This window comes from Hibiscus syriacus, unplaced genomic scaffold (assembly GCF_006381635.1).
Source record: "Hibiscus syriacus cultivar Baekdansim isolate YM2019G1 unplaced genomic scaffold, ASM638163v2 tig00008013_pilon, whole genome shotgun sequence".
NCBI classification, from domain to species: domain Eukaryota; kingdom Viridiplantae; phylum Streptophyta; class Magnoliopsida; order Malvales; family Malvaceae; genus Hibiscus; species Hibiscus syriacus.
In genome coordinates, this window is record NW_024062150.1 from 1,674,935 (window position 1) to 1,747,023 (window position 72,089).

The 72,089-nt window shown below is 35.2% G+C and overlaps 3 protein-coding genes, 2 long non-coding RNA genes and 1 pseudogene across 5 annotated transcripts; 2 read left to right on the forward strand and 4 right to left on the reverse strand.

Annotated features, from left to right (window-relative positions):
• Positions 1-5,989: 5,989 nt before the first annotated feature.
• On the reverse strand, positions 5,990-6,443 carry LOC120201901. The gene is made up of 3 exons (XR_005523687.1): positions 6,379-6,443; positions 6,204-6,267; positions 5,990-6,114 (listed from the first exon to the last, which is right to left on the reverse strand). It is a non-coding gene; the product is annotated as an uncharacterized LOC120201901 (long non-coding RNA).
• A 402-nt stretch (positions 6,444-6,845) lies between these two features.
• LOC120201902 lies at positions 6,846-7,334 on the reverse strand. Its single transcript, XR_005523688.1, has 3 exons — positions 7,264-7,334; positions 7,014-7,158; positions 6,846-6,936 (listed from the first exon to the last, which is right to left on the reverse strand). It is a non-coding gene; the product is annotated as an uncharacterized LOC120201902 (long non-coding RNA).
• Positions 7,335-17,608: 10,274 nt separating this feature from the next.
• LOC120201778 (probable ribosome biogenesis protein RLP24) lies at positions 17,609-19,964 on the forward strand. Its single transcript, XM_039202319.1, has 5 exons — positions 17,609-17,703; positions 18,583-18,679; positions 19,092-19,205; positions 19,309-19,445; positions 19,529-19,964. Exons 2-5 carry the CDS (start codon positions 18,599-18,601, stop codon positions 19,701-19,703), a joined length of 507 nt encoding a protein of 168 aa, XP_039058250.1. The 5' UTR covers positions 17,609-17,703; positions 18,583-18,598; the 3' UTR covers positions 19,704-19,964.
• An 18,852-nt stretch (positions 19,965-38,816) lies between these two features.
• Positions 38,817-40,112, forward strand: LOC120201951 (epsin-3-like). Its single transcript, XM_039202459.1, has 4 exons — positions 38,817-38,923; positions 39,011-39,133; positions 39,257-39,418; positions 39,599-40,112. The coding sequence occupies exons 1-4, from the start codon at positions 38,817-38,819 to the stop codon at positions 40,110-40,112; spliced, it is 906 nt and encodes a 301-aa protein (XP_039058390.1).
• A 5,688-nt stretch (positions 40,113-45,800) lies between these two features.
• On the reverse strand, positions 45,801-46,532 carry LOC120201796 (dCTP pyrophosphatase 1-like). The gene is made up of 2 exons (XM_039202335.1): positions 46,358-46,532; positions 45,801-46,061 (listed from the first exon to the last, which is right to left on the reverse strand). Exons 1-2 carry the CDS (start codon positions 46,493-46,495, stop codon positions 45,834-45,836), a joined length of 366 nt encoding a protein of 121 aa, XP_039058266.1. The 5' UTR covers positions 46,496-46,532; the 3' UTR covers positions 45,801-45,833.
• Positions 46,533-52,287: 5,755 nt separating this feature from the next.
• Positions 52,288-59,194, reverse strand: LOC120201904 (annotated as a pseudogene).
• Positions 59,195-72,089: the final 12,895 nt, after the last annotated feature.

Consider the following 72,089-nt stretch of genomic DNA (forward strand, 5'->3'; position numbering starts at 1 on the left):
TTAAGAATGTTTTATATGTGAATGAATTAAAGCATAATCTATTGAGTATTAGTCAATTATGCGATAAAGGATTCAATGTCTTATTTGAAATTAATGGTTGTAAAGTCATTGACATTGCATCTAATCGGATTATGCTTGTTGGTCATAGAATAGGAAACATTTACATGGTGCATTTAGATTCTATTGATATGACTAATTTATGCCTAGTTGCTAAGGATGAGCATGATAGTTGGTTATGGCATAGGAGACTAGGTCATGCTAGTATGAGTGTTTTGCAACGGTTAATTCAAGGAGACTTAGTAAGAGGGTTGCCTAAGCTTAAATTTGATAATGATAAAATCTGTGATGCTTGTGCTAAAGGAAAACAAAAGCAAGTTTCTTTTAAATCTATTAATGATGTATCAACTAGTAGAGTATTACAATTGATCCATTTAGATCTTTTTGGGCCAACTAGAACTACTAGCTTGGGAGGAAAACAATATGCATTTGTCTTGGTAGATGACTATTCTAGATACACTTGGGTTCTATTCTTAAGTACTAAAGATGAAGCATTAGAAAATTTCATCACATTTTCAAAAATAATCCAAAATGAAAAAGGTTACTCTATCACTAGTGTTAGAAGTGATCATGGAACTGAATTTGAAAATCTTGGATTTATTGAGTTTTGTAATTCTAATGGTATTAGCCACAATTTTTCAGCACCTAGAACCCCTCAACAAAATGGAGTTGTTGAGAGGAAAAATCGAACTTTAGAATAAATGGCTAGAACCATGTTTTGTGAAAATAATTTGCCAAAATATTTTTGGGCGAAAGCCACAAATACCGCTTGTTATGTTGTAAATCGAGTAATGATTAGGCCAATTTTAAAGAAAACTCCATATGAAATTCTCAAAAATAAAAAGCCTAACATTAACTATTTTCATCCTTTTGGATGTAAATGTTTTGTTTTAAACAACGGTAAAGAAAATCTTGGTAAATTTGATGCTAAAAGTGATGAAGGAATTTTTATGGGTTATTCCTTAAATTCTAAAGGTTATCGTGTATTTAATAAAAGAACTTTAGTTGTAGAAGAGTCTATACATGTTGTTTTCGATGATAATCCCCTTCCGAGGAAGGATTCTTCTGTTAATGATGATGTAGGTATTGTACAAGCAAATGACGTTAGACATGACGTTGGAGAATCATCATCAAATGAAGAAACAAAAGATGAGGAAACTCATGATCTCCTCGAGAATCCAACCATTGAAGAAAGGGAAGTATCTTTTCCAAGAGAGTACAACTATGTCAAAGATGGTGAAATTATAGGTGATCCATCAAAAGGGGTAACTACTCGATCTTCTCTTAGAAATATCTGTAATTATGTTGCATTTATTTCATGCATAGAGCCTAAGAACATCAAAGAAGCATTAAAAGATGAACATTGGACTATGGCTATGCAAGAAGAATTAAATCAATTTGAGAGAAGTAAAGTATGGACATTAGTTGAAAGGCCTAGTAATAAATCTACTGTAGGTACTAGATGTGTTTTTAGAAATAAACTTGATGAAAGTGGTAATATAGTGAGGAACAAGGCTAGACTTGTTGCTCAAGGCTATACTCAAGAAGAAGGCATAGACTATGATGAAACATACGCTCCCGTAACTAGGATGGAAGCAATTAGAATGTTATTAGCATTTGCATGTTTCAATGAATTTAAATTATATCAAATGGATGTTAAAAGTGCATTTTTAAATGGTTTTATAAATGAAGAAGTGTACGTGGAACAACCTCCAGGTTTTGAAGATTCAAATTTTTCGGATCATGTTTTAAAATTGACAAAAGCTCTTTATGGTTTAAAACAAGCTCCTAGAGCTTGGTATGAAAGATTGTCAAATTTTTTAATTGAAAAAGGTTTTTCAAAAGGAAAGGTTGACACTACATTATTTTTAAAACATAAAGGTAAAGATTTATTAGTAGTTCAAATTTATGTTGATGATATAATATTTGGCTCTACTAATGATGTTCTTTGCCAAGAATTTTCTAAGCTAATGCAAAGTGAGTTTGAGATGAACATGATGGGGGAGCTCTCATTTTTCTTGGGACTCCAAATCAAGCAATGAAAAGATGTCATCTTCATTAATCAAGCTAAGTACGTCAAAGATATGCTTAAGAAGTTTGGACTGGAAAATGGGAAACCTCATAACACTCCAATGAGCTCTTCAACAAAGCTTGACTTAGATGAAGGAGGTAAATGTGTAGATGTTAAATTATATAGGTCAATGATTGGCTCTTTGCTTTATCTAACTGCAAGTAGACCGGACATTATGTTTAGTGTTTGCTTATGTGCTAGATTTCAATCATGTCCTAAGGAATCACATTTACTAGCTATTAAGAGAATCTTTAGATACCTTAAGGACACTCCTAGTTTAGGACTTTGGTATCCTAGAGACTATAGCTTTAGCTTGCATGCCTTTTCTGATGCAGATTATGGATGATGCAAATTAGATAGGAAAAACACCTCCAGTACTTGTCAATTCCTTGGAAATATGTTGATTTCTTGGTTTTCAAAGAAGCAAAATTGTGTTGCATTATCTACCACTGAAGCGGAATACATTTCAGCCGGTAGTTGTTGTGCACAAGTTTTATGGATGAAACAACTTTTTGATTATGGAATTGAAGTAGGTATCATTCCTATCAAGTGTGACAATACTAGTGCTATTTGTCTCACTAAAAATCCCATCCAACACTCTAGAACTAAGCACATTGAAATAAGACATCACTTCATTAGGGACCATGTCACTAAGGAAGATGTAGTTCTAGAATTTGTTGATATTTTGCACCAATTAGCGGATATTTTTACAAAACCCTTAGACAAGGAAAGGTTTTGGACACTTAGAAGAGAATTAGGTTTAACTGACCTATCTTCACTTAGTGTTTAAAATAATTTAGCACTTTTAATAAATACTGAAAAATACTTATAATAATAATTTTTGATTGCATTCTTGCTATTAGTTAGGGGGAGTTTATGATTCTTAGTGAAAATTAATTTTATGTTCAAATAATGTTTAAAGACTAATTGATTGAACATAATTAATTTTTGATATATGAGTTGCCAACACCACTAGAGCCTATTAATTTAGCTTTTTAAGTGTTTAAAACGGATTTTTGACATTTTTGTGCTTCATGCACCGATGCATTTAACAATGCATCGATGCATCCCTTTGAATATGTATCGATGCATCACCATGATGCACCGATGCATGCCTTGAATATGCATCGATGCATAAGAACATGAACCGATGCATCTGTCGGGTTTTAGGTTTAAAATCCTCATCTTCTTCATTTTTCTCAAACCCTAAACACTAAAACATACGGCCATTTGACCTCTCTCTCTCTCTCAAAATCTCTATTTTTGCTCAAAATCTTTGGGAAAACATCGGATTCTTCAAGATTTTTATCCTACAAACCTGCTACAATCATTAAATCGCTCAAAACATCTTCACATTCCCCTCAATCCGAATTTTTCAAGGTAATTTTTCAAAAACTCTATTTTATTAATTTTTGAACTTATGACTCGTTTAGATTAGTTCTAGTTTGAAATAATTATCGGGCATTAGTTATATGATGATTCTAAACTAGTTTCTACAACGAATTTCATCAAAAACACATAATTTTTCAAAATTAAAATTTCGAATTTAAAAAAAAATAAAAAAAAATAAAATTAAGTGATAGTTTTGATTTAATTGTGTTGTTTTCATGAAAACTATACATATTATGATATTATTTTAAAATAGTTTTCAAAACTTTGCCCATTGGGATTATGTTAGAGAACCTTGAATTATTGAGGACTCATTTGAGTTTTGGGATTAATTGTTCTGCATACATGTATTTTAAAATTGCAGGTGATATTCCTTTTCCGATTTTCCTTACCATGACTAATCCTAAACGCCCTAGGACATCCTCTAGTCGGTCTCACCAAAACCGTCCTCCCGTTCCTCAACATCCTCCTCCCGATCCTCCGATGGAGTAGACTTACTTGCCATGCTTTCTTGTTCTTAAAACTTGGATTTGATTTTTGTGGTTTGATTGATACTTTGAACTTGATTAGTTGTTGGATGTTTGTTTGAGGATGCTTGAACTTATTATATATATTTGGTTTGCCATTTTAACGCTTTCTGTTTATTAATTTTGCATCATTAGAAATTTATGACCAAATTATGCCATTTCACATTTTATTATGAATATTGTTTATGAAAACTAATGGCTAATATCTCTTTTGATTGTGATCTTAGCAGCTTATTATTAATATATCAATTGGCTAATGTTTTTCAAAATTCTTGTTTAAAACGTTTATATAGAGTCTTTTTGATTTAACAAAAAGGGAGAGAAAATTTAAGATGTGCTATAGTAAGGGGGAGTAAGTTTTTCAAAATCGATTTCAAACAAATCTTAAAATTACTCAAATGTTTTGTTATATCAAAAAGGGGGAGATTGTTGAAAACATTTTTGATATTTCGATATAACAAATTAAGTTAAATGAATTTTAAGATTTTACAAATGATTTTACAATTTTATATTCGATTCAATTAACCGAATATCAAATTATTACTCTAAGTTTTTCAAGATCAATTTTAATCCTTACTAAATGTGTAAAATTGTGATTTGTACTTAAACTATTTTTGAAACAATTTTCACAAAGTATTTTGAACAAAAAACAAGCCTTAAATCAATTATTCAAAGGCATGCACCGATGCATCAGTACATGCATCGATGCATCAATGAATTAATTGAACATCGAATGCATTCCATGCACCGATGCACTCTCCATGCATCGATGCACTCTGAATATTTTCAAAACATCGAATGCATTTGATGCATCGATGCACAAGCCATGCATCGATGCATCAGACTATTTTTCAAACATCGAATGCATTTCATGCATCGATACACACTTGGTGCACCTATGCATCAAGCGTTCCAACGGTCAAAATATTTGAATTTTACACGAATGCACCGATGCATACTTGATCATGCATCGATGCATGAGACGCTCCACCTAGAAAAATTAATTGTTTTCACACTTAAACGGCTCTATTATCCCCACTAATTATCACCAACGTTCAGAATTGATTCAAGGGGTATTTAAACAAGTTCTGGAACCATTGATCAAGAACAAGAAACATCAAGCAACTAGAATCAAGAGAGAATCAAAGAGAAAGCATCAAACCTCAAGTTTGAACATTTCAAGCCTATTTTCATTCAATATTCATTTTACTTTCAAGAACACTTTTTTTTGTGCTCAATTGTATTCATTTTTGAGTGTTCTTTTCTTTGTTCTAGAATTGTGCAAACATCTTACCTTGTGAGTTTTTTTGTAAGTTTGCAAATTTGTAATCTTCTCTTTGAGAAAAGAATGTTCTCAAGAATTGGGGTATACTCTTGAGGGAATTATAAGGTTATCTCTTTGACCTCAAAAGAAAGAACAAATTAGTGAATTTGTTGAAAAATCCTTAGTGTGGATAGCTAAGGTAGTGGAAGTAGACTTTGTTTGAGAAAGTCGAACCACTATAAATCGATGTGCAATTACTTTCAATTTTCTGCAAAAGCTTTCACAAAATTTTTATTGCCAATTCACCCCCTCTTAGCCAATTTTGTCATTCGATTAACTCTACAAACTCTAATCTTTCTTTGGAAATGAACACCAAACTGAATGTAAACCTAAAAGAGAATTCGAGTTCGCTTGATCATAGTTGCCTCTTTTCTGCCTGAATGTGATACTTCAACAGTGAGAATTAGAGTTAACCTTCTCGAATAAAAAGGTCCCAAAATAGCCTCTTCAAGTATTAAATATGAATAATCTGGTTTGCCTTCAAATTGTAGTGATCAACAATAATGGAAATATGATGTGAACTCAGAAGGATATGATTTGCAAAGGACCTGAAAATGGCATAATAATTGTGAGGCATACATTCAGTCCACAATTTCTTGCAAAGAAGAGAACCAGCAGGAAACTTCATGAAAATTCTGACCATTAAAAGCAAGTATGTTGCCTCTATTGGAGTAAGCATCTTATTTTCGCTAATCTTGTCATACTTCTGCTTTTTGGTGCCAACTTTCAAGCCCTTCCATGGAAGACTGAGATATTGAACAAGAAACTAAGTTAACAAAGTCTTGAAGTTTTAAAAGACTTGTCAAGCAAGCAACCACTTGTGTGTTCAACCAACCTTCCCCTAAGGAAGTACATAAGCACATAACCCAAGGATTCGAGATCATCCCTCCTGCTTTGCTCTGCAAGTTTTGTAGAGCATGTTGGATAATATATAAAGCCCAAATAATCGAAGCTACAATTTTTGCTGAGTGTAAAATCCATAAGAATATTAAGTGCAATAAGTTCTTCACCAACTCCAAGGTGAGTGTTAACACTTGCATATCGAGTTGTTCCTGTAAGATTCTTGTTTTCCCTGCACAACCAAAAAATGATGATAACTCAATGAGTAACCATAGCCATAGAAAAGGTTTACATTTTACAAAGAAAAAATTACTACAATATAATAAGGACAGTGTTACAAGTGTTAAATGATCACTAGAGAAAGATATATGCTTATTATTTATGAATTGAAAATTCATGACAAGAGGTAAATTAGGCAAGATTTTCTAAAAACAGTTGATCATGAAACCAAATTGTTTATGAGGTCTAGGAATGAAAATGAATGCCTTGGGTATGCTGACTAGGGAAAAATATATTTCAAATGGAACATAAACTTGTGTCAAAATCTTATCAACATGATATCATGCCTTATTGTCTATTTACAAATCCAAGAAACACATGCGCAGATAGAGCAGCAAATAAATGGAGCATGCCTGATTTGCTTTGCACCCTAGACCCATCAAAAAGTTATCGGGCTTTATGTCACGCTGAAGAAAACCACGAGAGTGCATATACTCAACTCTGTTTATCTAAATCGAAAAGAACACATGTAAATAAGGCAGCCGACCGACCAAATTAAAGTTTCCAGAAAAAGGTAGTGACTTACTGATCTGCAAGCAATAGAACTGCTTTTAAAGAAAACTTCCGATTGCAATAGTTGAACAAATCTTCTAGGCTTGGTCCAAGGAAATCAATAACCATGACATTGTATTCACCCTCAACTCCAAACCATTTTAAATGAGGAATACCGGCTGAACATGTAAAAGAAAGTTAGAAGAACAGAGAACTGGTAACGGACACCAACATATCATAATAAAATAGATAGATACATAAGAGAAGAGATGAACAAAACTTACTCCCTCCTAGAAGAAGCATGTACAGCTTAGATTCATAGAGCAGTTGGGGATGCTTGGTCTTGACTGATTCCTGGACAAACAACAACAAACAAACCAATAACAGAATCAACACTCCAAACATCGGCAAGAGTATTAAATTCAATTAAAATATCAAATTGAAAACGAAACAAAGTACAACTACAATGTAACAACTAAACTTCTAGAGAAATTCGTTTAAGCACTTAAGCAGATCATCCAAAACTATCAACATGAATAACAAATGCACCTATTCCTATATTAGCAGCAAATGTCAGAAGATCTAATTCTAACAATATTCAAAATAAATCACAGTCAAACGTGTTCTTGATAAAAGCATAAATCCCCTACTCTATTTTCTTCAATTACATCAGAATAAAAGAATTGTTTGTGATTAAACAAAAAAACAAACACATCAAACATTACCAGCTTAGCAGCCACTTCCTCTCCATTCTGTACATTAACGGCTGCGAAACAAAAACACAAAAATCAACATAACAGCTGCAAGGGAGAATATATATATATATATATATATATATATAAATGTTATCATATACCTAAATAAAGTTCACCAAAAGATCCACTCCCAATCTTTCGACCAAGCTTGAATTTTACACCAAAAATATGTTCCATGATCTAGCCTTCAGTTTTATCAAATAATAGTAAAAGAATCCCTCTTATTCTACTGTATTAATATTGAAAAATGAAGTTTCTAAAGTTTTAACAGATAAATTGACTCAAAAAACCCTTCTCTTTAAATTAACTCTCAGATCCATCCAAATTCTTAGCTATCAAGACCAAAAATCAAAACCCAGATTCTAAAATCCTTAGAAAAACTCCAACATTCAAAAGGAAAAAACAAAACAAAACCGTACCCTCTTCTAGTAACTAAAAAGATAAGCAAAGGGAGAAAAGTTGAATGAAAATGCAGTAATACCGATTACTCATTGAGCCGAAACACGAGTTTTGGGATCATCAAGTTGCATTCACTAGGTGGGGGAAAAAGTACAGAGAAAAGGTGGTTGTTTTTTTTTTTTTTGGAGAGAGAGAAAAACTTAGCAGTATTAATGAGAAAGAGGAAAGAGAGTGTACTATGAATTTATGACGCCCCCTTCCCAAGAAAAAAAGCGGAAATATTGGGGGGTTTCTAGAAAGGACCTGTAATTTATTAGCAAGAATTTTGGTTTTTAAATTAAAGATTGTTTGTTTATTTTATAATGATTAAATGTTTTGATTTAGAGATTTTGAATGTAATATACTGTTTTTTTATTGACTCTGAATCATTCAGAATGTATTTCTGTGCTGAATCATTCAATATTATTTTACTGAATCAATCAACACTGAATCATTTAGAGGTGTAAAACAAAAACATTAAATATTAATCGATTTAACGTTTAACATTGAATAATTCCATTAAAAGATAAATAAATAGCCCAAAGCCTAGTTTGTTTGTGGTGCTACGAAAATTTCAAGGAAAATTTAATAATGAAAAATAAGAAGAAAATCAGCCCGACTGGGGTAAGTATTATTTTGATAGAGTTTGTGGTATTTTGTTTTAATAATATTTTTTCTAAAATAATAATTTTAATGCATTAAATTTAAATATGGCTTTAAAATTTGATATTTAAGTTGTATCTTTTAAGATGTTGGTGTCCTTATCGTTTTATTTCAAAGCAAAGAAAGCTAATGGATTACAGTGCAAACGAACCAAATTTTAACCTAATTAAACTTCCTTTTTTTTAAGTTTAGGGTTTGTTTTATAACTCTTAACAATTTACTTTTTAAAATTATTTTTTAGTAATTTAATGCATTGGGCAATGAATATTAAAAATAATTTAATTATTTTTCAATTTTGAATCCAAGGTTATTTAGTATCATATACGTTCAGTAACGTTCGAGTACCATAAATGTCAGAGGTGTTAGCATTTAATGTTGAAAGGTTGAAAGTGTTCTTCAAATAGATATTATTTTGTACTTACCTCATATTATTAAAAAAATCTAATTATAAGAATTTATTATTTCTTTGGATATTTTTTGTAAAATATATTTAGATATGGTTAAAAATATATTTTAAGTTATATTTATGAAATAATACAAATTTTACATTTTAACGGTAAGAAAAACTTATCAACTTCAAATAATAATTACATAAAAGATATATGGGTGCCGTCTCTTGGCCCCTGCGTCAATGGGCGCTCCACCCCAATGCCATTGATCAAAACATCAGCATTTCAGATCTTATAGTAGACTCGGGTGAGTGGAATATCGGCCGCTTATCTGCTTTATTCCTTCCTGATGCAATCCCTCACATTTTCGGGCCCCCCCCAATGCATCTGATTTGCCAGACTCTTGCCACTGGAGATGGAGTCCCAAGCTTTGCTTCAATGTTGCCTCTGCTTATGAGTGCTTGGCAGGTAACAACTGGAATGATAGATCGGCTGATAGGAAATCCGTCTGGTCTCTCCAAGTGCCTCAGCGTATCCGGTTATTTGTGTGGAAAGCCTTGCATGGACAACTCATGACTCAACTTGAGCGAGCTCAACGCCGGCTCACTTCAGATCCCTCTTGCCCGATCTGCAAATCCGGCCCCGAGACTCTTCCCCACACTTTTCGAGATTGTCCTGCTGTCCAAGGTATCTGGAGTAGATTCTTCGCCCCTGATGATTCTGAGTTCTATCAGTCTCAATTTCAAAACTGGCTCCTTCGCAATCTGAATTCTAGAACCTCCGCCTCACATAATGGAATTCCATGGTGCATACTGTTTTCGACATTTCTTCGGCTCCTTTGGAAGCGCCGAAATGATTATGTTTTCTCGTCAGAGACTTGGCCTCTTGGGGATCTCTTCAACTGTGCCATTGTTGGCCAAAATTTGGAATGTATTGCATGGTCGAAACTACCTGCTCAATGGCTTTCTCTAAATACAGACGGTGCTGTGGATATGGTAAATGGTTCAAGTTCGATTGGCGGTGTCATTGGCTCTTGTGATGGTTCATGGTTATCTGGTTTCAACAAATATATCGGTATCTCTACTCCGTTACAAACCGAGCTCTGGGGGATTTTTATTGGACTTCAAGTTGCATGGTCTCTTGGAGTTGAATTTTTGCAGGTTCAAGTGGATAACTCTGAAGCAGTGAACCTTGTTAATGACCTGAATGCGGAGAGGAGTCGCTTCCCACTGGTTCGCTCATTTGCTGATTTGCGTAATCATTGCTGGGCTACTTAATCGAGAAGGGAATTTGGTGGCAGACAAAATGTCCAAGTTGTCGTCTCCTGGTCAACTCTCTTTGCACATTCACGATCACCCCCCTCAAGAGGTTCATGACTTGCTCCACAAAGGTACTGCTGGATACAAATATTGCAGGAAGGCACCTGTTCAGTCTTAGTCTATAGCTCTTAGCTAACTCTTTTCAATTCAAAAAAAAAATTATCAAATAATAAGAACATTAAAAAAATACTAACTTAAAATATTATAGATCTAAAATGTATTTATTAAATGCATGAACCAATCGACTTTGGTGATAAATGAATTATTTTAATTTTTTGAGGTCTCGGTTCGAGCATCAATAATACAATGAATGTGAACATATAATATCAAATGATTAAGAGTTATTTTTAAACAAATATTATATTGTATTTATTAAAAATGATTAGATAATATAATTTACATAGAATATCTTTATAAAAGGGAATAGCTTATGTTAAAACAAGCCTTTCCATTATGCAGAAAACTCATGCATCTCTTATTTACGAAGAGGTGTAATTGTTGAACCTCTTTAGAGAATTATTAATATCTCTCCATTTCGATAAAATAAAATACAATTATCGAAAATGATATAATATGATTTTGTAGAGAATCTTTTATTATAAAGTGAAAAGCATTTGAAACGACTATTCCTTCTATGAAAAGAATCTTTACATCCCTTATATTTATGTTTGATAAGATAATGACACAATTGTTAGAAATGACTAGACAAGATGATCGCAGAAAGAATCTTTGCTATAAAGGAAAAGAATTTCTACTAAAACGAGTCTTCCCTCTATGCGGAGAACCTCCACATCCTTTATTCCCTAAGGAGTGCAACTATTCAACCTCTGCAGATAACTTTTCTCAGTCATATTTGAAGCATGATCTATATATTTATATTTAGTTGTAATGTTATACTATAGAGAACTTTTTGTTCTAGACCTTAGTGTCACGCCCCCAGAACTTCGACGCCTCACACCGTCGGAATATCAGAGTCAAGGTCTGACGGGTCGTGCGGCCTTAGACGCTTTAGACGCTCCTCGGTCTTCTCGGCGACTAAGTAAGCCTTACCCAAGCTAAGTGAGTGTGCAAACTCACAAAGGTTGGAACCAAGCCCTCAAGGCTTCGGATTGCGGAAGCTTTAGAATGCCGACAAGGTCGGACTATCGTGTGGAAGTGCTAACACGAAGGTGGCTACTCCTGGCCACCGAGCTAGGCAACAAGAACAAAGAACTAAGAACTCAGAAAGAATAGAGCAAATGCCTCAGAGCTTTATTACTCTCTCACAAAGAGAAGAATGGAATTGGGTCATTACAAATGAGGAGGAGAGCTCTCTATTTATAGTTGAGCTCCCTCTCAATCAATGGCCTAGATCATTTTACATCAACGGCTAAGATTTGCCCAATTAATGACAAATCCCCTAAATCAAGGAATTACAACCAAATCATTCCTAATTACATCCATTAGTAGGATTCTTTCCTTCGATAGGTGTTCACACTGGATATGGTAAGATTTTCCCACAATATCTTCCTGATTTTGTTGCCTCTTGCCATATTTACCGAGCTTCTGTGATCATCTTCAGATATGATGCCACTTTCCTTTTCTGCACGGCTAATGTGAACGGGCTCCATAGCATTCTCGAAGCGATGGGCCAAGTCTGGTGGCTTTGGCAAGCCCGATAACTATCTTGAGATTCCCTTTCGGACTCTTGCACCAATGTCTTAGCAAGCCCGATCCTCTGTCTTGAACCTCTCTGTCGGACACTTGCACCAGTGTCTCGGACCCAAGTTCCTAGCCCGTGACACTCTCCCCCACTGAACTTAGCGACGCCCTCGTCGCTGCACTCAATGATCCTGGGCAACACCACTTTGGATACTTTTCCTTGCCTTGGCTTGTTGCGGTCCTCCCATACGATTGCTTGCCTTGGCTTCTGCCGCATGTAACTTCACGATCCCTCGCGCCATACTTCACATCAATCTTGGTTGCTTTTTGACGCCTCCACTTGCTCACGTCCCCTCATAAGGACTCAACCTCCCATAATGGTTGTGCTCGCTTCGGCTCTTGCCGCCAAGTGATGAAACGGGCTAACATGCCCACAAGTGCATCTCTTCCGTAGGAACTCCTTCCTACAAGTCTTGATTTGCCTCGACTTGGACCTCCTTGTCCCTTGCGGCAAAGTCTTGGATCCCATCCAAACTTTGTTCCATCCGCGTTAAGAGTTAGGTCTTGCCCGACCTACACTCACTTAAAGTTGCAAATCAAGCTCACAAGAACACAAGAATAGTGTTGAGATGTACCTTCCCCTCTGATTTAGTTGGCATTTACTCAAAATTTTGCATCAGCCCTTCTTGCTCCATGAAGTCTGACACTCCCCGCATTGAACCCTTGTCATTGCAGTTCTCTACGCCATCATGCATCGGCACTTTCTCACGGCAAAATCCGATGCCCTTCCTCGCATCCTCCCTTCTAACACGAAGGGTGGAGCTCGCTTCCCACCTTTGAAATGGGTGGTGTCTCCACGGTTGCCTTGTTCCTCAACGTCTTGGCTCCCTTCGACTCTTGTCTATGAGTCTTTGAAGGATTGTTCCTTTCTTGAACATCTTCGGCAAGCCCTTGCTTCGACTCCTTGGACATGGACAACTCGGTCTGCCCTTGGCCTCTACATGCTTTGGCAGAAATGAACCGTATTGAGCCAATCCTCAGTGCCCCTTCGATCATTGGTGTGTCATCTTCTCCGGATAACTCGATCCTGGGCTCATCCATCACCTTGGATGACTCGGCTCCCCTTGGGTAATCTTGCAACACTATTGGCACCTCAAGTTTGCGCCCCTTCGCTTGCTCGACTCTTACCCTCGGCTTAGCATCTGTGTCACTTGAACTAGTGAACACATCATTACCAGATCCACCGTCTGGTTCATCATTGAGTGGACTTTCCCTACCACTCGAGGAACAACATTCCTCATCCTTCGACTTGCCTTCATTGCGGGATCGCTTGCCGCCACCCTCGGCTTTGGGTTTTGCTTTGGAAGTCTTCTTCTTGACTCCAAACTCCTTGATGGACTCGGCGGTTGTCAAGGCTTTAGACAGCCCCTTGACTTCCCTTCGCTCCAACACTTTCTGTGCCCACGGCTTTAACCCGAACATGAAGGTGAAGAATCCCTCTTCTTCAGTCAAACTTGGGACTTTGAGCATGAGTCTTCTGAATCGGCTCACATACTCCTTCAGTGTCCCCTTATGCCTGAGGCGCCTCAACTTGGACCACGCCTCCATCCTGGAATATTGTGAGCGAACTTGCTCACTTTGCACCCTCGGCTTGACGGCTTTATTGCTTGCTATCGCACCGGGTCTTTCCTTGTGCTCGACTGCTTTGACACCCGCAGTCTTGTCACGTCGCGATCTTGGGCGGACTACTTGACAACTTGTAGTCGCTCCACGCTTACCCCTTGATTTGGCTACTTTGGAACATGTAGCCTCGTCAAGTTTTGCCCCTGACTTGACTATATCATTTGCAACCGCATCTGGCTTCTTTCTCGGCTTGACCGCCTCATCTTTGACAACCTTGCCTCATCTTGATCCTTGCTTGGCCGCATTGATCCCATCAATCGGACCAAGTATTTCCTTTGACTTGGCAGCTTTACTCGTGCCTCCGCCAACTCTTGCTACTTCTCCTTCTCCCATCATCCTCATGATGGTTGTAAGGCGACGCTTCTCGGGACATCCTCTTATCAAGTGAGGACCATCACAGAAGTAGCATTTCAGCTTTTCCTTGCTCGCCTTCTTCTTTTCCCCGGACTTGGCCTTGCCATTCTTTCCCGATGACTTTCCTTGGCCGCGAACAGTCGTTGGCTCAACTTGGCCACTCGAAGAGCTTTCTATACAATCTCCCTGCTGCACCATTTCCCGGTCTCCCCCATTGTTGCCACTATCCCTGGGCATGGGCCTGGACGACACATCGCTCTTTGGCTTGACATCTGCAAGCTCAGTCGGCGTTCCGGCTACAGCTATGGCTTCCGAAAATCTCTGGGCATAACCTTGCTCTCCCCCGAGCATCGCCCCTGGTCTAAGTCCTTCCAAGAAGGTCTTGAGCGCACCCCATTCACTCATTGCTCCCTTGCATATTAGCAGCTCCCTCTTGAGCTCATCCACCTCGCTTCTCAAAGCCACTACCTCGGCTTCTTGGGCATTTCTCCCTCGAACCGTCTCCAACTCGTCAAGAACTCGTTGCGTCTCGACCTTGAATCTGCCCTCCATGGACTCTAATCGATCAAGGCGGGATTCCACAACACCTTGGGTCTGCTTGGCCTCATCTTCGGCTTGTTCAAGTCTCCCGACCCTTTGTTCCCACGAAGTTGAGATCTCCTCCAACTTGATGAACCTTTGCGTGTGGAAAGCCAAACCTTCCATCAAATAGGCCCATTTCTCGTCGATCGTCAGTTCTTCTTGTTCCTCGTGAAGACTTTCCTCGTCTTCATGAGAGAACGTGTCTCGCTCGGACATGCCTTCGGCGTCACCCTTGAGCCTCTCTACCTCGAGAACCGGCTCCTCTTGGTGTGTTATAGTTGCCTCGAACATTCTTTGCGAACTCGTCATGGAATCCTCATGCTTGGACACCGACGATGCTCTTGAGCCCAATTGACTCTCTTCCTGTTTCCCACCATGGCACTCCTTGCCTTTGCGTGCGGAAACTCCTCTTTTCTTGTGCCCCATTCAATTATCAAAGTAAATTGATTGAAAGTAAGTAAAACAAACTTACCCGACTCGCACCTTCCACCAAAACACGGTTGAAACGATCGTTGCTTGCCCACAACGACTCGCTCTGATACCACTTGTCACGCCCCCAGAACTTCGACGCCTCACACCGTCAGAATATCAGAGTCAAGGTCTGACGGGTCGTGCGACCTTAGACGCTTTAGACGCTCCTCGGTCTTCTCGGCGACTAAGTAAGCCTTACCCAAGCTAAGTGAGTGTGCAAACTCACAAAGGTTGGAACCAAGCCCTCAAGGCTTCGGATTGCGGAAGCTTTAGAATGCCGACAAGGTCGGACTATCGTGTGGAAGTGCTAACACGAAGGTGGCTACTCCTGGCCACCGAGCTAGGCAACAAGAACAAAGAACTAAGAACTCAGAAAGAATAGAGCAAATGCCTCAGAGCTTTATTACTCTCTCACAAAGAGAAGAATGGAATTGGGTCATTACAAATGAGGAGGAGAGCTCTCTATTTATAGTTGAGCTCCCTCTCAATCAATGGCCTAGATCATTTTACATTAACGGCTAAGATTTGCCCAATTAATGACAAATCCCCTAAATCAAGGAATTACAACCAAATCCTTCCTAATTACATCCATTAGTAGGATTCTTTCATTGGATAGGTGTTCACACTGGATATGGTAAGATTTTCCCACAATATCTTCCTGATTTTGTTGCCTCTTGCCATATTTACCGAGCTTCTGTGATCATCTTCAGATATGATGCCACTTTCCTTTTCTGCACGGCTAATGTGAACGGGCTCCATAGCATTCTCCAAGCGATGGGCCAAGTCTGGTGGCTTTGGCAAGCCCGATAATTATCTTGAGATTCCCTTTCGGACTCTTGCACCAATGTCTTAGCAAGCCCGATCCTCTGTCTTAAACCTCTCTGTCGGACACTTGCACCAGTGTCTCGGACCCAAGTTCCTAGCCCGTGACATTAGTCATTCACTTCTTTATTTGTGACATTTAAGATATTTTTATTTGATCTCTCAAATAATATATTATCTGAGATTTTATGATGGATTATTGTAAATTGTATTAAGGATTTCTAACACATTTGTAAATTGTATTAAGGATTTCATACACATTTGTTTAATTTATTAGGATTTTTAATTGGTTTCAATTTTCACGTGTATATTTAAAAATGTTTGATTGTATAGGTATACCTTGAAACTTTTGGATCATTATGAATACTTAATATTACGAAATACTTTTTTTTCAATAAAAAAAACCCACAAACATTGTATACAAAAATATTTTTTCAAGTACAATGTAAATGATGTTATTATATGTAATATTTTGAAGGAAGTCTCTACGATGAATCTAATTGAGACAACCTACGCCTTAGGTATACAATTGGTTCACATGAAAAGATAATTCTTATATTCACAAGCCCTAAATATCTCAAATTCTATTATAAAAAATGTTATAATAATAAAGATTAAACCCTGAACCACTAATTATTAATGAAAACATAGTAGTTTTAGGATTCAGAAGACGCTTTCTATATGAAATGTCTTTCAAGAATTAGTCCACCTCAGCAAAATACGTTTTTTCACAAAAATATATTTGTTAAGGACATATGTATGATCTTATATTATGGAGGTAAACTTTTAAAACGTTAGGAGGGACAAACTTATAAAATTTCAAAAATAGAAATATATTATCAATTAAAAATAAATAAAAAATATCTAAAATATATGTTAATTTAATTTTTTTAAACAAAACAAATGTTCCACCTATCCTCTTTAATATATCCTTAATTTTTGTCACGTTTCGCCATGCCTACCGTAAACGTTTTTCATAAAAAAACATTCTGATTAAAAGATTGTTAATTTAAAAATTAATAGTAATATATATTTTTAAGAACCAAATATCCTTTAGGTATACCGTATACTTAGTCAAAAAGACAAGTCTTTTGTAGTTATATTTTCCTTATATATCATACGAAAAGCTTAATAAAAAAAATGCATGCTCAAATTATAGTTAAAATTAACTTTTGATGTTTAAAATTAGTTTTGTTAAAAATAGATGTTTAATATTGATTTTGTTATATTTTTAGGTATATATCGTTAAAATAATCGTTAAGTGACAAATATTACGTTTATATATTTTTTAAAATAAAATATTATTTAAAAATATTTTAAAAAAATCTAAACGTGACGCATATTACCTAACGATTTTTTTACGACATGAAACGTTTGAAAACTTAACAGAAAACGTTAGAAATCTATTTTTAACTTAAACAACTTTAAACACTAAAAATTATTTTTTAGTATAATTTGAGCTTTTAGTTTTACATTAAACCTATAAAATGAAAACCTTTAAAATTTCTCAGTCTCACTACACATCCTCGCCGCCAAGCGAGTCTGTCCTCCTTTTCCAGTCCCTCACCCAAGCCCTCTCTTGTTTACTGACCAAGAAATTAAACAAGGTAATGTTCGAAACCCTAATCTTACGTAAAGATTTGTTTTTCCTACTTGATTCGCGAGATTTTGAGTTATTTGCGTTCCGCCTTCATTTTTTTTTTGTTTTCGATCCTACTGCTTTTTATCCTGTCTCTTTCTGTTTACTTCGTTGAGAAAGGATATTTTTGTCTAAAGCTACCGGTATCGTCGCTATTTTCAAAAGCTGTCATTTGCGGCTTCCATCGGCTGCTATTGAGGTCGCTGCCTTGAAAAAGCGGCGGCGTCACCCCTTAACTGTTGCCTGTTAGGTTTAGGGTCTAGGGTTTATTATTAAAATATATTTTTATTAAACTTGAAAAACTGAAGAATTCAAGGCACGAAAGTAACAGATGTTGTTATACATGATTCTCTTCTGATGCTAATGTCAATTTATGCAATGAAAAGTGCGATACCCCTTTACTATTGCTAGTTAGTCTCTTTATGAAATGATATCTGATATTGCTATAATTATTTTTCGATTAGGAGATTGTATTTTTTTTAAGAACTAAATTGAGAACAAGATGAGATTGTAGGATACCCCTTAGCTATTACTGAATATTCTCGTCATGTAATGATATCTGATATTGCTATTGTTATTTTTTAGGAGAATGTATCTTTTTCATTATTAAATTGAGAAAAAGAAGAGATTGGAGGATACCCCTTAGCTATTGCTTATTATTCTCTTCAGTTTTCATTTAATAATTTCTGAGGTTGCTATTGTTATTTTCTGTTCTGAAAATTGTATTTTCCTTTTACTTAATTTGAAAACAAGATGAGATTACATAAACCCCTTAGCTATTACTAATTAGTCCCATCATGTAATGACTGCTATTTCTATTTTCTTCTTTGGAAATTGTACCTTTTAGTTAATTTGAGAACAAGATGAGATTAGAGAAGTGCTGGTTTTGTTCCTCCACTGTATATCCGGGGCATGGTATTCAATTTGTTCGCAATGATGCGAAGGTAAGAGTTTCTCTCTTAGTTTTACATTTATATTCAAAGTTTATTGCTTTGCCTCTATTTATTTCTTACCATATCGGCTTATAATGGCTACATGTGATTTGATGCTATGGAATCAGCATCTATTTAGTTTGTTGACACTGAAGGATGTTACCTTTCTGTCTCTCATTCAGTTTTAGTTACTATTGCTGCAGTGCGTGTATGTCTGCATCCTAAAATATGATGTCTGCAACTATACGTATTCGCTTGTGGAGATCTATCATATGTGCGGTTTTCAGAAAAGTTTAGCTTTGTCAATGTCATGACAGATTAAAGGCGTCAACTAAAATAATTTATACTACTATGTTCGTTACTCCATGTCATTCTTTCTGTTTGGTGGACTGCTTTTAATTTCTGATGGTCCAAACTTTTGCAGGTTTTCCGTTTCTGCAGATCCAAATGTCACAAGAACTTCAAGATGAAAAGGAATCCTCGTAAAGTAAAATGGACCAAGGCCTATAGGCGTTTGCATGGAAAGGACATGACACAGGTGATAGGCCTATGGCATCAATATTGGTACCCGCTGTTGCATTAGTACAATGCTTAGACCAAAACACTGAATGATGATATCTGTTTCTTTTCTTTTTAACCAGGATTCAACATTTGAGTTTGAGAGGAAGCGTAATAGGCCGGAGAGATATGATAGAAACCTTGCAGAGAATACTCTTAAGGCCATCAAAAAGATCGATAAAATCAGATCAGATAGGGCATCTGACCACATCAAAAACAGGTAGGATTGCACTTCTGTTTACCATTGGAAGTATTATAGCATGCACTTTGCTAAATAACCATCCATTTTGAATCATTTTCCAGACTTAAGTCGGGCAAAGTCCAAAGGCAGAAAGAAGCAAGGAAGCAATTGGAGCAAGAAATTCACTTGGTCAAAGCTCCACTCGCTATTGCACAAGACTCATCTCTTCGTCTTCAAAAAATCAAAGTCAAAGTGTCCCAAGCACAGACAGAGGAGAATCAGCCCATGGAAGAGTGATTCCGATTCTGTTCTTCCTCAGCTTGGTATATTTATCTGCCACCGTAATGTCATGCATGAAACTTGTAGCGAAAGTATCAAGAGTCTTGTGCTGTCCAATGGCTCAGAATTTTGAATGGCATAGTTAAATGTTATTGTTTTGAATGTTCCTAATCATGGAAAGCTCATTAAGAACAAAATGTTATGTTTGTTTTTCCATTTTAAATGTGGTGTTACATGCATTTAATAAAGTAATAGAGACCTATGTAGACTTGGGATATCTACACTTGGTGTCTTCCTCCAATTGAATTGTTATATGCATTGAAAGTATTATAATCAGTGATGCCAGTCTAGCAAACTTGTAGTGGTTGTGTTTTGGATATAAGTGGAGACATGGTTTTGTTTCGTTTTGTTTTTTTAGATGATATAATGTGTGTTAAGCATGTTAGCATTGGTCTTAATTAATTAATTACATTTAGAGTTACAAATTATGAAAAATATTAAAAACATTAAAAAATAATTAAATTGTCAATAATAATAATAATATGATGATGCTAAGCGTTAAAAGTATATGTAAGATTATTTTTTAACATGTAAAAGTTAAATAAATTTAAAATATTTTACACGTGAAAAAATAATATGAACATCTATTTTTCTCTTTAAATTGAACCAAAACAATAAATTAGATAAAAATATATTATTAATCATGACATGACAAACAAATAGATATACTCTGTTGAAATACAGTAATAATAATATATAACACATGAAAAATATTACAGATGAAATGGTGATGATAATTGGCAACATTTGTCTATTCATATATTTCCTTGGTCCTTCTGCATGCCTTTGATTGAAGTTCATATTTTATCTAAATTCAGTGGGGAAAAACTTTTAATTAGCTTTATAGATTGTTAGTTTGCTAAAATGATTTGGTTGGATGGTTTAGTTAGACAAATAGTATTTCTTTATTTATTTATTCTCGAGTAAAATAGTCACTTTCAAAACTGAATAAAATTAGCAAACAAAACCATCTTTTTAGAAAGTGTAAATATACATTTTAGATATCTGAATTTGGTATTTTTTTGGGTTTAATTAGGGTAAATTTGGTATAGTTTTTGAAAAGTGATTTTTTTTAAAGAGATATAGAAATGAACTTCGAATTAAATCAATAACAAAGCTCCGAGTTTTGTGGAATTTTGCTAGGGTTTCCATGTCTCAAACTTTGCAGCCGACGCTTCTGCCGGATCCTCTTCCCCCTGATGGTTCCCTGAACCAAGCCTCTCCTCCTGTGATCTTTTCTACTGCCAACTAGATTCAACATAATGAAAGTATAGATTCATAACAACCCATAGTCCCAACAACTACCCTATTCATGATCTGGAATTAGCCGCAGTGGTATTCACTTTGAAGATTTGGAGGCACTACCTATTCGGAGAGAAGTGCTACATCTTCACCGACCATAAGAGTTTAAAGTATCTGTACTCCCCAAAAGAGCTAAATTTGAGGCATCGACAGTAGTTAAAATTGTTTAAGGATTATGACTACGTGATCGACTACCATCAGGGTAAAGCAAATATAGTAGTCGACAGTTTGAGCAGGAAGACTGTATCTGATCTTCAAGCTATGTTTGTACGCTTGAGTTTGACTATCAATGGAGGACTACTAGCGAAATTGCGAGTGGAACCCGAGTTAGTTAAGAAAGTCAGAGAACTTCAGAGTACTAACACCCGATTAATGTGCAAGGTGGAGCAAGCCCGTCAAGGTGAGACACCTGGTTTTGAATTAAATGACATGAATGTATTGTACTATTAGGGACATTTGTGTGTTTCGCCAGTCATTGAATTGCGAGCCAAGATTTTGGGCGAGGCATATTGTGGTTCGTTTTCTGTTCACCTGGGAGGAAACAAGATGTATCAAGACCTTCGACAGTTATACGGTGGCCAAACATGAAAAAAGAAATATTCGAGTTTGTGTCCAGATGCTTAGCGTGCCAACAAGTGAAAGCGAAACATCAGGTTTCATTAGGGTTACTCCAGCCCATCCTGATTCCGCAGTGGAAGTGGGATAGGGTAACCATGGATTTCGTGACGAGATTTCCTATGACATGAAGGAAGCACGATGCTACTTGGGTGGTGGTTGACCGTTTGACCAAGTATGCTCATTTCTTAACTGTTTGTATGGACTTCACCCTAGAGAGGTTGGCTAGGCTACATATTCAGAAAATAGTGAGGTTATATGGGGTTCAGGCATCGATCATCTCCGACCGATACCCACACTTTACGTCAAGGTTCTAGAAGGTATTTTATGAAGCTTTGGGAACCCGACTGCATTTTAGTACCGCTTTCCACCCACAAATCGATGGCCAGTCTGAGCGTGTGATCTAGATCTTGGAAGATATGTTCTAATGTTGTGTGATTGATCTGGACGGTAGTTGGGAGGACCATCTTCCGTTGGTTGAGTTCACCTACAACAACAACCACCAGTCAAGCATCCAAATGACGCCTTATGAGGCCTTGAATGGGAGGAAATGCAGGACACCCTTGTGTTGGACATAACTCAATGATAGTAAGCTAGTTGGGCCTGATTTGATCTGTGAGACAGAAGAAAAGGTTTGCCTGATTCAAGGACGATTGAAAGAGGCCTTCGATCGACAAAGATCGAATGCAAACTTGAAGTGAAAAAACATATAGTTTGAGGTCGGTGATAAGGTTTTTCTTAAAGTATTAACGTGGAAAAGAGTACTACAGTTTGGCCGAAAAGGGAAACTAGCTCCGCGTTTTGTTGGACCTTATGAGATTCTCGATCAGATCAGACTTGTAGCCTACCGTCTGCCTTTGCCGTCGTAGATGGAGCGCATCCACAATATTTTTCATGTATCGATGCTTATGAGATATCGTTTAGAACCATCCCACGTTATTACTTTGGAATATATCAAGGTAAGTCAACATATGACTTATGAGGAAAAACCAATACAGATCTTATATCGAGAGGTTAAAGACTTGAGGAACAAGCATATTCCCTTGGTGAAGGTTCTATGGAGAAACCATGGGGGTCGAAGAAGCTACATGGGAGACCGAAGAGGACATGCGACTCCAGTTTCTGTATCTATTCTTCTCATGTAAATTTTGAGGATGAATTTTTTTCTTAGGATGAGAGAGTTGTAACACCCCGAAATACGGATTAAGAGTTTTGGGTTTATTTGTTTGGGCCTATGAATGATTTTACCTTAGTATATGAATCTTTGGACCCAAATGGATTTTGATTTGGACTTGGGATGAACCCAACTAGCTATTAAAAGGGATGCTTTTAATCATGGACCAAGGGAGGAAGTACTAGGTGAGCGATTATCCCAAAATTTTCAAACAAAGGCTGAATCTCATTTAATAGGGATGATATCACGTCTGTTATCCCTTTTCTTTTTCCTCACATTTAATTGTCTTCTTCTTCTATTCCACCTTCTTCTCCTTCAAGAAATCAAGAAAGGTTGAATATTTAAGAAAACCAAGAATCCTTTGTGAATTCTAAGTGAAAGAGCAAGGGGAGAGTTCAAAAGCTAGAGGCAATGAAAAGGCTAGTCCTTGGGGTGATTTGAGGACGTTTTTCAGTCACCTAGCTTCAAGGTAACACGATTCTAACTTGTCCATACCACATGTAGTTCATTAAATGTGCATAAATGGTATGGTTTAGTTCATGAAACATGCTAGATTAATTTCCATGGTAAGATTCGTATTTGTGTGTTGCAAGCATGAAAGTTAGTACATTTTGACCTCTAAGACACTAAATAAGGCGTTAAATATGTTTGCTAGCCTTAGGGGAAATTATTAGGTTGATTTTTGGGTGTTTTCTGAGCTTAAGTAAGTCATTCCTAGAAAAAGGATTGATCCCTTTGGTCGAGGGATCGATCTTAAAGTTTCTGTCCAGCAAAGGATTGATCCCTTTTCAAAAGGATCAATCCCTCAGGAAAAATGATCGATCCCTCGAGCAAAAGGATCGATCCCAAACTTTTTGTTGTGCCTAAGATCGATCTCTTTTCAAAAGGATCGATCCCTTCGTTGTTTCACCGATGGTAAAAGGGTAGACTTTCATTTAATAGAGGTCTAAGTGTTATGAAATGTTGTATTGGCCTCAACATGTTTGAATGAGTTCAGTTTGTCCGTTGATTGATTTATCCAATTACTTAAACCCTAAATTTGAAAACTAATGATAATGATCAAGCTCGACTAATAACGCTATGAAATAAAATGACATAAAACTAGTATTGTTTGATACTCGAGGAAACGATGAGGACACTCGAGTCACTTAACAACGTGAGCATTACGTGTGTAAAATATCCGGATATATCCAATCTAGTGCTTGGGCACTTAAAATGCTAGTTGATGTTGTGTTGATGCTACGTGACCCGGGCACATCCCGAGTACTCTTGAGGAGTAGGCTAGTCGAGCAAGTGTCGATGCTTCGTGACATGGACTTGACCAGAGTGTTAAGGAGACACTGATGGTGTGTGACCCAGGTCTTCCTTAAGTGTTGTAAGTAAAAGTGGTGTGAGTTTCGTGATGGTATGTGACCCCGAACTACATTATGATACTTACCGTTTCCTGGAGTTTTGTATTTCTCATGACTATATTGTATCGTGCTTATTTATTAGATGCATGTAGTATAACATGGTTATTTTTTGTGGCACTGAGCTTGTGAGCTCATCGTATGGAATGTGTTACCGTGCGTAGGTCAGTAGGTGTCAGTTGAGGAGCTTTTCGCCAGGCTTGGATTCTAGACTCGACTTCTTCAGAGTACGTTTCGAGAGTTTTAGAGGGCATGTACTTTCATAGACCCTTATTTGTATCTTGAGTCGTAAACTCTGTATTTTAAATTAATGATATATTTTGGAGACTTATGTCTGGAGCTTCCATGTATTAAACACTTATATTTTGTATTTGTCTGGTAATTAAATTTTATGGATGGTACCTTCATGAAACGTTTTTTTTAAATGGTTAGTCACTCACGTGGTTCCGTGTAACATCGAAATTTGATGACATTCGGGTCGAATTGGATTAGGATGTTACAAAGTTGATTCCGGCATTGGCAAGAGAAGTAAATCTAAACCCTTCTTCCATTGGAGCCAATGCTTGCAACTTAGACCACCAGTTGACTGCCGGATCGCGGCCTGTCTCGTTCCAGTCCACGGGGATTAGGAACCACTCGATTCCGACTCGGCCAATATTAGTCTTTGCGTCACCACAAATAACGATGGTGTCACAGTCTCGCGTCGAGCCCTTCACCAGGCCTTTTCTGCACCAGATGGAAGCAAGTGTACTAAATGCTGGAGGGGAGTCGATCACAGAAAGGCAAATAAATGGTATATCAGGGGATGGAGAAGAGTTGGATGTTACATTGAAGCTTTGAAGGGGTCTCTTTCTTTACGTTTAGACAATGATATTTTTTTTTTTTTAATGTGTTTGTGTGTGTTTAGGTTTTATTTTCTTTATATTCTTCATGCATGTTTAGACAATGATAATTTTTTACTGTTTTAATTTACCTTTATTATGTTTAAACAAACAAACGCCCTTTTTGCAGACAAAAAGCGTTGCTGAATTATCATATTTGAATTGATAAATTCTTCTGAGTTTAAAAGGTAAAAGTAATCAGACTGAAAAAATAATATAGGTATTTGATAACTTCAACTATACCAGTGTTCCATTGTATTAAGCTTATCCTCTTTTGATTTATAAGTTCAAAAGCAACACAAATAAAAAATAAACTTGGCATTTAATTACTTCTTCGCTTTGTTGCATACAGAAAGTGGGTAGGCTGTTAGATTCGAATTTGTAAGTTACAATAAGTTTAAAATTAATGTAATCTAGGTATTTGATATACACGTGTTGCAGACAAAAACAACCGGTAAGCTATCAGATTTAAATTAATAAGATTTTTGGATCTCTGGAAATATCACTTTCCACTTATATCCCAGCAAACTCCTTTGAAAGAATTTATCGGAGAGTATATGTTCTCGACAAGACTTTTGATAAATCTGGAGTTTTTTCATGATCAAATCTGTCAATAGACCGTTACATTTATATATATCGTTGACTAATATATAGTAATCATGATCTTAGACCTAACGAAAACATACAAAGATAATTATTTTATATCTTTTATGAACAAACGAAAGGGGAGACCTTTTATAGAGGATTGTTTTTTGGAATTGAAATCATATTTTCCTTCTGACTTCTCTGAACAATGCCTTTATACTATCAAATAACGATCGATTCATCAACAATTATAACACTCCGTCCGAATCAGGACGATGAACCATTATCAATTGATACAACCATCTTATTTTCATCAATAATTGGTGTAGTGAGCGTGAACATACCTCATACCTAAAGAACTAGTCATGAGAGATCCCCAAGAGCCATCCTAGGCTAACTAGTCTAACCCGCTATCTTCGTCTCAAAATCCATCCGATGTATCCAAATCTTCTAACCGACAACAATATAATGCGCACAACCCGACATAATACGTGTTGCATCAAGTTTAATATGACGCCTACAACTAATCTAGTCACCATTATCCCTTGCAACATTACTAGCTAGCAGTATGCATACACACATGACCAAAGCCTCCCATAACTCAACAACCTGCAAGCTGAACATAGAAACCTACAAGCACAGTTTTAAGCCTCCCAAGAGACCCATCTACAACTTCAGTAACAAAACTAGCAGCAACAAGAATTGATTCAGAAATCTCTCCAGGAAGTTATAATTTTTCAACATCAGGGCTAGACGTAGGGAGAGGAAGATGAAGCAGTCTCTAATGCTGAGAAGGCGTCAAACAAGAGAAAGCAATTGCTCGTATGACTTCCCCAGAAGACAAGGTGAACCTCACTCTAGATAATCAAGGGAGAAACCACATGTTATACATACCCCAGGTTCTCAACCCCTTGAACCCAAAGAACAAGAATGGAAGAACCAAATGAAGATTTTACAAAGGCTGATTGAAGATTTGCAAATGATAGGAAACCTTGAAAGTAGTTGGGACGAGGATGAGTTATAAAGGAGACCTATAAAAAGACTAGGGACCCATGAAATACGCCTATCCCTGTATAAATACTACATCCACGTCATGGGTTAAAATGAAAAGTGTGCCAACCACTCTTCAAAGGTGAGCTAAAAATTGATACGAGTAGTTACTCTTAGGGTGTGTTTGGTTCACGAAATGTAAGATTATCAGTGAGAATAAAATATTACTAGGGAATAGGATTACTTGAAATGTTGTATTTTGTGTTTGGTTGGTTTAACATGAATGTAAGATTACCGTGTTTGGTTAAAGGAATAAAAGATTATTAGAATGTATATTTGACCAAATTGTCCTTATTATATATTTGTTTTTTTAACAAGTTGAAAAATATTTATATATTTTCTTTAAAAAATTTAAATTCATAAAATTTATATAATTTTTTTTACAAAATTGAAAATATAAAAAGGTTTAATGAAAGGGTAAAATTTTATTTTAACCCCTGAACTTCATATAAAATTTTAATTATAGATTTTTTTTGTAAATCTAAAATAGTTTAAGGATAAATTTGTAATTTAACCTTCGTATAATTTTTATTATTCAATGACAGAATAATGATATTTTTGTAAGAAATTTTTTTAAGTGCATTTTAGTCCAAAACGTTGGTAATCCAACAATACCTAAGGAAAGTGGGGTAATGACATTCCCAGTAATATACCCCAAAAAATCAACTATTGGTAATGTAAGATTACTGGGAATGACAATCCCGGCCAACCAAACGGGGGAATGTGAATTCCAATTCTATGAGAATCTCACATTCCCCCAACCAAACACATCCTTAGGGTTGATAGTATAAGACTTTAAGTAGTTGTTACACATATTTATGGGCTAATTCCTAGCAAGTTGTCTATCATTCGAGAGGCTCATTCCTCAACATAGTCCAAAAGCCTGGAGAGCCATTAAGGAAGTATACAAAGGTTCTCCACATCCACCATTATGTTCGTGACTCGTCATACGAGTGGATAGTATCCGCGTACATATCGGGGCTCCACCAAATGATAATGGGTAAAATCACATTTAGTCATTGTACTTTAGGATATTTATAAGATTAGTCCCTAAGCTTCAACTATAAATACCCTAACCCATTTAGCTTCAAAAATCATTTCTTTCTCCCAATACTAGAGAGATTTCTTGTGAGTAGCATGGTTTTTAGAACCGGATCGGTTAGCGAACCGGCCATGCTATCGCTTCACTGGTTCAACCGATCGAACCGGTCTGACCGGTCGGAAGAACTGGACGACATCATAATTATTTAAAAAATTAAATAAAAATACAAAAAAATATTTAATAAAAAATAATTTTTATATTACAAGTCATATTCAAAACAAGTCATAACATATATAAGTTAAAAACCATAAAATCAAGTGAAACAAAATGATTCAAATTAACTACAACATAATATTTAAGGTAAAACATATTAAATAATAAATATAATTATAATTAAAAAATAAATTTGGGGCTAAAAAAATCATAACAAAATGATATTGTTTGGTTTAATTTTTTTAAAAAAAAAACAATCCCACATGGCTAAGAAACATAGAAGAGCATCCTAAAAGTCTAAAGAGAAAATATGAGAACAAAACAATCCCACGTGGCTAAGAAACATAGAAGAGCATCCCAACTAACTTCTATAAATAATAGAGGTAATTTGGCATTCAAAATCATAGAGCCTTTTGGTGAGCATTGAGTGAACTATTCTTTCACTTCAATCAAGCTCGAATTTTAGGCTTCAATCGAGCTTCTAATTTTTTTTAGTTCAAGCCTTTTCGAGTTCAAGTTTCAATATTATATTTCAAGTTTGAGTTGAACTTGATAATTTTTAGCTCATGAGTTTGAGTCGAGTTGAACTTACTTTTAAAGTTTTCAAGTTCGAGTCGAGCTCAGCAATACTCGAGTTCGACTTGGCTCGTTTAACAAACGACGTCGTTTGGTTTATTTATTTTTTTTTAAAAAAACAAAATTGGCGGTTTTTTTTTTCCGATTTTTTCCGGTTTTCAGCCGGTCCGGTTCGAACGATTTAGCGGTTCCAGCCGGTTCACTAGTAGCGGTTCAACCGGTGTAGATTGAACCGAACTAGGCAGCAGTTCCCGGTTGAACCGGTCGGTCCGGTCCGATTTTTAAAACACTAGTGAGTAGTGAGTGTTTTGTAAACACCTGTAAATTATCTCTCTATAGTAAAAGATCTGCAACAGTCCGGAGATGTAGGCATAATTGGCTGAACTCCGTTATCAATTTCGGGTATTTTTTTTCGCTTTTATTTTGCATTCTCACTAATCTGGTTATAGGGAAAATACTCGTTCGTGTTTTATTTCCCAATAACTGGTAATTAAAGCTTTTGATTATGAATTTTATCAATTTTTTACGAGGTTACTATTTATTACTATTAATGTGAATAGTGAATTTTGTGAATAGTAAAAATTTTGTCGGCGATACGAGTCTGTCGACGGAGGTGTTATAATACACGGTGGTTCACGGAAATTGTCAGAAACGATCCAAACGAAGCCAGATTCGAGTGGGAGCGATGGCTACAGACGAAGGGAAGGTGAAAATTGAAAAGTTCGATGGTGTGGACTTTGGCTTTTGAAATATGTAGATTGAAGATTTTCTATACCAGAAAAATCTATATCAAACACTCTCTCAGGAAAGCAACCAGAGGGCATGAAGAATGAAGACTGAGCTTTTCTTGACAGACAAGCCCTCGGAGTTATCTGACTGACATTATCCCGCAATGTTGCTTTCAACATAGCAAAGGAAAAGACCACGGCGGGTCTTATAGCGGCTCTCTCCAGTATGTATGAGAAGCCATCGGCCTCAAACAAAGTTCACTTAATGAGGCGATTATTCAATTTGCGGATGGTGGAAAAGGCATCAATGACTCAACACCTAAATGAACTCAACAGAATCACAACCTAGTTGAGTTTTGTGGAAATTGAATTCGATGATGAAGTTCGAGCTTTAATTCTCTTATCATTTCTACCGGACAATTGGAATGCTACTGTTACAGCAGTCAGCAGCTCGTTGGGAAACAACAAATTAAAATTCGACGATGTTCGGGATCTGGTATTGAGTGAATAAATTCGACGGAGAGAATCGGGTGAAGCATCAACCTCCTCAGCCTTGCACACAGAGTCTAGAGGGATAACTTCAGAAAGAAACTTAAATCGTGGCAGATATAAATCCAGAACGGGAAAATCAAGAATGGGAAAGAAATATTTTACCTCTTATAATTGTGGCAAGAAGGGTCACTTTAAAAGAGATTGCCGAGCATTGAAGAAAGATATCGACGCACATGAATCTGCCAACATGACAGATGAGACAGGTGATGCCATGATTCTAAGCGTTAACAGTCTGATTGAATCATGGATCTTGGATTCAGGGGCATCTTTCCACCCCACCTCATGCCAAGAAATCATGGAGAACTATGTCAATGGTTATTTTGGGAAGGTTCATCTAGTTGATGATGAAACCTTGAAGATTGCCGGAAAAGGAGACATCTGATTAAAGCTGCCAAACCTGACCACCTGGACGCTGAAAGGAGTGAGACATATTCCTGGCCTCAAAAGAAATTTGATTTCTGTAGGAAAGCTTGATGGAGAAGGTTATAGTACAACCTTTTCAGGCTGTGAATGAAAGATTAGCAAAGGAGCACTCGTCATTGCTCGTAGTAAGAAGACTGATACTCTCTATATAACCTCAAACTTAGATAATATCATTGCAGTAGCAGATGCTGATGGAAAATCAAACCTATGGCACCAAAGGCTTGGCCATATGAGCGAGAAAGGGATGAAGACACTTTTGTCAAAAGGGAAACTGCCGGATCTAAAGAATGTAGATGTCGGACTATGCGAGGATTGCATCTTCAACAAACAAAAGAAAAGCAGTTTTGCAAAGATCGGCAAGACACCTAAGGCTGAAAAGTTAGAGTATGGGGACCATCTCCAGTTCTATCTCTTGCAGGCTCACTATATTATGTCACATTCATCGATGATTCTACAAGGAATGTGTGGGTTTATTTTCTGAAGAAGAAATCAAAAGTCTTTGATACATTCAGAAAATGAAAGGCCATGGTGGAAAGTGAGACTGGTTTAAAAGTCAAGCGGTTGAGGTCTGACAATGGAGGAGAGTACATGAACAGTAGATTCAGAGATTTATGCGCAAACAATGGGATCAAGATGGAGACAACAGTTCCCATGACACCACAACAGAATGGTGTAGCAGAGCGCATGAACAGAACTCTGAATGAACGTGCCAGAAGCATGAGGATACATGTTGGATTGCCCAAATTTCTATGGGCTGAAGCTATCAACACTGCAGCTTACCTGATCAATCGTGGGCCCTCATTTCCCTTAGATGGTGGAATACCAGAGGAAGTTTGGAGCAAGAAAGAAATAAATCTTTCACACTTAAGAGTGTTTGGTTATATTTCTTATGTACACATAAATTCTGCTGAAAGAAGTAAACTTGATGTCAAGTCCAACAAATGTGTCTTTGTTGGTTATGGTGGTGATGAGTTCGGTTATCGGTTTTGGGACTACGAAAATCGAAAGATCATCATAAGCAGAGATGTCATTTTCAATGAGAATGTGATATACAAAGACAGGTCAACCATAGAATCAAGTAGCTCCAATGCCGAAGCTGAAACCAAGGAATTTGTTGAGTTCGAGGAGATTTCTAGAAATGATGTTCAGATCAGTCCTGAAGCAATTCAAGAAGAACCAGGCACACCAGAACTGAGACGCTCCTCTAGAATTCCTAAACCAACACATCGTTATTCGCCTTCTTTGCACTACTTGTTACTGACTGACAATGGTGAACTAGAGTGCTATGATGAAGCAATACAGGTGGAGGATTCAGTCAAGTGGGAGTCTTACATGAAAGATGAGATGGACTCGCTTATGTCAAATCAGACGTGGAAATTAGCTGAATTACCACCAGGAAAGAAAGCACTCCATAACAAGTGGATTTACATGATCAAAGAAGAGCACAATGAGAGTAAACGCTACAAAGTAAGATTGGTTGTCAAGGGCTTTCAGTAAAAAGAAGGTATTGACTACAATGAAATTTTCTCTCCAGTCGTAAAACTGTCTACAATTAGACTGGTGTTGAAAATTGTAACTGCAGAAAATCTATATCTTGAGCAATTAGATGTAAAGACAACTTTTCTTCATGGTGATTTGGAGGAAGAAAACTATTTGAGGCAGCCAGAAGGTTTCATAGAGGGACGCAAGAAAAACCTGGTATGCAAGTTGAAGAAGAGCTTGTATGGTTTAAAACAAACTCCTAGACAGTGGTATAAGAAGTTCGATAGTTTCATGACTAGCAATGGTTTTACCAGATGCCAAGCAGATCATTGTTGCTACATCAAGAAGTTCGACAACAACTTCATTATTTTATTGTTGTACGTTGATGACATGCTTGTTGCAGGGTCAAACATACAAGAGATTATAAACTTGAAGCAAAAATTGTCGAAGCAGTTTGCAATGAAAGATCTGGGCGCTGCAAAGCATATTCTTGGGATGAGGATCAAGAGAGACACAAAGTCGGGGACTTTGATACTATCACAAGCTGAGTACATCAACAAAGTACTCTCCAGGTTCAATATGCAAGATGCTAAACCAGTAAGTACACCTTTAGGTGTTCATTTTAGACTCTCCAAAGAACAGTCACCAAAGATGGAGAAAGAACGTGCACACATGGTGAAGGTGCCATATGTCTCAGCAATTGGAAGTCTGATGTATGCCATGGTTATTATTAGACCAGATATTGCTCATGCAGTGGGAGCTGTTAGCAGGTACATGAATAATCCAGGAAAGGTACACTGGGAAGCAGTCAAATGGATCCTCATATATCTGCGGGGTACCATAAATAAAGCACTTTGTTTCAAAAGTAGAGATACGATACTGACAGACTATGTAGATGCTGACTTAGCCGGAAATGTTGACATCAGAATGAGCACTACAGGGTATGTCTATACTCTAGGAGGTACTGCAGTGAGTTGGGTTTCTCAACTACAGAAGATAATTGCTCTCTCCACAACTAAAGCAGAATATGTCGTTGTTACGGAAGCCAGCAAGGAGATGGTTTGGCTCCAAAGTTTCTTGGAAGAGTTAGGCAAGAAATAAGAAAACAATGTTTTATATTGCGATAGTAAAAGTGTTATCCATCTGGCAAAGAATCCGTCTTTTCATTCCAGGACGAAACACATACAATTGTGATACCATTTTATCCGGTCTCTTCTGGAAGATGGGATTTTGAAACTTGAAAAGATTAGTGGAGCTCAAAATTCGGCAGACATGTTGACAAAGACGGTGACCATGGACAAACTAAAGTTGTGTTCAGTTTCAGTTGGCATGCTAGAATAACAAGACTAGAAATGTTGCATTGATCGAGGTGTGAAGACAGATTAAAATCAGTCTTCAAGTAGGAGATTGTTGGTCAAAGAAAAGGGCTAGCAGCCGGCGACTGCTTAAAAATTCAAAGGTGGGATGACTAATTGTGTTGAAAATGGTAATGAGTAAAATCACATTTAGTCATTATACTTTAGGGTATTTATAAGATTAGTCTCTAAGCTTCAACTATAAATACCCTAACCCATTTAGCTTCAAAATCATTCCAAATCATTTCTTTATCCCAATACTAGAGAGCTTTCTTGTGAGTAGTGAGTGTTTTGTAAACACTTGTAAATTTTCTCTCTTTAGTAAAAGATCTGTAGCAGTCTAGAGACGTAGACATAATTGACTGAACTCCGTTATCAATTTCAGGTATTTTGTTCCGCTTTTATTTTGCATTTTCACTAATCTGATTATAGGGAAAATACTCGTTCGTGTTTTATTTCCCAACATATCTAAGGTATGCCCTAATAGAAAGCCAAAAAATAAAGATCATCCAGTTGTATGAGGTAGCCACTTGGTACATTGAAGCGAAAAAAATGAGGTATGTCACTACCACTAACCATAGCTCAACCTCCCAATGGTCGTACTTGTAGAACTAACGAACTAGGAGAAACTCAAGACCCCCACCAAGGTTTCATTATGATTCATCGAGGGTGAATTAGAGAGGAGGTTCTTTGTCCTCTGAAAGTAGAGAGAGAAAGGATCGATTGGATCATCATTGGAGAATCCACGTGGCCGAAAAGTAGCAGAAGGGTCTGTTTTAGAGTTACACTAATTACAATCTCCATAACACGTTCCTAGCTGATATCCTCCGTTAGGTTGGAGACTTTGGGATATTGAAAACTCCTCCTCGTATGAAGCATGGTCCTTGGAGAAACAATGACCATCATTGCAAGCATCGTAAATAATAGGGGCATAATATCGAACGATGTGTATACCTCAAGGACATGATGGAATAAGTTGTCAGAAACATGGCCTTGGACCAATACGTGCGATAAGGCAGCCATAGAGAAGAAATTCACGCAACACATGAGGATAGACCTACTAGGGGGTCATCAACTAATGGCTAGAAAAATAAAAGATAAACTTCGATGGTTGTTCAATGCCTCCAACAAAGGGAGGCATACTTATCCTACCTGATATAGTTCTCACACTTGTACGACATATGGTTTTGTTTACAATTGTACATTATAGTGTGGTAAACACCTTTAATTGAACATTGTCCAAGTTTTTATTCCTCCGCTAAAGATTAAAATCTCCCAAAAGGTACATCGATCATAGACCATCCTCTTATGTTAATAGTTTTTGGAAAATATTTATATCCACTTTCATGATGCCATGACATTGAAATGCTTTCATTGTGCCGTCATACTGGAGATGTTTTCCCCCATTATTAAATGCATTGAGCTGCCTCCACATTTACTGACCAGAAAAGCTCAGATGCCTTCATTATCCGAGGGAAACAAAGATGCCTTCACCCTCGGACAATGTTGAATTACCTTCACTGGGAGTTGGAATGCTTCCACCTCAAGCTTATGACTTATGGAAACCATCCAAGGAGATGAAGAGCCTCCGCTCTAGAAATAAGAGTGATTGCATTATACCTTGACGAGTGTTGAGATGTCATTTGCCCTAGCTAGGGTTGTAAATGAGACGAAACAGATAGTGAACTACTCGAGATCGACTCGGTCAAGGCTCGATAAATACTCAAATCGAATGAACTCGACTCAAGCTCAAGCTCGACTCGAATTCTTAACGAGCCGAAACGAGTTGCTTGATACTCGACTCGAAAAGCTCGTGAGCAACTCGAAAATATAATATATTAAGATTTTATTTAAAAGAAATAAATTATTAATAATATTAACATTTATGTGTTGATTTTTTTAAAAAAAAATACAGTAAGACTTTTATGTATTTAAGATTCATGTTCGAGCTTGAGACTTCAATCTAGTTAAGTTTAAAAAAAAAATTCATTTCGAGCTGCTCACGAGCTTCAGTTTAGGATTTCGAGTTCGAGCTGAACTTAAAAATATTAAGGTCGCGAGTTTTTGAATCAAGTCGAGCTTCATTTCAGAGTTTTCGAGTCGAGTCGAGCTCAACAATACTCGAGCTCGAATCGGCTCATTTACACCCGTAGCCCTAGCAAGAGGTATTTCAACTCTTCATTTCTACCAAGATAAAGATGCCTCAGTTGATACCTGCAGAATTTAAAGCGTGAAGTTGCCTCTGTTATACATATTGTGCGGTGTTGTAAACTGAGATGCCCCATTTAAACCGATCAAGAGCATTGAGATGCCTATGTTATACCTGTTATATGGTGCCACATACAAATTTACCACATCTAAACCGGACAAGAGCATTGATATGCCCTCGCAACTCTATAAACTCTTCTTAATCACCGATTAAAAGAGTTAAGATGCCTTCATCTTGGTAATAGGAATTACCCGAAAACGTTAAAATGCCATTGCTTGAACCTATATTGAGATGTATCCACCATTGCAACTATGAGTGTCTATATGCATTTGTCTCATCAAAGAGAGACAAACACCTCTCTATTTGGTCTTACTACGACAAATAAGCCTCTGTCTATTGAATGGAGACACTTCTGAGGGTACCAAGTTGCCTTTTCTACTATTGAAATTATTAAAATTTTCCTAATCTAACATTGGATGAAAGAGTTAAGATGCATGAGTCCTAACAATATAAATTATATCTTAATCATTCATATCTCACTATATGATTTTTATTATGATCTAACATAACCTTTATATTTTTCCATTAATGACAAAGTTTGATTATGCTATAACACAATATTCGTTGTGTTAAAGAACTACAATGATTTCATGTTCAAGGATTTAGTGATATAACTGTTGGAGATTAATTTATGACTTTATATCCATATATCAATCTCAAAATGGATAAGTCCAATATTTATTCTCAACAAATACATTTAAATTTGATTTGTATCTTATGCGTATATTTTTATCTCATGAATATCGATCAAATTTCATAACAATCTTAACTCATTATTATTCACAAAACAATAATCAATTATGAGTATTTAAATAATTAATAATATGATTCAAAAATATTATTATAAAACAAGAAAATATATATTAATAAATTAATAATCAAAATAATGTCTATACAATAAACATAAGGTACTATTACTAACACTCATAGGTAGGGTGCTAAAAATGATTAAAAGCAACTTGTGCTTCAGCATCAATCAGAACATCATTGGCACGTCAATAGTGTCATTGGTGTAAGTCGGGCTTGGAGACAACCTCTCATGTTTTCTTTGAATGTAGGTTTATTTGCGACTTTTGGAGGAACTTTTGTAATTGGTGGGCAATTGTTTGGCCTGATCCGGTGAGCTTCGATGAATTCTTGTCATTTTGCTTTTCGTTGTCTTGGTCTGGCACAACAAAATCAGTGGCTAATTTCAGCTGCAGCGGCCTTATGGGGAATCTGGTTGGCAAGGAACGAGCTAATTTTTGAGAATAAATCTACATCTCTGAAAGACCTACCGTTTTGCGTAAAAATGAGGGCCTTTTTGTGGATTAGGGCAGTAAATGAATCTTTAATTCTTGTCGAAGCGGATTGGTGGAACGATCCAACAGGCTGTCTTGCTATAAACCCTCCTTGTTTGGCTTGGAATCCCCCTGCAGCAGGATCTTTAAAATTTAACGTTGATGGTGCGTTCAAAGATTCGTTGGCAGGATGTGGGGGTATTTTGAGAGACTCTAAAGGTAATATTAAAGCGAAATTCTCAAGTCCTATACATGCTGAAAATTCGGATCTGGCAGAATTGTTAGCTATAAAAACAACCTTGGAGATTTTATTAGAAACAGGTTGGCTTGGTCTTTGGAATTTGATAGTGGAATCTGACTCCCAACTTGCTTTGAATTGGACCGGTTCTATCGCTCTAAGACCCTGGCGATGGTGGGATCTTTTTGAAGAATTAGATTGTTTACGGGGTAAATTCTAGCATTTGTCTTTAGTTTACGGTCCGAGAGGGACTAATGGTGTGGCAGATCATCTAGCGAAACTTGGACTGTCTCGACCAAAGTTATTCAAAGCTTGGTGGGACTAGGCGTTCTAATGTTGTTAGATCAGCCATTGCGTCTGTTGAAGTTATATTTTTTCAAAGCTTGGTGATAAATTCTCTTGGGATCTGTTTTTCGCTGATGTTCACTGGAATCTCCTGGTGGAATTTGATGGTGGAGGGTGATCAAGCATTATGAGTAAGTTTGAGTTTAGTTGTTCATAAGTGAAGATCGATGTAGGTGGTGTAGGTTCTTTTCCTTTAGAGTGCAGTGCTTTCCGCTTCTAAGCTTCTAAAGATGGGTTTTGGTGGAGCTTTGGAGCTCCAACTATGGTGCACAGGTGCTCCATCGAAGTTTCGGTCTCCTCCTGATAGTTGCTGTTGGGGTGTAGCCAAGGTCCTGATGGTGGGTGTGTTGACAAGCGAGAAATGCTTTTAGGGTGTGAGGCTTGGTTAAGCTGAGCTGATTCGGTATTCCTTGTCCTGTTGCTGCTGTTGGGTTTTCGGAAGCTTGACTGTCGTCTTCTTCAGATAGTGGTTCTACTCTCTTCAAAATCGCAGCTGGTTGCGGTGCCTGCTTTCTGTTAAGAGGTTAGAATCCAAACCTGTGATAAGATGAAGGGACAAAGGTGGTAGGGTGGAGGCGTGGTACTGTGGCTTTTATTTGGTTTCTTGTTTTTTTGACTGTAGGTGTTGTATCCTGCTCATTTTGAAATGTTGGTTGCGCCTCGTAGTTGATTCTCAGCTTATTGTCTAGTTTCCTGTTTGGTGTTATACGGCTGCCATGAGATTGTGTAGGGGTTGCTCTTCAATTAATCTTCGGATTAAATGTATTTGTGCGGGGTGTCGTATGTTGTGGCTCTGTTCAAAGGGTTGTACTTATTTCTGATTAGAATTAGAGAGGTTTTTAATGGAATTCCTAATTTAAGTTTCAATAAATAAAATTCCTTTTGCCGATAAAAAAAACGTCAATAGTGAAAGATTCTCTACTATAACCATTTTGAAATTACCTGATTTAACTTTTTTTTAACTAAAAGTTTGGAGTGATTATAAAATAATATATGTTAATAATTTTTCTTAGTTTATTGATAGCGCACACATTCAGTACACGTAACTGTTTAAATCTGGATCTTTTAGGAAGAGCGTTATTCTTTTTTATCAACGAGACTACTTGATAGATTCAAAATCGATTTTACCTTTGAAACTATTTGTTGGTTCTGCGTACTTTTTTATTTCTAAAATTCAATATTAAGTGATTTACATCTCTCAATTTTTTTTATTTAGAGTAAATATTAAAAGATCATAGTTAATTACTTGGTGCATTCCCATGAAAATGCTAAACTCCAAGTAATAAAATCCATGGGCTTTCAACATTTGAGGATCCTAATTTTCTGCTCATTCAAACATTAATTTCCCCTTTCTCATTGTCAAGAGTTGAGCAATTTCGCTAAAAACTTTGAACTAAAACCATGCCTATCCATACAAAAAACAAGTCTAAACAAATTTCTTCTTATTAGATTCAATAAAAATTCTTCATCACAACCTTTAATTTATTAAATTTCTGATTAAAAGAGCTCAAAACCTTCTCTTGAAAAATAAAAGAAAATCAAGCTTCTATTAATGGGGACCTTGCTATTAAACAAGATAAAGAAACAAGCTTCTTGTTTTCTTCAAGAAAAGTACAGAAACGCTAGGATTGCCTTCACTGATGTTACTGCTGCAGAATTGTAAGTCCTTTATACATATATGTAAATGTTTTCCTATCAATAACCTGGTGAAAAATAACTGTTGGTTTTATGAACACGGCAATGAAGATTGACTGAAGATGCAACAAACAATGATCCACGGGGACCTGATGCTAGAACAATGACAAAGATATCAGACGCATCATTTAACATGAATGATTATTGGAGGATTGTTCATATCATGCACAAAAGGTGATGATTCTTTTTTTTTTTGGACAATGTAATTTGTTCTCTCCTTATAATTGTACCTAGTCCTAGAGTAATAATGATTTGATTTCTATAAGTTGGAATTTACATGATAAATGATATGGTTAGGTTGGGTCGCATTGATTGGAAGCATTGGAGACAATCTTACAAAACATTGATACTCCTCGAATTCTTACTAACTCATGGCCCTACAACTTTTGTTGATGAATTTATATGTGATTCTGAGGTTATTGAAGAGCTTGCAACATTTAAACACGTTGATGACAATGGGTACGTAATCTTTGTTTCTTTGCTTTAATTTATATTTAGTACAAGACCATAGTTTTAATTAATATATTAATGTTTCTATCGTGTATAATTTTTTTGATAAATCTATCAGTATATAGTTCGTTTAGTGAAATGAAACGCTTTTTTGTGCATATAATGCGTAAATTATTGTTTCATTGTTAGGGTGGATTGGGGTCTAAACATGCAGAAAAGATCAGATAAAGTCATGGAACTACTACAAGGAGGCGAAACATTAAGACAAGCAAGATTAAAGGCCCTTAAAACATCAAAAGAAATCAAAGGATTTGGCAATTCAACAACATCTCCATCATCATCAGATTCATCAAGAGCTTCCAATTCGTCATTTGGGTCATCTTACACATCACCTTCAACACCCCATGATATCATCATACACGATCATCAGCTCATAGACAAATTACAAAATCCTCTTTTTGACTTGGAGAATAAATCCCTCCTATATCCCACATCGGAGGATGAAAGTTTGAAATGTTTACACCTCTGGGACTGTCCTCCAATCCCTGAAAAAGGGTCTTTGTTGGGATCTGAATACCAAAGGGGAGAAAAGGGTTTCCAGAAAACATCAGATGGTTTCACGACTGACATCTCCTCCAAACTCGGAATCAAAACTGAGGCGCAAACGTTAGCAGAAACAAATATGGTGGCCAGTTTTCACTGAGATTTTGATCCATTTATGTTAATTGACAGCACATGTGACTTATTTAACATTATCATTTTGTTGCATATGCATGCATAATATTTTAACTCGTTTGTAACAACTTATCAGTGCCTTGAATCAGTTTACAAGGCATGCACAACTATGGCTTAGACTTGTACGCCTAAAGAAATAGCAAGATAGTTTGTCTTTCGTTTTTAAATTGCTTCCCCCTATTTTTCAGTATACACACAAGATTGTTTTCAGTATGATGACTTATCTAGAGTTTTATTTGGAGGGAAAGAAATTTCAGAGAATTAGGACATTAACAAAAGATTGAATTGCAGCTGCTGGATTTAATTAAGGAATGTGTTAGAATTATATTAGATAATATTTGTTTCAACACAAGTGATGATGTAAATAAACAAACTTATATAGCATGAGGTTTAGTTAATGGTGTAGGAATACAAGGAGATATTTTGTTACTCATGTTTTGTTGTAATAGTTTTTGTTGTTTTTTTTTTTATTTAATACGATTAAAAGATAATGATAAGTATATTAGTGATTACGCAAAAAATAAATACAAATATTTTTATGTGGAAAATTCTTTTGGAAAAAAGAACAATACAAGAGGATTGCAACTTTAGGCAGATATTGGATCATAATTAACTGCGCCACCACCCCTTTTATGAGGCGCACGATAAGGTTTCTCCGGTGCACGTTAGCTGGCCTAACGAATCTGAGGATCTCCGTCACGTTTTAGCGCCTCCGTGCTTCTTCTGGTGCTATGCTTTTTACCTTCTGTCTTTTCGATCCAAATTTCTTTATTGAGTGAAGACCCAATGAACTGGAGAGATCTTTTTGGGTGCACTGTGGGTCAAGGCTTAGACTACTTTCCTCCTTCTGCTCGCGATGGCTCCACCGTGGTTCATCCTCCTCCAGAGGTCCTTCTATTTGGAATTTCTGAATGGAACCACTCGCTCGTGGGTCAATTTCTTGGTGCAGCACCCAGATTTGCATCTATGCAGCGGATTGTGGAGAATCTTTGGAAGAAAGCTTTAGCGGGAAATCACGTAAAGGTTAGCTATGCTGGTAACAATCTGTACGTTTTCTCATTTTCTTCTGAATCTGATAGAAATTGGCTATTAGAGAACGAACCTTGGCACATCCTTAATAAGCCCTTGATTCTAAAGAAATGGGAACCGAATATGCGTAGACTAAACTTTGATGTGTCTAGGTTACCTGTTTGGGTTCATCTCTTTAATATCCCCATAGAATTCTTTAACCGTGCTGGCTTAAGCTACATTGTGAGCGCCATTGGAATTCCCCTTTCCATGGACTCTATAACAACTGCTAAGACCCACCTTGAATATTCTAAAATTTGCATAGAGATAGGGGTAACAGACGATATCCCTAAATTCATAGATGTGATTCTTAGTGAAGGGAAAATTGTCTCGGTTGCTGTTGAGGTGCCTTGGCTTCTACCTCGATGAAAATCCTATTGCATCTTTGGCCATTCTGATAAGGGTTTCAAGAATTCTAAAGTCCAAGCTCTAGTTAAAACTCAAATTTGGAGGAAAAAAGAACAACAACCTCATATTATTGAGGTTGAGACTACTGTTAGGGGAATTGAGCTCTTACAAGAAAAACATCTTCCCTCTATTCTGGACTCTAAAGAGAGATGAAATCCCTGAACCTGTTAACAAAGAATTTGTTAAGGACCCTAATCTTACTATGGAGGAACCAGTAGAGGTACCACATAATCCTGAACAAAATGCTTTTCAATCTATAGATAAGGGTGATAACTCTCGGGCAGCTACTAAGAAAGGCAGGGATAGTCCAAAGCTAAATCCATCCCTTGCTGCTTCTTCTAATAGATTCAAAGTTCTTAACGAGGTCGATGATGCTAACTCTGTAACAACAGTGCCTAAGCGTAAACCCGATAAGTCTGCTCTAGGTGTAGCTACCCTAGTTAATGACCTAAAATCTAAGAAGAAAAACAAACTAGTGATGGCTAAGTCCAATGTTGAAGATGGCAATGAGGTTGCCACCGCCAACTTTTCTCAATGATTGTTGCTTTTTGGAACGTTAGAGGACTAAATTGTCCTCTAAAACAAGAAAAATTTCTCAAAAGAGCTATTCAGAATAAAGTTGAAGTTCTCTGTCTTTTGGAAACCAGAGTTAAAGCTAATAAGGCTGAAAATATTTTACAAAACAAATTTAAAAATTGGACTGCTGCAACAAATTATGATTTTGCTATTAATGGAAGAATTTGGCTTCTTTGGAAAATTGGACTTGATTTTTCTGTTATTCATACTACTGATCAATGTGTGTCTATCAAAGGCTTTCATCTTGGTGACTCTCTAACTATTACTGCTGTCTACGGTAATAATGATGGTGTCCAGAGAAGATCTCTCTGGCAGCAGCTTTATCTCCTGAATTCCATCGCTGGCCAATCCCCCTGGATTCTTGGAGGTGACTTCATTGTCACCCTTCACCCCCATGAGAGTTTTGATTCTGTTTTTCTAGGTCCTATTATTTCTCCAAAGATGAAAGAATTTCAAGACATTATTTTTGGCCTCGATCTCTTAGATCACCCTTATTTTGGTCCTATCTTCACTTGGAGCAACAAGCAACAAAATTACTTTCTTGCTAGAAAGCTTGATCGAGTCTTAGTTAACCCTATCTAGATGAGCAATTTCAAAAGTTCTGATATTGAATTCCTCCCCCATGGTATATCTGATCATTGCTTATCTTTAGTCTGGCTCTTCATAGATGTTCAAGCCAATAGGTCCAAACCTTTCAAGTTCTTCAATTTCTGGGCTCTCCATCCCAATTTTTGACTATTGTTGAGCAATCTTGGATCATTCCTACTCAAGGAAATCCAATGCAGAATCTTTTTTTTCTAAACTTAAGCGTCTTAAAGTCAAGCTTAGAGAACTCAATCATTCCAATTATAGTGATATCACTATAAGGGCTCTTTAAAAGAAATATGAATTAGAGCATCAACAGCTTAAAACTCTAATGGGTGAGGATTCTATAGAAAAGGCAATTCAGCTGCAAAATGATCTCAAATCTCTCGAATCAGCAGAATCTCTGTTTTTAAAAGCAAAAATAAAAGATTCAATGGCTTAAAGAGGGCGACAAATGCTCCAAACTATTCCATTATGCTCTTGCTCTAAAACACCAAAGGGATACCATTCGAATCCTTGTTGATGACTATGGTAACAGAGTCGAATCTTTTGATTCTATGTCAGCTGAGGTAATCAACTACTTCACTAACTTGATTGGCACCATTGACAATGAGGTGAAAGCTATTGATCATTCCTTGTTGAAAGACATTTTCCAATCCACTATTACTGATGACAATGCTAATGTTCTTATTAAGGAAGTCACTAATGAAGAAATTAAGGCTTCCTTGTTTTGTCAAGGTAACGACAAGTCTCCTGGGCCAGATGGATACATTTCTTTCTTTTTCAAAAAAGCTTGGCATATCATAGGAGAAGATGTCGCTGTTTCTGTTCAATATTTCTTTCTTGATTCTTCTCTCCTACCAGATTTTAACGCTACCATCAAAGCACTGGTCCCTAAAATTCCTAACCCAAGCAAATTTAAGGATTTCAGGCCAATATCTTGTTGTTCATTCTTCTATAAGGCCATCTCCAAAATCCTAGTTTAGAGACTTCAAAAGATCATTCTAGATTTAGTCTCCCTAAACCAAACAACTTTTGTTAAAGGAAGAAGCATTGTGGACAATACTCTTCTTGCTCAAGAATTGGTTTGAGGTTACAATAGAAAAAATATTTCTCCTAAATGTTCCCTTAAGATTGATATTCATAAAGCCTTTGATACTCTTCATTGGGATTTCATCTCTGTCATCTTAAAAGCTATTGGTCGACCTCCTATCTTCATCAAATGGATTGAAATCTGCTTCTCTACCAAATATTACATATCCTTCAATGGGACTTTAATAGGGTTTTTTAAAGGAGCCAAAGGAATTAGACAAGGAGATCCCCTATCTCCTTTGCTATTCGTACTTTCAATGAATGTCCTATCTAGACTCCTCAATTTAGCAGCTGAAAGGGGTCTCTTCGGGTACCATCCTAAATGCAAACGAATAGGCCTCTCCCACCTTTCTTTTGCTGACGACCTCTTAATTTTCTGCAAAGGTTCAATTGATTCTGTCATTGGGGTCACAAGTGTTTTGGAATTTTTTTATGAGATTTCAGGCCTAAAGCTTAATGCCTCAAAATGTGACTTTTATGCTGCTGGTTTACATTCTTCATCTCTTGAGGAAATTCATTCGGTCACAAGGTTTAAAATTGGCAGTTTGTCAGTGCGCTATTTAGGAATCCCGTTGGTCTCTAGAAAAATCTCTGAAAAGGTCTGTTCTTCTCTCATTGATAATATTAGAGCAAAACTTAACCATTGAACTATTAAAACTTTGAGCTATGCTGGAAGACTCAAACTTATTAAAACTGTTTTATTCAACATTACAAACTACTGGTGCAGGTAAATCTTTCTGCCTCAATCGATATTAAGCAAAGTTGAGCAGCTCTGTTCGCGCTTCTTCTGGAAAGGGGCTGATAAATCAGCATCTGGTGCAAGGGTGAGTTGACAGCATGTTTTTCACTTAAAATCTAAAGGTGGCGTTGGAATTAAAGACTTGAAAACATGGAATAAAGCTTCAATGGTGTTCCTTATTAAAAAAAAATTATGGCAGGAGAAGGGTCCTTATGGGTGGCCTGGATAAATAACTATGTTCTCAATGGCAATGATTTTTGGAATGTTGATATCGGTTCTTCTTTCAGCTGGAGCCTTAAGCGTATATTCAAACTTCAAGTTGTGGCTTATCCCATTCTTACCGGTGGAACAGAAAAAAAAAAGTTCTGATATATGGGACGCTTTTCGTGATAAAAAACCTCAAGTTCCATGGCAAAAAATTATCTGGTTCCCTCTACACATCCCTAAATTTAGTTTAATCACTTAGATGGCTCTACTTGATCGACTTCCAACTAGAGATAGGCTCTACCATATGGGAATTATTACTGATTGCAAATGCCTTCTCTGTGATGACCTTTGTGAAATGAGGGAGCATTTGTTCTTTAACTGTCGTATAGCTAACCCTTTGGTATACTGTTTTGTCCACATCTGGTCTGCAATTCAATATTTACTCTTGGGAAGATCTTATCATGTGGGCAAGCACGAACTGAAAAGGAAAACCCCTTCTAACTTTGATCATGAAACTTGATTTAACAGCTCTTATATATACTCTATGGAACGAACACAACAAACGATTGTTTCAAGATCGATCCAGAAACTTACAAGATATATTCCTTACCATTAAGGATAATGTTAGAATTCAATTGAGTGATAGGAATATTAATAGGAATGACACTGTTAACATTACTCTATGTGAACATAGGGGTATTGAATGATCTGATTCTTTTGTATAGGTTGATCATTGTTTCTGATCTCTGATGATTTTTTGTATTAGTTACTGTTCTTGGATAATAAAATAAAGATTTATCCCAAAAAAAAACTTTAGGCAGATATCAACTTAACTTCTAATGCTAATCTCTTGTATCTACTTATAGAGATAATTATTTGATTACAAAGGAAACTTTGTTTAGGAATAAGGTCAAAACAGAAAGCAAAATGAAGAATATTTTATTATTCTAAACTCTCACAAGAAAGTTGATATGGCTTCATTTTTTCAGGAAAATTTTTGAAGGGAAAGGCGTTTCATAAAACCTTGGGTGATGGGTATTTGATAGCATTCTTAACAAGTTTTCTGGAAGCAGCATCAGCAAGATCAATGCCACAAATATCAGACAATCTAATGAGGTATAAAAGTACATCTGAAAGCTCTTCTCCTAGATGTTCTTTATCTGATTCTTCCCAGTTTGGCAATCCTTTCTCCACTTCCCCTCTCCATTGGAAAATCTCTGATAGCTCCCCTACTTCTCCAACCTACACATCCATATTCCAAAAAACAATATCATTATTCGAACTCGGATAAGACTATTATCCTCGGTTGTTTCTAGGTTTTGTAATTTATGTCGAATATATCATACTTCTACATACGATCAATATATTTATTTTGATATTTTATATTTATGTTTGAATGTGTGTCAAACAGACAAACACAGATACCAAACGTGAATGTCTTTTTAAATAAAAGACTCGAAATAACGTAGGTGAAGTTGTCTAAAGAATAAGATCAAGGGTAGACATACACGAAATTCAAATGATAATGAAATGATTACCATAGCAAGGAGGAGATTCCTAGGACTGTGGTATTTGTTCCAGTCTCTGGCATTGGCGAATTCCTCGAGTTTCTTTGAAAGATCCTTGAGACTAATGTCAACTACTCTCTCTTTGGCACCCTCTTTCTCTTCCCCCATGCTCTTCTTTTTTCCCCTTCATTTGTTATAGTCTAAGTTGATGGGTAATTTATAGCATTGAAAGGGGAAATTTGAAGAAAAAAAATCTAGAGAAAAGGCAGAAGGGCTGAACATGGTGGAAGAAAATAATGCTTCATTCATGGTTTAAACATGAGATTCCTTGCTGCCCCACCCGACTTCACACTACCTGAAATTATTTTATACGATATTCCTTTCTCTTTTTAAACAATTCGAAATAAATATACGGAAAATTGAAAGGCGGGGTTTCGTTGTTCACATTTTCCTGTCAACACGGTGTTCAAAGAAATCCAAAACAAAATCAGATGCTATATTCTCATGCATCCATTAAAAAAATTATGGCCGTTGGTTATCCATCAAATCTTAGAATTAAATTAAATCTCATTTCAACAAAAATTTCAAAGATAAATCTCGAAAAATCATGGCATGTTGATATGACCTCCAATCATAGATAAATCTATCACAAACTGATAATATTCACTTAACCTGTCGGCATACATATGATAAATTCAAAAAAGAAATATTTTCTATAATCAGTTCAATTAATTTGTTTCCATCAATCAAAAATAAATAAATTCTCTTTGAGATAAGATAAGATGAAATCGACTCATGATTTATGTGGTGAAATGGCCGAGGAATTTAACTCGAACTTAATTCCGGAATCTTATGCTTTTAATGTCTTCTTCTTGATCGATCATGTTTGTTTACGATATCCCCATATGGTGGCATCTGGAACTTAATTTATTGTTTTTTGCAACTTGCTAATATTCACATCAATTTTACTTCTAGTCCACATACTATAAACAAATTTAATATTTACTCTATATTTTTTTCATGCTACTCATTTGACCCTTAATCTCTGAAATTGAAGTAAAATTTTCTTTCTCAAAAACACATTTAAAAAATCATTTCAATATTAATTGAAATAATTGACATTGATAAATATTTAGAGTAGTTAGTAAATTAATAAAAATAAATAGATGAAATCATATTAAATTCAAATATAAAGACTTAAACCTAAATTTGAGCACAATAGAGCTACTAAAACCATAATTAAACCTCAACATTTACTATTTCAATCAAGCAGAGATTCTGAAAATTAAGATAGCTTGGAATTTTAGTATTCCTCGATGAACTTGTTGTAATAATCAAATATTTAGCTTAGATTGGTTAAAAACTTTCGGCAAGATTCATAATTCCTCAATTGGATTTTAAAAATTATTAATGATCTAAGCTTAACGCCACTTTGTTATCATTTTTAAAATTAAGAGATAAATGATATTTTGATACGCGAAATTGTGTTTTTATATTATTTTGGTATGTTCACTATTTAAGTAATCTCAGTGGTTAAAAGATTTGTCGTTATCCCTTAAAATCTCGAGTTTAAACATTGTGTATATAAGGGTATGAGCATTTATTGTTAAAAAATTGAAAGTATTTAAATTCACCAGATTCATCAAAAAAATTATTTATTCAGTTTAATTTCTCTTTTATTAAAAATAAATATTATCTTATATTCATCCAAATTTATAGAAAATAAAATTTATTTATTTAATTTCTATTTTTTTCTCTTTTATTTTATTTTTTGTTAAAAAAAAGCCGCATAACAATATATTAACATCTCACGTTACACATAAAATATAATAAATTTAAAAAATCATAAAAATGGAAAAATTTCTCAAAGTTTCTTAATTTTAATAAATAATTTAAATACATAAAATTTAAAAAGAGATTAAAAGGTAAAAACGTTAAAAAGAACTCCAAAAAAAAATTTAAGAATTTGTAGATTTTTTTAAATGAGAAAATTCATCAATTTTTTTTCAAAACATATGTTTTTCTGATGCAATATATATATTAAAAAATATAGAAAATTATATAATTCTTGGTTTATGAAGAAAGAGTTTTTTTGCAAGAAAATTATTGATTTTTTTTTTAAATCATAATTTTAAATACATAAAAATTTTAAAAAATAAAAATCCAAAATAATGTCAAAAAACTTAATACATATTTCTAAACTTATGGTATTTTAAATAATTAAAAAATTGTATTCTTAAAAATATATTATTTTGGATCGTGTCAGGTCGGGTTTAGATTTTATCTCAAAAAATCAGATCGAGTGGAAGGTGTAAAATTTTCGAGTTAGGTCGAATTGACCAAAACCCAACCCAAAGCCGACCCGTGCCCATCCCTAAATTAATGCTTTTGATTGATGGATTACAAGGGATTTCTATGAATCTATAAACAATTAATATAGCCAATTATACATACGCTCTTGCGTCCAATTGAAATGAGAACTTAAAAAATCAACACAACTAACTTGGTAGTTGATTGTAATAAATTGGATAAACTACATATTTAGTATTTGAACTATTGTTTTGTTCTATTTCGGTACATAAATTTTATTTTTTTAAATTATACCTAACATTTAATTTAAGTTTTAATTTAATACATCGCCATTAAAAACTTAATAGAACTGTAACATGGTATTTTTTTTTTCAATGTTAATGTGACGTTACCTTATGGTGACACTCTAACATCACCGTTAAATTTTTAATGTCAAAGTACCAAAATGAAATTAAACTAAAGGTTAGGTATAATTTTGAAAAAATTATTGATTTCCAAAATAAAGTAAAAAGAATAATTTAGGTACTAAATGTATAGTTTGTCATAAGAATTCTCTAACCAATTCGTGAGAAAAAAATATCATACATGTGAAACGAAAGTGGAAATGAGCATTTATTTATAAAAAGTTGGTTGTTGATTGTAATAAATTTCATTTCTCGAACCAATTCGTGAAAGAAATAAATGTGGCGTTCCTATCTCAAACTCAACTTCACAAATTAATAAAGTTCAAATTGTCCAAGTTGTTCCGATTATGTAGCATCTAAAACATACAATAAACACATATATATGGTCAAATTATGACTTTTGTCCCTCCACTGTGATTAACTTTACATTTTAGTCTATACTTTAACTTCTGATAGTTTAGTCCCTTTATTTGTATAATGACATTAATTCGTTCAAATCATTTTACATCAGTAACTATTATGGTTAAAATGCTAAAGTTAATTTTACTTAAAAAGTTAGTCTAACAGATGAAGTAGGCAAATTCGGAGTCCGGATACTGAATTGGGTCGGGTTATAATGTAATGTTCATGTTCAGGTAGGAGAAGATGGTCATAATCCGGCATGGGAAGCTATTGGATACAATGCAGACAATGTTGAGGATACGTATCAAGCAACAAAGGAAAGGCCTCTTCAAAAAGGATTGATTGAGACTGTGCATGAGGATGACTCCGCTCTTTATAAATCTCTAACGCGGAAGATGCTAAACAAAACGTCTGCAGGATCAAATGCTATGTCGTAATCATCGGGCCTTCAAGTCGTTCTAGAGAAGGGAAACTATTTTACGCCCGCTGAGTGTTCACCCTTCGAAAGCCCCTCGTTGGATCGACTATACGAGTACGGGGGAATCCTTCCGACCCTTGACGTGCAGGTGATGCTTCTTGCAGGGTCGACAGTTGGTGGTGGCTCGGCCGTAAACTGGTCGGCCTTCATCAAGACACCAAAACCTACGCTTAAAGAATGGGCTGAGGACTGTCAAATACCTCTCTTTGGGAGCAATGAATATGTTTCAGCAATGGAAACTGTTTGGGAAAGACTTGGTGTCACGGAAGATTGTAAAGCGGAAGGATTTCAGAACCAAGTACTTCGGAAAGGGTGCGAAAATCTTGGCTTTGAAGTCGAGAAAGTGCCTCGGAATTCCTCCGATAGCCATTACTGTAGATCATGCGGTTTAGGTTGCAGAAGAGGAGACAAGAAAAGGAACTGTTCGAACATGGATAGTCGCATGCCGTAAACTGCGATGCAGTGACCATAACAGGGTGCAAGACCGAAAGATTCATATTGGAACAAAACAAGATGGGCAGTACAAGGAAAATGAAGTTCTTGGGAGTTATTACAAAGCCTTCAAATCAAAATATCTCAAAGAAAATGCATATAGAGGCCAAAGTAACAATATCAGCATGTGGTGCAATTTTGAGACCACTTCTAACGCATACGAGTGGGTTGAAGAATCGAAACATCGGCCGGAACCTTCATCTTCATCCGGTCCTAATGGCAAGGGGTTACTTTCCGGACTCGAATTCTGAGTTCAAAGGGAAATCTCATGAGGGTGGAATAATCACATTTGTACATAAGTGACGCGATAGCGATTATCCTGCAGACTAGTTTCAACAGATGATTCACAAGAGAAAATTCGTCCAAAGCCAGAGGAAAAAAGTCTATAGGGTTTAACGGAATATTATAAAATCAAACAATGTCAAAATCAGTCTACAAGTCGGACTGTTATACCAAAAAATCGTCTTTATCCGAATTTTGTCAAAAATAGCAAAATCTCGGAAACCACTCTAAATTGAAATTCGAAATAAATTAAGCAATCGGCAAAAAATCCGGCACAAATCATATTTAAAATGACTTCCTAACTAACAAGCGAAATATTACCATAAATAGTAAAAAATAAATAAAACTAGTGATTTAGAGGGGAAAACGGTAGAATTTGATGTCGAAAAAAGGACACATGGAGCTATATTCCATGAGGACAGCGTGCGCATCGAAAGGGGTTTTCCGAATTGGGGTCTTATGCGCGATTCCGACACCCGTAGCCAAAATTATGGTCAAAAGACTAAAACGCACTCAAAATGGCAACATATCACAATCAACTCCCGCCTTTGTGCTGATCTGCCAACTCATGGTATCTAACCGCCATCAAGATGTAATCTGACAGCTCAGCATCATCTGTCTCAGATCCGCTACATTGCATCAATAAGGTAGTATCAAATGACAACCAATTGCAAGCCATCATAGAAACTCCTTCACTGGGGCCTGCACAATACTCTGCATTATGCCCCTGGGTGTCTGGTCTTGACATGAAAACAAGACTGCTAAAGTTCTCCAGAACTGCTCATATGATAACAATAATAAGGGATCGCGGGTCTGAAATAGTTCACACAGGGGGACGAATAACATATAAGTTAGACGCATTAGACCGACAAACATGAGAGATGGCTTGCGACAGTCTTTGAGGATATTAGTAGCAGCCGGGGCAGTTCAGGTGGGCACTCATCAGAGTGACGGGCAGAGAATAAGATGTAAAGGGATAAGCAATGAGGAGTTGGAAGAGTTTCTGGATTCGGTTTCTTCGACGACAAGTCTGTTGTCGAGTAGTGAAAACTGGCTTGAATACACCAGCGCTCACCAGATGGGAAGCTGTAGGATGGGCACTAACAAAAAAGAAGGCGCAGTCAATGAAAATGGAGAGAGCTGGGAAGCTGAAGGTTTGCTTGTTTGTGATGCAATTTTTTTGCCAAGTGCCGTTGGTGTAAATCCAATGATCACTATCCAGTCCACTGCTTATTGCCTCTCAAAGAAGATTGCAGAGTCTTTAAGACAAAAATAGCCTTCTCAATTATGGTATATGTTGTTTTGTGAGCACTGGATCGAAAGAATAACAGAATAAGATAGTATGTGTACAAATTGGTCAATATCATGCAACAGTTATCGGGCCTTGGATATCGATCCTTGTATGCTCAACTTCTTATTTTTATATAAATTTTAATATTTAAAGGATTTTTGTGCACTTGTAATCGAATATATGCGGGACACAAGCAGAGCATGAGTATTTTAGAGAGAAAAATGAATACAACCAGCAGAATAATCAGGCTAAAGATGAAGGCAATGCCTTTGAGTACTGGCTAAAGGCATCAGATTGATTCAGATACCAGCAAATCCAAGGTACAATGTTGATCCTTGGATTGTCATTTATGTCAGCTTGGTTAGGGACTTGGTTCCTGGATTTTAACAATCCTTTTCATTCGTCAGAATCCATCTCATGGAATGGTAATGGAACAGTCTTTATAGCTCGGAACTTGCCAACATTGTTTAGATGTTCATTCTCTAACCTGTTCAGCAACAGTGTGTCAACTGGTTAGATTCGATTACAAGACTTCATTTAAAAATAATATGACTTGTATTGGAATGTTTGATAGTAAATACCTGTAAAAGTTCCAATGCCCTCGTCGGATAACTTCCAGGGAAGCCAATAAAAAGTCTTGCAAATGCGTCTGAACCGGATTGAACCGGAACTGCATGATGCTTTCTATCCAAGCAACTCTTAGAACTACATTCAAGGCCTATAATCACATAACTAAGTCATTATAAACTTCAGCGGAAAAAACAGTAAACACATATATATATATATTGACTAAGGATAACTTACAATAGAGAGGTAATAAATGCTCTTGTTCTTTAGAATAAGATCATCTCTAAGCCAAGGGTTTGTTGAATTTGGATTAAGTAGTCCCCAGTCCTTGACAAAATCCCAATATAATTGGTAAACTGTAGCTATAATTGAAGTGACCAACACTACATAAAACCACATGTTGTTTCTCCGTGTAGCATATGTGAGCCTAGCACCAGCTGCTACCATGGCAGAAACATACTTGCCCATGTTAGCCAAGTGGTTGAGGTCATATTCACCAAACCATCTTCTTGCACACTTGAGATTAAATTGAAAAAAACGGTGTTAGTTTAATAAATGAGAAACTGATATCATGTAATGTGTGCATTGTAATTATGCAACATGTTTCATGGAATGTTCTAACCTGCATGGCTCGCCAATAATATGGCGAAAACGATACGACATAAGCAAGCTGTCTATACAGTTTTCCATTTTTGCATGTTGCATATTCATGCGTTTTGAAACTTCCGGCTAGGAAGTAACAGGCTGTTGATTCCAAGTGTCTTAGCAATGGAATCTGTATTCAAAAGAAAGTAATTTTCGAAATGAGTGCAAAATCTATAGTCTTCTTAGTGTTCATTGCTTGTTTCTGACTAATTTACCTGACTAGTAAGTTGGTCGGCCATGAAAAAATCAACCATCAAAACCTGCATTTATGTAAGCACAACTTCAGAAACTTCATACAAAACCAATTGAAAAGAGGATGGTAAGAAGCTTCAAAGTGCATCAATCACCTTATACAATGGTGAACATACTATGTTACGTATTATTCGAATGAAACAGTATCGAGTTGGCCGATATAAGACGTCGAACGGGCACACCAGCAAGCCAGTGAAAACCTGCGAATCGAGACGGAAACTTAGTTCCCCGTGTGCTTAAAAGTTTTCTTCTTACAAACAGAATTGAAAGTCAACCAATACCAGGAGGAGGATTCCAGGAATAGTGTCAACATGAGAAGGTGAAAAGCCACCAGCCCTTAATAACAGGTGGATGACCATGGCCCCAACCACAGACGTCATGAAAGTGGTACAAATAAGGAATGCATCCCTATACTTTAGGGATGTGCTTGGAGCAAACTCAAAGATGAAGTTGTAGTTTATTCTCGTGGCTTTCCACATGAACAAGTTGCAGCCATACAAAAACAAGTGCAAACTTAACAATGCAAATACACTGCACAATAATGAAAATAATACTTATATGTCACACATCCGAGTTTGAGTAACATAATCGATCAATTCGAGGAACATAATGGAATGAATATGAGCACCTGAAAACAGGGTAGACAGTCTCCATGTAAGCTGTTTCTGTGGTGGGTGAGAATATACCAGACAAGTGTGCCAATATTATGTATACACTAAACAATGATACAAAAGAACCTGTAAACAATCCTGCAAAAAGGAGGAAAAATAGTAAATTGAAGTCATGATTTTACAGTCCAAGTGAGTCATGTATGTTGAATTTTAGTGTTGAATGCACATATATGTTTGTGAGCAGGTATTTAAATTACAGTTGCGGTTGCGTTTTCTTGCATTGTGTTTATCACGATTGTGGACATAACAAGCATTATTCTAGTGATTATAGGTATCGTAATCATACAATAATGGATTTCGGACGACACCATTATCGTTATATAACAGATGCTATTGCAGATTTACAGTAACAGATTACTATTTAAATCCTATTTTTGAGTAAAATGATTACCAACAAGAAAGGTGACCATGTGGGAGTTCTTCTGCTGTTGCGGTCTCAAGAACTTCATTGCCTTTTTCCTGTCATTGTTGGCGAAGTGCTTTGTGAAAATGGACTCCACTTCATCCCTCAGTCTTACCACCTTAATTACCCAATCAAATAGAAATCATGATATTAGGAGAAATTAAAAAAATCTCGTCTCAGTAATAAAATGGAGTATTGTTCTCCATAGAATATCCGAGTTTAAGCAGTTATGTGTAAAAGATGTGTGTGCGTCATCAATGGCTAAGATTTTGAACATATATTACCTTATCAGAGCTAATGAAATGCGATCTCTTCACTGCTTTCAAATAACTTGCTGATGCCAGTTGGTTTGATACCTGTCCAAACCAGAAATGAGAAAACACCATTTTTCATCAAAAAAATTTTGGTTCTTGCATGCATTTTTAATGAAGCTTCTGATCTATAAAAGAACTTGTATTTGCTAATCCAAACACTGAATTTCTTTGGAATTCATATGTAGATTTGGCCTTTTTGTCAAATATAATGAGGCTGATAGATTATTACCTTGTCAAACTTCTTGAGTATCTTCGTAAAGGCTACCATGTTTAGTGAGCTGCCAAAATGGTCGTTACATATTAGAATCTGATCAACTCAGAAAACAGTATCTTTTTTAAGTGTGTAAATAAATCTAACTTGAATGATTAAGACAGTGTTAATATTCGCTTGTTTATTTTTAAAAGTTTTTATGTTCGGTTCTTGTTTGTTCATTTAACATTTTGAAATATATTAGTGAACTTATTTGTTTAATAGTCACAAATATGTTCTCCAAAATGGAGAAACTACACTTGTAGTCCTTAATCTCCCTAGACTTCATAGCTTAAACTACAAAATTTACCGCCTATACAATTTAGTCCCCATCTTCACCAACATTTAAAATGTAAATAAATAAAAGAAAAAGAAAAATCGAGTAAATGAGTTGTTGAACGAGTTTTCAAACGTGAATATAAACGAACTTAACACACATATGTTTGTATTCGTTTGTTGATTAAATGATCATAAAATGTTTGTTCCATTTACACTTCTAATCTTTCCTGCACTATAAAAATGCATTACACAAAAAAAAATGTAAAAACAAATCCTTAAAGGGTGTTCATTATGTAAATTTCCATGCAAGAGTGAGTGTCACAAAAAAAAATGAAGAAGAAGAAGAATGACCTGTAAGTTTTGAGCAGGCCAAGGCCTCTGTAGAGTTCAACAAAAGCGCTTCTAATCATCTTCTCAGCACATTGGATCTTCTTCTTACTGATGAAGTCCCCATGACCCCGTTTCTTGGGATGGTTGACAAGATCTTCCCAGATCATCGATGTGACGGCGGAGATGGTTCCAACCGGCGTGGTGGGCGGGATGTCGATCCTCATAGCCGTCTTCGTCTTCCTTTTCTTTGTCATCATGGCCCTGCAGCTTCCGGAATTCATGAAATTCACACCATTCCTTTCTAATGCTGCCACCACGTCCTCCGTTTGTGATTTCAATTCTGCGGCGCTCTCTGCAGCAATTTTTGCTTTGATTGATTAATTAATGTAACATTCAACAGTGTAATTCAAGAACCGAGCTATGATTTTCAATTCTATTTTACTCTTAATTTGAAAATATGAAATGTCCAACACTTTAATTCGATTTAAAATCTTAATAAAATACACCCAATTCACCCAGCAGTAAAAATTTAAGGTTATTATAAGGTAATATCTATTTTAAAAAAAATTAATCTATTAAAAAAAAATTCCTATAAGAATGTGAATATCGTACGCAACTTAGCCAATCAGGTAAGACATGCTTATTATTGAGACTAAACAGCATGGATACTGCTGTATGCCTTATATTTTCTTTTATTTTTTTGCCTTCGTTTCTATGCTTATCTTTTTGACGTACAAAAACAATTTATATAAAAATATTCTCTGTTTACTCTGTTCATTAACAACACCGGGATTTAGGGTTTGAAGTTAGAACACCGAAAGCACGCAGAAAGTTTATAATTTGCTTCCTACGATCCGGGCATAGATCACAAGTTATTTGAGGTTTATTATTATAACAGGGGTTTATCTTCTTTAGTTGGCTATATATATGACTTTGAGCCTAAATTCTTCATTTTATTTTAATCATTTTGAGTTATCATTAAGAATCTGCCATCCTACATTTTACGAGTTAGATTTTAATATAGTAATGAATTCAAATATAATAAACATTTGAAGTTTTTGTTGGTTTAACTCGGCTCAAATTACTAATTATTGATAAAATAAGCATTATTTATTATAAGTATATTTCTTTTTTTAATACTAAAATTAATTTCCAAATCAAATTTATTAGAGGTGAACAAAATTCGATTGGACTTGAAAAAAAATAACACATTTTTGGACTCAATTCAATTTTAAAAAACTTCAACTCGACTTGACTCGAAAAAAAATTGAAATAAAGTTTAAGTGATAAAATAGAACTCGAATATGGTGTATTGATTTTCAAATTCAAGTTGAGTCCCTCAACTCAGCATGATATATGTGTGTATATATATAAAATTGTTTAAATAATAAAATATAACTCATCAACTTGAAATTATTTATAGTTAAACTCAAATAAAAACTCAAACAATTTGATTTAACTTTAAATTATTTTTTAAAAAAGTCAAATAATAAAATATAATTCATCAGTTCGATTAATTTAAATTTTTATACTCAATTCAACTCTACACGATCAAATAACATTTATGATCCTTATCGACATGAATGAATGTGAAAAAGAAAGTTGAACAAACAGGATGCTACGAGTTCAAATTGGCTTTAAATTGAAATTAAGATACGCAACATAGCAAGCAAAAATAAAATAAACTTCTGGAATGATTAGTGGACCATCATAATATCAAATAATATTTTATTCATATGCTTCTACCCAATACCATCTTCATCGTTAATTTCTGACGAAGACAGCAGTCAATATTGTAAAAATCATTTGGCAATTACCTAATCAAAAAGAAAATGAGACATGCCACTATTTTTTAATTATTTTCTTGTTATCTGTTTTCATGTTTGTAATGTGTTTATTTCAAATTCAATGTAGAATCTTGTAGATTTAACTGGTTTTGAATTTAAATTATTTCATACGTAGGTTTAAATCCACGTTTCCTAGTGGGATTTGTTTTGTTTTTTTCTTTCAAATAATTATAAAATAATATTTATTTAAAATTATTTTAAGTTATAATAACATACACACTCTACCATATATAATTACTAAATTTATTTTTTTTAAATCAATCACCAAAATTGTTAGTAGATTAATTTCTATTATTTAAAATCATTTTAAATTAACTATATTGATTATTTATTTCTAAAATTATTTAAGAAAAATAATTAACTATATCATGCCACGTCATACCGATGTTTCATAAACACGTCAAGATTATCATCTTACTCATGCAACCTAGCTTTACCCCCCACAAAATCAAACACGATACGCGTATTTGTCTTAAACTTTATCATGATATTTGGACATTAAGAAAAACGAAAAGAAAAGCCAAAAAATTTCAACGATACCTGACCTGAGAAAGAATCGAAGTTGCGAGAAGAAGAAAACGATCCCGACGAACGTTGAAGGAGAGCCCCGGAGACCGGTTTAGGTCGGCGTTGGCGGTCGGCGATGACGATCTGCTTAAGGTCCAGCAGTATCTGAAGTTGCTTGTTAAGAATCTCTCCTCTCTCAAGGAACTCACACTCTTTCGTTTTGTAAAACTGATTCACCTTGTTTAACTCTCCGTCAAGTCTTTCAAAAAACACCCCCACCTGCAAAAACAAATCAAACCCCATTACACAATTTTATCTATACATATATATGTATATGTATATGTATGTAAATAATTATGTACCTCGTCTTCTTCAGAGAATAATTGAACGAGTTGAGTTCGATAAACAACTTCATCTGAATTCATGCTTTTACTCCTTACCTATAACATGAAAAAAAGGTCTCTTATAATGTCTTTTCTCACTGGTATTTGGGTATAAGCTGTTGTATTTCTCACGCTAGTTTCGTGACAAAATGAGAAAGCAAACTATTTAAATCGAAATCTTCAACATCACAACCCAACAATATACTAAAAATATCCAAGAATGTAGAAAGAAAGGAGTTTCCAATAATGAAAAATGAGGGGGGAAAAGACGGAAAAAGTTTGATAAAAAACGACAAAAGATGTTATAATTCAAGTAAGCATCGTCTTGTATAAGTTAAACAGTAAATCCAAGAAAAATCCCATTTTTTGAATGAAAAATTTTCACAAATGCAGAAAAAGGCGAGAACCCATGCTGGTGTAGGTTTTTTAATCACCTGAATGATTTCATTAGTACTGTTGGAGGGTCCGAGGAATAGCTTGGTTGAGCAGGAAGCTACTTTCATGGCGACGAAACGACCGAAATTTAGAGGGTTAAGGTGAAGCGGTGAGGCAGGTTGTTTATTGTTCCTGGATAGCTTGATCTTCTTGACGTGTTTTTTAGTTGCCAATAGTTGACAAAGGCATCTTTCCATTCTGGGATTAATTGAGCTTCAAGCTCCTTTGAGAACTTCACCATTGTTTTCTTTCCTTCTTCTGTTTTATGTGGAAAAAGAAACAAAATTATGTTGATATGTGGGAAAATGAGAAAGAAGAAAGAGAAGGAGAGGGTAAAGAGGGTTTTGAGAAGGGATTTGTGAGGTATACTTATAGGGAGAAAAGATAGAAACGTGTGGACGAAGTGGAGAGTTTGCTTCTTTATGCAAATTATTTTATTTTTGGATATATAATATTATATATATGGTATGTTGAGTATATGATTATTGAAGCAATGACACGTTAATAAATTTGAAATTAATTGATTTGGATTTATTTTTAAAATGTTATCATCATTGGTTCATTAGTAATATGGATAATTATACGAGTGTTTCGAATAATATTGTGAAGGTAATTAATGTGATAATTCATAATTTGGTAAAACAGACTACGAAAATAAACTCAGGACATCGAAAAATGTCAAGATAGAGGTTTTTAAAAAAATCAACGGTCATAAAAAAAGTCAACAGTCAAAGTCAATAGGCTGAGTCGATCAAAGTTAACGGGTCAATATCGATTTAGAGTTAAAACGGTTCAATCAAACCGGCATAACGAAGCCCACTCTCATTCGGGGGCGTGTGAGGCGCGTGGGACCTCATTCGGTCCGAAAAAATACATAAAAATTTCAAAAAGTATTTTAAAGCACGATAAGCCACTTATAATCATCAGTTTCCCGAAAAGATCGATAGAAAAAAGTTTTTACAAAAATCAACTATTTGAACATTTACTTGTTACAAACAATGATGGTGAATAGAAATTCAAGAACACTAGACAAACAGGGTCGACGAGATGAACACAATGGTATCGGAGGTGTCCCACACCACCACACGTTTAGCGGTGAATCAACAAAAACTAAAATGGGTAGATATAGAGGAAAACGTTTATGGTTTTCACGAACAGATGGGAAATAGTGAGGAAGAAAGGTTTTGGTTTTAAAACTAACTTAAACTTTTGGGTAAATTATTTCCTAAGTCCCTAAACTTTCAAAAACTCACAAATTGACATGGACTTTTACAATTCTTTCAATTTAGTCCCAATTCGGGATGTAACAAATTCCATTGTGAGAATGTCGCTTCTTACGTCGATTTTTTGTATTGGTAACTCTCATGGAGAATCTCAGATGAAGTATTTGAGCAGTCGTTTTTCATGTTAATGACATAAAACTCGGCAGGAAAGATTAGTTCGTTTACCTTTACTAAGACGTTCTCCAAGACTCCTTCTAAGTAGATAACTGAGCGATTCACCAATTGAATGGTAACTCTCATGTCCTTCAATGGTTCGGCTGAAAGAGTATTATAAACGGATAGAGTCATCACGTTTATTGAGACTCCCAAATCGCACAATGCACGCTTTATGCCCATTTTGTCGATTTTGCAAGGTATGACGAACATGCCTTGGTCCTTCAACTTTAGCGAAAGTCGTCAGGTCAAAACTACAAAAACGTGCTCTCCAAGGTTTACTTTTTCATGTCTAGTAAGTCTTCTTTTAGTAGTGCAAAGCTTTTCAAGGAAACGTGTATACCTGGGGAACCTTCCAGATTATTTCTAAGAGTGGAATATTGATCTCGACTTTCCAAATGATGTCTAGGATCTCATTCTCCTCGGCTTACTTATTTTTCTTTATGAATCTCGCTGGGAAAAGAGGAGGCATGACATATAGAGACGTTGCGGATTCGAAAATTGGATACTTCTTCTTTCTTTGAATTGTGGTGTCATCTTTCTTTTTGGATTTGGCGTCAATTTTTTTCTTCATTTTTTGGGATTTGACGTCAATTTCCTCTCAAACTGGTTGTTCGACGACTATTCCGCTTCTTAGAGTAATGGTGCTCACATTCTCCTGTGGGTTTGTTTCGGTTTGTGAGGGAAGTTTGTCGTGTGATTCTAAATGACCACAATTTATGCCAATTGATTGATCTGCTTATCAATCTCTTGCAAGTCTGACTCTGTGTGGTTCTGAAATTTTTCTTGGGATTGCGTCAATCGTTCCACGAGGGTCTCAAGTAAAGTCTTTGGGGTTGGTATGGTTGTGGTGGAAGTGACCTTGGTTGGTAATATTGGATTGGCCTCGGGTTTTGCGCGTAGCTAAAATTAGGATGATCTCGCCATCCCGGGTTGTATGTGTTGCAATGGTGATTATAGGTTCTTTGGGGATGTCCCAAAAATTCCCCACGATATTCACTTGTGCGTTTGTTTCATCTTGGTGCGTCGGGTAACAATCGATTGGGTGGTCTGGCATCGTACAAATTCCGAATAGTACTCTGGCTGATCCATTTTTTCTGCAACAATAGAATGAATGATATTAGTTAATTTGTCGATTTTATTTTCATGTGAAACAATGCTTACCTCATGAACTCGTCGGTTGGATTCACTCGATGCATTAAACTGTTGAGAGTTGGCTGCAATCGTTTAAATTAATTCCCTCGCTTGGTTTGGTGTCATGTTTACGAGAGTTCCTTCGCTAGCAGCGTTGATCATTTTCATTTCCATCGGAAACAAGCCTTCGTAGAAATATTGTTTAATTTCAAGTATGTTTCACCTTAATTCGCTTGCCTTCGCTGCTGGGAAAAACCTATCGAGAAAAATACGATTTAAATCAGCCAAGTATTTTATCGAATTTGGTGGTAAATAAAATTACCATTCTTTCGCTATGCTAGATAAAGAGAATGAAAATGCTCGTAATTTAATTTGGTCTTCAGATACTCACTGAGGTTTCATGCTTGAACAAACCAAATGAAATTTCGTTAAGTGCTTGTGCGGGCTCTCGCTATGAAGACCGTGAAAGGTAGAAAGTAAATGCATCAGTCCCGTTTTATGTTGAAATGGCGTTTCACCTTGAGGGAAAGCAATGTAGAGTGGTTATTGTATCGTAGGAGTTGCAGCTAGATCGCGGATGCTTTGATCACCCATTGGTTCTGGTGTTGTATGTCGTGCATTGGATCGACAATGGGTGTGTGATTAGTGTTGATTGATTGGTGGAATTCGTTGATTCCTCGTAAGTGTTGTCGATTGAATCTTCAGAATATGTCTGCTTTTGTCGTTTCTTGTTTTTCTCCCGAAGTGTTTGACCGTGAATTCGTCTGGCTCGCACTTCACTTTTCGGATCAAATTCTTCTAATGTGCTCGTATTTTTCCTGGTCATAAATCAAAAATAGGAAAATTAAATCAGTAACTTATCGTAGTCCCCAACAACGACGTCAATTTTGACAGCGTGTCGTTCCGATGTCAAAATAAAAATAGCCTTATTCTCAAAATAAAATTAAAGAAAGAATAGTATAGGGAGAGTAAGGGTCGATCTACAGGGACTACGAGACTGATGAATTTCTAGCTCGTGATTTTGATTTAGGCGTGATATAAAGGATAATAAAATGGGGTTTGATGAGAAATTGAAGTAATTAAAGATGAAAACAACTAAATAAATAAAAGAAAGTAAAAATGAAACTAAAGACGAAGATTCAATATGATTAAATCAAGCTTAGGCTAAAGGTTCTGCCTCGATTTAAATCGATCTTTGAATAGGATTTTACCTCTGGGCTCCTACCGGTTACATTCTATAGGGCCCAAACCCTATAACTTTTTTTCCCTCAAATGAATCGTGAATCTAAAATCAATTTTTATATCTCAACTCTTTTGTGAATCAATTGCGACAATCGCTTACTAATTCAACGCTTTTAAGTTATTGAAAAACCCGACTCGGATTCTATCGTCTCAATTGAGAATCTAACCCGATTTTAAATTTTCTTAGTAGACCGATGCTAAGTGTGTTCATAGAAAGTCGAATATGCCACAGACTGATCCTTCCTCCCAACTATTAATTAAAATCGAAATTCAATTCCAACTTGTACTTTTTGAAATGAAACCGCTTTAATTGTAAAATGATGGTCAATTACCGATCATTGATTTTCGAAAATTGAAAATGTAACCTTTGAGGGTATGGTATGCTTTTCAATTCTCATATCTTAGAATGGAGTCATTGCTTTAGCATTCGGCTATAGAAAACTTAGCTAAACATGGTAGAAACCATACTTAACATTTTGAAAGAAAAAAAAAACTAGAAATGAAAAAAAAACTTTATTAAACTAAAAAGAAGAAGAAATAAGAGTTGAAAAATGAATTTTGAATGATCGAGTTGATTTTTGAGGCTTACGTCAATAGGGTATTTATAGTCCTCAAAAACCCTAAAAGATAACATTTAAAACTAAAAAGATAATTCATAAAAAAAATCCTAATTTGAATTCAAAAATTCAACTGAGTCTTTGGTCTTCACGCCATTGCTGATTGAACCTTCTAGAAGCTGTTGACTGAACGCCACGTCAGCGATGTCATGCCTACTACTCCAGCCATGAATCCAAAAAATAAAAAATTACACATTTCATCAGTTTTAGTATAATTTATGGAATCCAATATCCCGTATCGAAAATGAGCGAAAATGGTCAAGTTAACAACTTAAAATAGCTAATAAAGGAGTAATTGATCATAAAATAATGTATAATTTAAGCACTAATCAATATATAAAAAGCAATCAGATTAACTTTTATAGATTATAATCGATTAAGTCAATTATAATTTGAAAATTTCCATTCATTCTATTTTTAAGATAGTTGGATGAAAAAAAAATTAAAGATTGAAATTAATTTTTTCAGTGAATATTTCTCACTTTTTAGTTTTACAATATATATATATATATATATATATATGCAGTTGGATAAATAATATTTCTTTTTTCTTTATTTAATCTTTTTTAAATGTGCAAAATAATTCGTTTAGCTGTACAAAAAGTGAAGCTATATAAATCGGTGTAAAAAAAAGTGAAGCTATATATACTGGTCTAAAAATTGAGAATACACATTATGGAATGGAGGACTAGAATGCTAAAATTATATTTAGAGACTAAATCCATGAAAAACACACAGTCCAAGGGCCTTGTATAATATCTAACCATTATTTATTTATTCATTGAACTTTTTCAGTGGGATTTGCTGATGACATTATGATGCAGCAGTGTCAAAACCACAGAAAGTCGCAACCAAATACCCCAAAATATTACTTGGGTGTAGGGGACCTGAACCTCTCTTTCAGGAGAAACAATAAAAGAAACTAATAATGAGAGGGCACCAACGGGGACTATATGTTTAGACTCGAATTGAAATATTAAAGAGAATTACGTTCCTTTTTTTATTCCCAAGATTGTTTATTGAGTTTTAAAAAAAAATTATATTCGGTGGTTGGGGTTCATTAGCATTTCGGAGGTTAAAACATGACTCATGCTTTAAACAGCAAAGGAAACAAAACAAGATCTATATGGTTTTTATTTGATGTTTATGTTATAGAAATGGGTTCACCAAATGAGGAGGAGCCAGTTTCGAGGTCATATCCCCATTACATTTAAAAAATGAAATAAATGGTTATCCCACTAGTTCTATGATCTGATCCTTTTAATATATAGCGCTGATGCCATATTTCATGTGAATCCTTCCTCCATATCTATGCTTGATTTATTTCTAAAACATGGATTGTTAATTTTTAGCAATTTTTTTTTTTAAAAAATCTACTGAAGATTAATGGGTGTAATCCACTATTGCATATAGGGAAAGGCTGCATTTTTTTCTTAATATATAAATTAAATTAATTAATTTTGAAAAAAATATGTATGTCAATTCCAACTCATGAATATGAAATTCATGTCACAAATTATAATTTACTTTACATAATTGAGTTTAGATCAAATTGTCACCCTTAAATGATGATTGAATTCAAAATATTAAATATATGAAAGTTGAAATTGAGCCTAAATAGTAAGATTAATTATAAAAATACAAGTTTTTTTTTACAAGAATATGTCAATAATTCAATATATACTCTATTGGATTCATGTCCAACTCAACCCAAACTGATCCAAAGATCCAAAGGTTGACACAAACTAAAAATTGACTGATTTAAATGGATCCAATATGTTATCCAACCCGATTCAACTTATCATAAACTCGAACTTAATCTGAACTAGATATAATTTGAATCAAATCAAACTTAAATTGAATGCAATCCAAATTTAAAATGATTCAACTCCAGGCTTATATGAACGACCTAATTGCCACCTCTAATCGCAATGGCAAATGTCGCAATTGATAAATCACTACAAGAAAAACGACATTTATCAACGTTAAAAGTCATTACAAAATCCTAAAACATTGTTATAAAAGTTATTATGATAATTAGGATGAGCAAAACTCGATTCAACTCAAAACTTAATTTTGAGTTATTTGAGTTGTTCGGATCAACTCAAATTTTTGGTTCAAATTTTTAGTTCGAGTCGAGTTTGTATTTATAAAGTTTGAAGAACTGAAAAATCAAAAACTGAAACGATATTATTTTTTCTTTAGGTAATTAATTTAATTATTTTACGGTTTAGTCCATGTTTTTCTTGTTTCTTCAATTTCTCATTCATTTTAAGCTCATTTTGACCAAATTTGACCAGATGCTCCTCTACTACTTTAGAATACCATGTAATTTCAATTCTAATTTTTTAAAATAAATTTCCTCTTTGATCAATTTAGCCCCTTAACTTTGTATGATCCCTTTGTTTCTTCAATTCTTCATTCGTTTTAAGTCCATTTTTGAAAAAAAAAAATGAACCACATGCTCCTCAACCACCTAAAATACTTATGTGACTTCAGCTCCTCTTTTTGCCAACAAATTTTATTTGTTCAATTTAGTCACTTAAGTTTTTTTATTCAATTTGGTCATCTAAGTGAAACTCTTTGTACATTCTTTCCTCTCATCAATTCCTTGACCTCATTATACTCTCATTGTAACACCTGAAACCTAATTCACAATATAATGGGTTTAAGATGTCACATTGGACACCGAGAAAACTAAAAAATTTAAAATATTTTATTTTTCCATTATGTAATCGTATCATAAATATGGAATACTAAAATATTGACATTCATAACATTTATAAAATCCTTTATACAATACCACCAAAATAATTATGTACTGATAGAGTTTACAAACCAATAAACAAATAAGGATCCTATGAATGTTTATGTTATTTAAAATAAATAAGTGTTGTACTCTTATGAGATTATGTTGGAAATCATGTTACGATGGTGTTCCTCGAACAAGTCATCAATTAACATGTGAAAGGAGACTTCCAAATGTTGAACTTTACAAAGCTTTGTTCAATTATGCACCAAATACTTTATTTCAAGATAGGAGTAGTATATGTTCTAAGTACTCTTAGTCATTTGACAATGAACGCTCAATCATCATTGCAGCCATTGGTGTTCAAACTCCTAACCTCTAAAAACAACAATGATTCCTTTAACCACTGAAATAATATAGCTCATGACTCTTTAATTGTTTTTAACTTGTCTTTTATCTATACGTATACTCCATTCATTAATTAAAAAAAACTAGAAAGACTAGTTTATTACAATGAAAAAATTACATTTCAATGTTAGCATATAGTCATTCATGTCTCAAGATGTCCAAAATATATTTAACATTATAATATAATTATTAAGAGAAGTAGAGTATATCCGAATATCATTAAAATACGCAACGATAAAAAAAATTAAAGTGTTCATGAGGTTTATTTTATTTTCAAAGTTGGCTGATTTATCTTTTTATTTTTCTATTATTCATGTTATTAGGTAAGATAAAAATAGCCATGGAGTACTCAAACCGGTGTCGTTTTGCTATGTTGATTGCTTTTGGGGAACACCCCCCCCCCAAAAAAAAAAAAATTTAGGTCCAAAATGAAACCTACTAGTCTAGCTAATATGATGTAAACTCTTTCCAACATTTTTAAAACATAGAAAGAAGCTCATAATCCATTGTTGTTCCAACGAAGGCTAAATATATTGAAATGTGTTCGATGAGATGCAACAAACTCGAGTTGGCTAGAGACAATCAAAGGCATGTCTAGTAAAGGCTTTTTTTTAAATAATTACTTGAATATTTTTAAGTTTTTATACAGTTTTTGGAATTTTATAGTTTTTAATATCTTTTATTTTATAATTTTTTAAATAATTAAATAGTTTTTATTATTTAAAATTTTAATTAATTTTGGTTTGAACTCTCATAATTTTAATAATTTTTAATTTTTATAATTCTTAAAATATAATAATAACTTAATTAATCTAATTATTATATAGGCCCCTAAGCTTTTCAAACAATCAATTAAGTCCCTCTTTACATTAACATTAATATTTTTCATGCGTGAATTGTCATGTCTGTAAAGGATTGGTCAAGATGAATTTCGTCAGTCAAACGTGATTTTCAAATTTAAAGAGTCAATTTGATTAATCTTTTACGTATGACATATATATATGCCTTAAGCCTAAAAAGTAGTCATATGGTCAAATATGGAGTATGTTGTTTATTTTTTAGCTTACATTACATTTGGAATCAAATCCATGAAGTCCCACTTCAATTCCTTTTAACTTTGAAGAAAGTGAAAAGAAAAATATTTGAAAACCTAAAGAGATGATCAGAAGAGACAAATAGAAGAAGTCATAGGATACAAAGTAAGATATCAAAGGAAACAAAAAGGCAGATTGAATGGTAGCTAGTTAACTGCATTGGTTTGATACTTGCTAAAGTGTTCGAAAGCACACTAAAATCCAATTTCACTATTGATTATTCCACACGTCCATTCATTCATTATTTTAATTATCTTGTATTTTTTATTAAATAAAGGGATACTACATTTTCAAGATAAGTGACAGTATTTGAATTCACGTAAAATAAGATAATATGAATATTCTTAACCACTCGATCAATTAAACTTATAGTTTTAAACTTTATGTTACACCACTCCAAATAATGGCATAAGAGTCATTAATGTATTTTAAAAATCTAAAAAGTAAATAAATATAATATTTGTCATCATCTTAAGATTGCTTTTGAAATTATTTTTTCTCATTGTCGGTGTATCAAATAATAACTTATTTATATTAATTTAGTTTTTTATAATCACTAATATTTGATTTATTGATCAATTAATCCAGATCAAATATTATAAAGACTCATTATAAGGGTGATCCTCTCAACCTAAACTTACACTGTTTATAGCATCAAGATTCAAAGCCTAAACATTATTTAAGAGACCTGATATCTCATCTTACTATACTAACGAATACTTATTTGAGTTTTTATGAACAACAATGGCGTATGATATGAGGTTTCTTGATATTCTGATCTGATCATGAAATTATTGAACTCTAGTTAAGTTGCCAACTTAAATGATGTCCATTTTGGGTGATGCATAACAGCAACAACTCCAACGCAAATCATGATTTTTTACACCAAGTATGAAGCATTCAACTCCTAATGCAGTGGCAGAGGTTTGGTCTAGGAAAAGTGTATGGAACAGCTGCTGCAACTTGAAAGACCTAGCAGTCATGTCCTCATAATCAGGTCCTTATCAGAGTTAAACCAACGATAATGCAATTTGTCCCTACTTCCCCCAACTGGATCCCAATGCATGGAATTTTCCAAAAAAAAAATGCTTGGAATATTCAACTAGTACACTATAATAAATTATAAACAAACACAAAAATTTATGTCAGGGAATGCCAACTTAAGAAATTATATTAAAAAACTAAGGGTATGAAATTACAAGATTTCACAGATACAAAATTAAATCATCAATAGAAAATACAAAGAAAACATCTAAACTATATGAGAATATAAAATTTTCAGGGGTGCAAGTACCGCATCCCAACACCCTGTTGCGGAAGACGGCTATCGGATAGAGCAAAATCGCAACTGATAATTTGAGAAAATAAAAATGAAGATAAAAAGAGACAAAATTTACGTGGAAAACCCCTAAATAAAATAGGGTAAAAACCACGGGCAACGGTAGAAGAATTTCACTATGAGAAAATAGGAATTACAACCTCTCTCGATCTACCAAGGAGAAAACAATGATAATTCTCTCTCGATAAAAAGGAGAAAACAACTCTCAAGAAACTCTCTAAATTCTCTCTAGTATTGGAAGAAAGCTAGAATGCTTTGGGATGGTTTTGAAGCTAAATGAGCTAGGGTATTTATAGTTGAAGCTTTAAGGACTAATTTGTAAATACCAGATGCCAAGAGTCATTAATGTATTTTAAAAATCTAAAAAGTAAATAAATATAATATTTGTCATCATCTTAAGATTGCTTGTGAAATTATTTTTTCTCATTGTCGGTGTATCAAATAATAACTTATTTATATTAATTTAGTTTTTTATAATCACTAATATTTGATTTATTGATCAATTAATCCAGATCAAATATTATAAAGACTCATTATAAGGGTGATCCTCTCAACCTAAACTTACACTGTTTATAGCATCAAGATTCAAAGCCTAAACATTATTTAAGAGACCTGATATCTCATCTTACTATACTAACGAATACTTATTTGAGTTTTTATGAACAACAATGGCGTATGATATGAGGTTTCTTGATATTCTGATCTGATCATGAAATTATTGAACTCTAGTTAAGTTGCCAACTTAAATGATGTCCATTTTGGGTGATGCATAACAGCAACAACTCCAACGCAAATCATGATTTTTTACACCAAGTATGAAGCATTCAACTCCTAATGCAGTGGCAGAGGTTTGGTCTAGGAAAAGTGTATGGAACAGCTGCTGCAACTTGAAAGACCTAGCAATCATGTCCTCATAATCAGGTCCTTATCAGAGTTAAACCAACGATAATGCAATTTGTCCCTACTTCCCCCAACTGGATCCCAATGCATGGAATTTTCCACACAAAAAAATGCTTGGAATATTCAACTAGTACACTATAATAAATTATAAACAGACACAAAAATTTATGTCAGGGATTGCCAACTTAAGAAATTATATTAAAAAACTAAGGGTATGAAATTACAAGATTTCACGGATACAAAATTAAATCATCAATAGAAAATACAAAGAAAACATCTAAACTATTTGAGAATATAAAATTTTCAGGGGTGCAAGTACCGCATCCCAACACCCTGTTGCGGAAGACGGCTATCGGATAAAGCAAAATCGCAACTGATAATTTGAGAAAATAAAAATGAAGATAAAAAGAGACACAAAATTTACGTGGAAAACCCCTAAATAAAATATGGTAAAAAACACGGGCAACGGTAGAAGAATTTCACTATGAGAAAATAGGAATTACAACCTCTCTCGATCTACCAAGGAGAAAAAAATGATAATTCTCTCTCGATAAAAAGGAGAAAACAACTCTCAAGAAACTCTCTAAATTCTCTCTAGTATTGGAAGAAAGCTAGAATGCTTTGGGATGGTTTTGAAGCTAAATGAGCTAGGGTATTTATAGTTGAAGCTTTAAGGACTAATTTGTAAATACCCTAAATTACAATGACTAATTGCATAGTTTTACCATCCAAAATTTTCAACAATTTGGTGGACAAATTTGACCAATTTTGCCACCCCATTAATGCCACCAAATTGCCACCCATAATGTTGACAATTGATGCAATTTGGTGTGCCAATTTTCAAAAATCTCCCACTTGAAGATTTGATTGGAACAATCATATCTTCACACCATTCTTTCTACCTTGTACCTTTCATGTTGCTTATGTTTCTGACAGGCCACAGGAGGATCGACACCAGGTAAATTTATCAGTATTGATTGCCTTCGTCATGAAATCTGCTATGTTATCTTTGGTAGGATCTTCTGCATATCTACCGTTCCTTCTTCCACCTTTTCACGAATGAAACGGTACTGAACTCGTATGTGTTTAGTCCTTGAATGAAATGCTGGATTCCTTGCTAGATGCAAGGCGCTTTGACTGTCACAAAACAGAGAGACATACTCTTGATTGTGCCCAAGCTCCTCCAATAGCATCTTCAACCAAATTGCTTCTTTACTGGCTTGTGTAGCTGCTACATATTCTGTCTCAGTTGTGGACGTAGCCACAACTGACTGCAATTTTGAAACCCAGCTTACAGCTCCACCAGCAACTTTGAACACATACCCTGTAGTAGATTTGCTTTTATCCAAATCCCCTGCATAGTTAGAATCTACATACCCATCGATTAGTAAATTTGATCCTCCATAACATAATGCAACATTTGAGGTCCCTTTGATGTATCTCAAGACCCTTTTTATTGTATTCCAATGCTCTTTTCCTGGATTCGCCATGTAGCGACTTACCACTCCCACTGCTTGTGCAATGTCTGGTATTGTGCATATCATAGCGAACATCAAACTTCCCACTGTTGATGCATACGGTACTCGAGACATCTACATCCTCTCTTCTTCACTGCTAGGACTCATACTGGAGGATAATTTGAAGTTAATAGGAAGAGGGGTAGAAATTGGCTTACAATCTTGCATGCTGAATCGTGACAAGATCTTCTTCAAGTAATTCTTTTGTGAAAGCCAAATCTTCCTATTACTTCTATCTCGGTGAATTTGCATCCCTAGAATCTTGTTTGTTGATCCCAAGTCCTTCATTTCAAATTCCCTAGCCAGTTGTGCCTTCAATTCTTCAATATGATCTTTGTTGGGTCCTGCAACCAACATGTCATCCACATACAATAACAATATAACAAAATCGTTATCACCAGACCTCTTGAAATAAGCACAAGGGTCTGCATTAAGTCTGTTGTATCCAAGGCACATAATGAAGGAATCAAATCTCTTATACCAACACCTCGGCGCCTGCTTTAGACCGTACAGAGATTTGTTCAACCTGCAAACCAAGTTCTTCTTTTCTTCTTTTTCAAAACCTTCAGGCTGGAGCATATAAATCTCTTCTTCAAGATTTCCATGAAGAAAAGCTGTTTTAACATCTAGCTGCTCTAGATGTAAGTTCAATGTAGCACACATTGCCAAAACTTCTCGAACTGTTGTTAGTCGAACCACAGGAGAAAATATTTCATTGAAATCAATACCTTCTTTTTGAGCATATCCTTTGACCACCAGTCTTGCACGATACCTCTCAACTTGA

Bases quoted from the DNA above. Each gene is read 5' to 3' on its own strand.
- LOC120201778 (XM_039202319.1), top strand. From the start codon at position 18,599: ATGAGATTAGAGAAGTGCTGGTTTTGTTCCTCCACTGTATATCCGGGG. The intron at 18,680-19,091 runs GTAAGAGTTTCT...AAACTTTTGCAG, and splicing joins TTGTTCGCAATGATGCGAAG to GTTTTCCGTTTCTGCAGATC. The intron at 19,446-19,528 runs GTAGGATTGCAC...ATCATTTTCCAG, and splicing joins TCTGACCACATCAAAAACAG to ACTTAAGTCGGGCAAAGTCC.
- LOC120201951 (XM_039202459.1), top strand. From the start codon at position 38,817: ATGGGGACCTTGCTATTAAACAAGATAAAGAAACAAGCTTCTTGTTTT. The intron at 38,924-39,010 runs GTAAGTCCTTTA...ACGGCAATGAAG, and splicing joins GATGTTACTGCTGCAGAATT to ATTGACTGAAGATGCAACAA. The intron at 39,134-39,256 runs GTGATGATTCTT...TGATATGGTTAG, and splicing joins GTTCATATCATGCACAAAAG to GTTGGGTCGCATTGATTGGA.
- LOC120201796 (XM_039202335.1), bottom strand. From the start codon at position 46,495: ATGGGGGAAGAGAAAGAGGGTGCCAAAGAGAGAGTAGTTGACATTAGT. The intron at 46,062-46,357 runs GTAATCATTTCA...ATGGATGTGTAG, and splicing joins GGAATCTCCTCCTTGCTATG to GTTGGAGAAGTAGGGGAGCT.